The following is a 68,696-nucleotide window of genomic DNA, read 5'->3' on the forward strand; positions in this document are numbered from 1 at the left end:
CAGTCCCCGAAACCTAATCGGTGAACTCACCGTGGAGGATGTGCAGTTGTCAGACGTGGTGGACATCGCAGGGAGGAAATGGAAGGCCACGGTCGACACAGGGGCCACTAGCAGCTTTGTCAGCTGTGAGCTGGCGGAACATCTGCGAGGAGAGGGGCGCGAGGAGAAAACCGACAAGCAGGTGCGGTTGGCCGATGGACGCCGTCGCACCATCGAGACAAAAATCGAAGTGGAACTGGCGTTCGGAGACAAAGTGGTCTCAATGGCGCTTCTGGTGCTGCCAGGAGTCATCGATGCGCTGGTACTAGGCTGGGACTTCATTGCCGCAGTCGGAGCAGAGGTGACCTGTGCGGGGCACAGGGTCGTGATCCCTGCGAGAGGCCGACGGAAAGGGCGGGTGGAAGAAAGGCTGTCGGTGGCAGTAGTGGAGGCCAATGAGGAGTCCCCAGAAGGAATGGCGGATGAGGAGTCCGAAGCCGAGTATCCCACGGGAAGCAGGCGCCGCGACAGTGCAGAGGAAGGCCCGTTCGAAGAATTTCTGGCCAAGGAATTGGAGGAATTCAAGAGGATGAAAGGGGTATCGAACGTGGCGGTGCATACGATCACAATGAGCGATGCGATACCGGTTAAGCAGCGATACTACCCGAAGAACCCAAAGATGCAGGCGGAGATCAACCAAAAGGTAGACAAGCTGCTGGAAATGGGGTGTATCGAGCCATCAAAGAGCCCTTATAGTTCCCCCATCGTAATGGTTAAAAAGAAAACTGGTCAGTGGAGGTTGTGCGTGGACTTCCGACAAATCAATGCAAAGTCTATCAAGGACGCATACCCAATGCCGCGGATTGACTACATCTTAGATCAGCTGAGGGAAGCCCGGTTCATCAGTAGCTTGGATTTGAAGGACGGGTATTGGCAAATACCACTGGAAAAGGATAGCCGGAAGTTCACAGCCTTCACGGTGCCAGGCAAGGGATTGTTCCAATGGAAAGTGATGCCGTTCGGGCTACATTCGGCCTCGGCCACGTTTCAGAGGGGCGTTGGACCAGGTTATTGGTCCGGAAATGATGCCGCATGCTTTCGCATACCAAGACGATATCATCGTTATAGGCCGAACGAAAGAGGAGCACCAACGTAATCTGGAGGAGGTGTTCCGACGCTTAAAAAGGGCCAACTTAAGGTTGAATGTGGAAAAATGCCAGTTCGGCCGAAGGGAGCTGCGGTACCTGGGGCATTTGGTGACGGGGGAAGGCATCTGCACTGATCCGGAAAAGGTGGCCGCCATCGCAGAGCTGAAGCCACCGGCGAACGTGAAAGAGCTTCGCCAGTACCTGGGCGTCGCCTCATGGTACCGACGATTCGTGCCAGGATTTGCCACCATGGTACAGCCGCTTAGCACATTGCTGAAGAAAAAGGTGAAGTGGGAATGGGCATCAGAGCAACAACAGGCATTTGAGTCCGTGAAGGGTCGGCTGGTAGCCGATCCGGTGCTAACTTGCCCGGATTTCTCGAAGAAGTTTGTGCTACAGACGGACGCCAGCGACTATGGATTGGGAGCGATTCTCACCCAAGAAACGGAGAAGGGCGAAAGGGTGATCTCATACGCCAGCCGAACGCTGAACAGTGCGGAGAAGAATTACTCGGCTACAGAGAAGGAATGCCTGGCAATTGTGTGGGCCATCAGGAAGCTCAAACCCTATTTGGAAGGGTATCACTTCAAGGTGGTCACCGACCACATGGCATTGAAGTGGCTCAACAGCATAGAGAGCCCGACGGGGAGAATCGCAAGATGGGCGCTAGAGTTACAGCAATACGACTTCGAAATAGCGTATAGGAAGGGGAAGCAGAACGTGGTGGCTGACGCGCTATCCCGACAGCCCATGGAAGAGCGATGTATGCGAGCGGAGGAGGTTGGACAGGAGCCCGAAGAGCAATGCTCATGGATAAAGAAGGTCAAGGAGAAGATGAGAAGGGAGCCGGCCAAGTTCCCAGATTATGTGGAGGAGGCAGGCGGGGTGTACCGGCATATCCCGCACCGGGCCGGCGACGAAGAAGTAGTAGCTTGGAAGCTTTGCGTGCCGAAGGATCGGCGGGAGCGGGTCATGAGGGAGAACCACGATATCCCGGAGGCGGGTCACGCCGGCGGCAGGAAAATGATGGCAAGGATAGCTACCGGATAGGTAGCAAGGATAGGTACTACTGGCCGGGGATGCACCGAGACGTGAGGACGTATGTCAGGAAATGTGACACCTGCATGCGTTTCAAACCAAGTCAGGCACAGGCGGCCGGGAAGATGCTGACACAAGTACCAGAGGAACCATGGGCGACGGTGTGAGCGGATTTTGTGGGACCATTGCCCAGATCAAAACACGGCAACGCCATGCTGTTGGTGCTGGTGGACCGGTTTTCAAAATGGACCGAGCTGGTGCCAATGAGAAAGGCCACGGCAGAAGCCCTGATAAAGGCTTTCAGAGAAAGAATATTGGCCCGGTTCGGCGTACCCAAGGTGATGATCACCGACAATGGGGTACAATTCACCAGTCGGGCGTTTAAAAAGTTTCTGGATCAGATGGGAGTTCGACACCAGTTTACGGCACCGTACACGCCGCAAGAAAACCCGACGGAACGCACCAACAGAACGGTGAAAACCATGATCGCGCAGTTCACCGAAGGGGACCAGAGATGCTGGGACGAGAAGTGGCCCGAGTTAATGCTGGCCGTGAACTCTGGGGTCACTGAGTCCACTGGATTCGCACCAGCATTCATAGTGCAAGGGAGAGAGCCCAGGCTGCCGAAGGCGTTGTACGATGAGGAAACACTCGGCACGGGTCAGGAGACAAACACTCCGGATGAACATGCGGGTAAAGCTGAAAGAACTTTTTCAGCTGGTGAGGCGGAATTTGGAAAGAGCAGCCCAGGATCAGGCAAGATATTACAACTTGCGAAAGAGAGCTTGGAAGCCCAAGGTCGGTGAAAAGGTGTGGGTTAAACAGCACCACCTGTCTAACGCAGCCGAGGGGTTCGCAGCAAAATTGGCCCCAAAGTATGCCGGTCCCTACCAGATCACTGATTTCGTATCACCGGTGATATGCAAGCTGCGTAAAGACGGCGATAGGCATACACGGACGGCACATATTGGGGATTTGAAGCCACAGGCAAACGACGAAGGAAAATAAGGAGTCAGAAACGGGTGGAGCGATCCAGAAGCCAAAGGCGTTCGGCTGACCGAGACCCGGCGGAGAGATACCCTCGGGGGTCCAGTGAAGTGGGAGTGATACTCCGGGTCCTGGGGTCCAGTGTGCCTGGGTCATCTACAGCCGTCGGGCTTGGCTGGGCAGAAGACACTACCCATGCGTTGCTGACGGGCGAGGAGGGATGATCCTCGGCAGCGCCGAAGCAGCTGCACATGGGCCGAAGGGGGTGTCGATCAGTCGGGGGGGAGGGGGAAGCCGGGCGGCAAGGTGAAAAAAAAAGGAAAAAAAAAGGAAGAATATAATAAATGGGAAAAGGAAAATATATATATTTAAAGCTCTTCAAACAAAAGGGGGTGGGATCAGGTATGATCGGGTGCGAGGCAGACCCCCACCGGCCGCGGAAGGGTTAACGCGGCGAAGAGCCCAATGCTGAGAGGCAGGAACCGTCGAGAGAGCGGGAGAAGGAATGCCCAACTACCGTACGACGGAACGACGGGAAAAACAGCAAGGGCTCGACGGCGGCAGAGGCTGGAGCTGTCGATCAGTCACGAGCCAGAGGTAGACGCAAACGCAAGCGCGGACTTTAAAAGAAAAAAAAAAAGGGAAGAAAATCGCCATGTTGGAATTTTACTTGGAGGAACAAGCCAGAAGTGTGGGGAGCCGCAATCCCGAGATCCAGCGCAAGCGACGGGCGGAGCCCTCGCGAGGTGAGCGATGCGATCGGCGGAGCGAGACTCCAGAGTTGGAGCTCATGGCGTTCCCATTCACAAGCCCCATGGCATCCCCAAGGAGCGAGTGGTCCTCGTGGGCGTCTCCTCGAAGCAGACGGGAGCCGGAAGTGTCGCCAGGAGCAACGGAGGAGGAGGACAGCGACGGCAGCGACGTGGTGGTGGTCTCCGTCGAGCCGGCTCCGAGGAGAGCCGAGCTCCGGAGATGGCAGCTCAACGACGAGGAGGAGCGGGCACGGGAGCAGGAGCTGCGACGCGACGCAGCGTTCCTCGGCATCGCCATCCGATCGGCGGAGCGCTATTTGCGTGAGCGGAAGCGCGAAACTGCAGGGCAACGGGAGCCGAAGCAGCCGTTGAAAACCAGGCCGCCAGCGACGCCATCGCAGCCGACGTCAAGGCCAGCAGCAGCGCAGCAGGAGGACGGCAGAGGATGGAGCGCAGAGCGCAGGCCCCAGCACACCCAACAGCGCAGCCGCCAGCGACGTCAGCAGCGCAGCCGCCAGCGACGCCAGCAGCGCAGCCGCCAGCGACGCCAGCAGCACAGCCGGCAGCGACCCCAGCAGCGCGGCCAACAGCCGAGACCGTGCGGAGGAGCCAGATGGAGCAGCAGCGCAATCGGCGAGCAGCAGCAGGAGGGCGCGACGCGAGGAGGAGGGGCGGCGACGCGAAGAGGGGCGACGACGCGAGGACGAGCGGCGACGCGAGGAGGAGCGACGACGCGAAGAGGAGCGGCGACATGAGGAGGAGGCCCGAAGCAAGGCAGCGGAGAAGGCGCAAAGGGAGGCGGCGCTGAACAAGGCCATGATGCGGGAAGCATATGCCGCCCTGCAACGGCAGATGGAGGCCGCGCGGCGGGAAGCCGAAGCTCACGAGAGGATCGAGGAGGAGGCTCCGCCTCCTCCGAGGTTCCTCAAGGGGAGGACAGGTCTGTTTAGCGGACCGACGGGGCAGCAGCAACCCAAACAGGGTGAGGAGGCACCCTTATGGGAACGCCGGCACCCCGAGCCACCGCCGCAGCCACAGAGCACACAACAACCGACGCCCCCGCAGTCACCGCCACCAAAATCACCACCGCCGAACGCACCGACACAACAGTCGTCGTCACGACAGGAGGAGGCACCGAAGGAGCCGCCACAGGAAGAGGCTCAGCGGCCCCAGTTGGGTGGTCCGGAGACCGCGGTGTGCGGGCCATTTGTGTCACAAAACGTGCACACGGCGGTAAGGAATGGCATGATATGGCACCACCAAGTTATCCACATAACGTGGGCGTCGGGACCCGCACCATCGGAAGCGCAGGAAGAACGGAAAGTATGGGAGGAGGAACCGGCCCCGCGAAGCAACGCGCGTGATCCACGACAGCACCGGAGGCAGGCAGAGGCCATGAGGGCAGAGGAGACGGCGTCGGAGGAGCGGGAGCCAGCGGCAGCGAAGGCACCGGCTGCGACGGCGACAGAGGCACCGACAGCGGCAGCAACGGAGGGGGCGGCAGCGACGGAAGAGGCGGCAGCGCCAGCGACGGCGACGGCAACGGAAATACCGACGGCGGCGATGGAGGTACCGGCAGCGACGGTGACGGAGGTACCGGCAGCGACGGTGACGGAGGAACCGGCAGTGCCAGCAATGACGACGGCGACGGAGGTACCGTCAGCGAACACGGAAAGCGAGAGGTGGGAGCGCGGTCCGTGGGTGTGGCCCTCACCTGCGAAAGACAAGCCTAGGCCTGTCCTAGTGCGGCAATCGTCGTGCCCGGATCCCAGGGCTGAGGTCGCCCGGCCGAAGCTGCAGAGACAGCAGTCGGTGGAGGAGCCGACGGGGAAGAACGTCCGCTGGCGACATGTGGATGTTGAAGAATGGCCGGAGGCAGTGGCTCGGGCGGTGGAAGGCACACGCCGGATCGGTCGACGCGTGAAGCGTCTCGTGAGGGTGCGCGGGGTGCGGTACCGGGTATCAGCATCGGCAAACCAGGTCGAGGTGTCCGTCGAGGCATGAAAGGGGGGAGGGAAAATTTGTGAATGAGATTAAAATGAATAAAGAATGAAGTACAACTAACCCCGGGGCATGGCAGCTTGATGTCGGGATAGGCGGGGGTTTAACACGCGAGGTATACAGAGCCCACGAGGGCAGCAACATAAAACTTACGCGAAAACGCGGCCGGCCAGCGTATACAATAGTTACCGCAAGCGGAAGCAACACGTGAAAAGGGGAGCGGTCCGGCAACACGTGAAGAGGGTCTGGCAGCACGATCAGAGGCGCACATATCGTGCACCTATCGTGCACGCAAAGCGCGCACCTACCGGGAGAATCATGCACGGGGCTGGTTCCGGAACTGCATCGGCAGACCCGATCCGATAGGTGGCGAACCGATCGGGCAGTGGAGGAACCAGTCCGGAACCAGCGTGAGTACGCGCCCGCGCGCACGCTTTAATTCAAATGGGAAGGTGGCCGAGAGGAAAACGAAGGGAGTTTTCCTCTGGTAAAGAAAGGGGGAAGTGTGAGGAATGGAGTTTCCTCACAGGGGAACCAAGTAAGGGTTAAGGCGAGAATTCACGGCGAATTCACAAGAGAGTGAGAGCCGGGGTCCGTTAGAGTGGCAGGGCTCCAGTGCATGACCAGATATGGGCATGAGAGTATGCCTCCGGTACGAGCCCGTGGAGGGAGTCGGGAATGGAGGAGCCCGCAAGGAGCGGCGCTCACGTCAGGCTAGGAACGGCGGGAGCGGGCCGGCAGCGGTCCAGCGCATGTCCATGTATGGACATGAGATCGCGCCACCAGCCCGGTCCCGTTAAGAACGTGAGGGAATCAGGCGAAGAGGCCGATGGCAGCGGTCCAGCGCATGTCCATGTATGGACATGAGATCACGCCACCAGCCCGGTCCCGTTAAGAACGTGAGGGAATCAAGCGAAGAGGCCGATGGAAAATTACCAGCGGCGCACGGATTTACCGCTGTTGCTAGGCAGAGGCGCGGACGCTAGCGTCGAAGCGAGGGTATAAGAGGAGCCCGGCAACAGTGAAGGAGGACAGTCAGTGGAGTGCGAGCAACGAGGAAAAAGCGTGAACACAAGCGAGTGCGTGAGGACAACTGACAAGGAAAGTCGACGTGAGAGGCAAAGGAAGAACCAAAGTGACCCATCCAAGAGGCAGGCAGAGGGAACAAGGTCTGCGAGGTGCCAGAGGAAGGACGACAGGTACCGCTTCCGGAAAGGCGATCAAAAGCGACTCAGTGGGTTTTTTTTTTTTTTGTATTCATTTAATGGCTTCAATAGTGCTTATACCTAAGAACAATACAATGTGATACGAACAGTTGGGGGACAGATGGGGTAGGGGTCGTGCGACTAGCGGTACTGCCGCAAGGCATTGCTTCGCCCGCGCGGAGACACCTACTCCGTTTGCTCCTTCCGCCTTCTCTCCATGGCCCTGAGCGTTTTCATAACGCTCGCGGCGAACACCGCGGCAGCTTCCCAGATCCTCTGGTCTGCCAGCATCAGCGGCACCAGGTTGTTGACGCATATTGCAGACCCTGCAATGGCTTCAAGCTCCTGTCGCTCGTATGCGAACCGGTGGCACTCGAAGAGGACGTGCTGAGCGTCCTCCACTATGCCAGAGCCGCACTCCGGGCACCAGTCCTCCGTATCGTGCCCAAAGCGCTTGAGGTAGCTACGGAAGCAGCCATGCCCGCTCAGCGCCTGGGTTAGGTAGTGGTCTACCTGCCCGTGCTTCCTTCCGACCCAGGACGAGATGTGTGGGATGAGGGAGTGCGTCCAGCGCCCTTTTTGGGAGCTGTCCCACCTCCTCTGCCATTTCTCCATGCTGCTCCTTCTAGCGGCAGCCTTCAGCTCTGCCTTGCTGATTCCTGCTTCGTCGTCCTGCAGGGCGTCGTAAATTTCCCTGCGCTCCCGGATCAGCTCCCCTAGGGGAATATGCCCGGCGATGACCAGCGCTGCCTCGTCCGAGATGGTCCGGAACGCGCATGCGATCCTGATGGCGCATAGCCGATGCGTGGCCTCCAGCCCCCGCATATAGCTTTTCACCGTTGCGGCCTTCGCCCACACCGGCGCGGCGTAGAGCATTTGCGCCGTTACAACGCTCGTCAGCAGCTTCCTCGTTGCCTGTTTTGGGCCTCTGGTGTTGAGCAGCAACCTCGAGAGCGATCCTACGGTTCCGCTGGCCTTCTTGTTGATGTACTCCAGGTGCTCCTTGAAGGATAGCCTCGTGTCTATGTGGACACCCAGGTATTTAATCGACCTTTGGGAGGTGATCGTGGTCCCTCCGACTTGCACGATGGCAGTCTCCACCGCTTTCCGGCTCGATATGAGCACAGCCTCCGTCTTGTGGGCCGCCAGCTCGAGGCCTGCTACCGCTAGCCACGATTCCACGGCTTGGATAGCCTCGTTGGCGAGGTTTTCCACGGCAGCAAGGTCCTTTGCGACCACCACTATCGCGACATCGTCCGCGAAGCCTACCAAGCTTGTGCTGGCTGGCATCGGCAACCTCAAAACTCCATCGTACAGAGCGTTCCAGAGCAGGGGTCCCAAAACGGAGCCCTGCGGGACTCCGGCTGAGACTTCGTATGCTCTGGAACCCAGACTCGTGTCCATCGTGAGTACCCTGGCGCTGAAATAGCTGTAAGCTATATTCAGCAGGTACCCCGGGATGTTGAAGCTTCTGAGGGCCTCCAGCGTTCGGCCCCAATCGGCAGAGTTGAAGGCGTTCCTTACATCCAGCGTCACCACCAGACAGTAGGACTTGCTTCCACCTCTCCACCTGGTTCCCGCGCATGCCTCCTTTGCCGTTTCTACCACTCTTGAGATGGCGTCCAGCGTTGACTTCCCCTTCCTGAAGCCGTATTGGCCCGGGGAGAGACCGCCAGCCGCTTCGATGGCTGCACTCAGCCTCGTTGCAACCACCTTCTCGAAGACCTTCCCGATGGTGTCCAGCAGACAGATGGGCCTGTAGGAGGAGGCCTCTCCTGGCGGCTTGCCCGGCTTGGCCAGAAGTAGCAGCCGCTGCCTCTTCCACCTCTCGGGGAACGTGCCCTCCTGTAGGCACTGGTTAAACAGGCCAGCAACCTCCGTCGGGAGCAGCGCTAGCGCCAGCTTTAGCGCCCTGTTGGGGATCGCATCTGGGCCCGGTGCCTTCTTGGGCTTTAGGCGTCTGCCCGCACGCCGTACCTCGTCTTCCGTGACCTCGGATATCTCGCCTCGTCTTAACTCCGACCGTGGAGAGCTCACGACCCGTTGCCCTCGTGGGAACAGGGCGCTAACTATCCCCTCCAGCTCCTCGGGATCAGTTGGGGCTTTGCCTCCCGCGTTGATCCTCTTCACCACCATCTGGTACGCACGTCCCCAGGGATCTTCTTCAACTGCATCGCACAGCTTGAGGAAGCATTCCCTCTTGCTGCTCCTGATGGCTGTCTTCAGCTCCTTTCTTGCCGCCTTGTAGCGCTCGCTGCAGCTGTCCAGGCGCGAAGTGCCCCTAGCCCGTTGCAGAAGCCTTCTGGCGCGGAGGCATGTTCTGCGGAGTTCAGCGATCTCCTCGCTCCACCAGAACACCGGCACTTGGTGCGACCGGAATGTCCGCCTCGGGAGCATGCTTTGGTCGCATGCGCCCTCCAATGCGGAGGCCAGTTTGTTGGCCCTCTCATTGGCTCCATCCGCTTCTGTCGCCGAGAAGCTCCCCAGTGCATCTGCGAAGATCTGCGGCCTCAGCGTGTCCGGCCGGTACGCCTTCCTTTGGGGGGAGGTTCTGCCCCTCGCCCAGGCACGCCCACCGAGCACTGGATTGCCTCGTGGTCGCTGGCGGTGTAGACCTCGCTGACCTTCCAACGAGCGTGGCGTGCCAGCGCGCTGCTGGCATATGTGATGTCAATGACTGACCCCGTGCCTGCCCTGCTGAAGGTTTGCCGGGACCCTTCGTTTCGCAGGACGATGTCCAGCGTGGCGAAAGCCTCTAGCACCGTGCGACCTCTGGCATTGGTACGGGAGGACCCCCATTCCTGGGCCCAGGCATTGAAGTCGCCCCCGACCACGACGTTGCTCCGTCCTCTCAGGTCGCTGCACAGATCGTCCAGGATCCTGCTGAAGCTCTCCAGCGAGAGACTGGGCGCCAGGTAGCAGCTGTACAGCCACGTACCTCCAACGTTCGCCCGGACGAATCCTTCTGCTGACTTGGCGTCGCGCATCTGTGGAGCATTCACTCCGCAGAGCCACAGGGAAGCTTTGCCCGTGCTGTCCGTGGCCCACACGCTGCTGCTCCCCACCTTGTAGGGTTCGCTGAGGATTGCCACCTCCGAGCCCAGCTCACGCACCGTCTGCGCCAGGAGATCCTGCGCCGCTCTGCAGTGATTCAAATTTAGTTGAATCAACTGCATGAGGACCTGGCGTTCTTGACCCCGCTGCTTGCGGCTGGGCAGCTCCTACTGCCAGCCTGATGCCTTGTCTCCTTCATCCCAGCTGCTGAGCAGATAAAGCACGATGGCTCCTTGCTGCACTCGGCTGCCTTGTGCCCCTGTCCACCGCATTTGATGCAGCAGCCGCTCCTGTCCACCGAGCTCTTGCAATTACTCAATATGCCCGGGTTCCAGGCACCTGTAGCATCTTGGGAGACCCCCTCTTTCTCGGATCCTGCAGACGGTCCAGCCGATCCGCACCTCTCCGCGCTCCAAAACGGCTTTGCCCACGGAAAAGGGCAAGCTGACCACCGCCAACTGTGACTCCGAGTAGCCTCGTCGCAAGCTCCGCACTCGTATTTGGCCCTCCTCGATTTTGTGCTGGCTCGCGATGGCGCCGCAGATCTCCCGCTCCGTTGCGAGGGAGTCGAGGTCGCGTATCTCCAGCACGACCACCTTGGAGTCCTCCGTCATGGCACGCACCGTCGCTGCGTCGCCGAGGACCCGCGCGATGCTGTCCTTCATGGCCTCCGCACTCTCTGCGCTGCCTTTGGCCACCTCCAGCAGTAGGTTGCCGTTGAGGGTTCGGCGTACCTTGCTGACGCAGCTTCCCAGGTCAGCCAGCTGCTTGTCCTCCCTTCTGGTCACCATGGCCAGCACCTCGCTGTACGACCTCCCGCCCGCTTGTACTATGACAGCGTCTGGGCGTGCGCGACGTGCTGTCCTCGGCTTTTTAGCCACTAAAGTCCACCCGCTTTCACGGTTTCCGAGGCTCTCTTGTTGGCTGGGGGCATTGTGCGCCGCCTTCTCCTCGTGTGGCTTTATCTGGGCCTTCTTCTGTTTCTTCATGGGTGCGCCTTTGTGACCTGCTGGGCGCATAAGCGTTGGAGCCTGCCCCCCAGCGGGGCCATCCGACACAACAGGCTGGCTAAGCCTTCGCCACGGCTCGGTTTGCGATGCGGCATCCGTCTTCCAGATGGTCGTTGTCTGCTGCTCCTTGTCCGCGCTCTGAACGCTCTGTGAGCATTTCGAGCACCGGACTACGCCCGCTGCGCCCTCCTGAATGTCGCTGCTGACCGCTGGGGCTGCCTGGTTTGCATCCTGTATGGCCAAATGCAGCGCCTTTATGCGCACGAACAAGGTTCTGGTCGCCTCATTTATATGGCGCGTGCTCTTGTCCAGCATCCGGGACGTGATCTCCTCCAGAAGTCTACCCAGCTCCGCAAAATTCTGCTGATCGGTAGCTTCCTGCGATGCCTTGCACTTTTTTGGAGGCGTCGATCTCTGCGAGCTCCCCGGGCTTGCGGGGTCCCTCGTCCTCTTAGGGGTCTCCCTAGGGTCCGGGTCCGTTCTCAGTCCCGCTGCTGGAGTTGACGTGGATGCTGGAGAACGGATGAGCGAGCTGCCCGCAAACGGGTTCGCTGTTTCCATCTCTTCTACTTCTTGGTCTGCACAAGGTGGCTCCCGCGCTGGCCACAGATTTCCCCTTGGCTTCACGATGGGGGATATACCGCCCCTCCCCGGTCCCCGACGTCCCGCTGACCGGGACACCGCCTGGGCGGGGGATCGGAGGATGGTCGGATCCGTGACCTTTTCCCACGTGCCGCCTGTGCAGCCTCGAAGTATGCACTTCTATTTTTGCCTCGCACTCACCCTGGGGGTATGCAAGGCTTTGCAAATTATGCAAATTGTTGCACCCTGACAGCTTCTGCTTGCTACGGTGGAGTGGTAGCCGATATGTGCCAGCTGGGGGTTTTTTCCGCTTTCTAGCACTGTCCGAAGCAGTCAGCTGTTTGGTAAGCCGGCGAGGAAAGAAACTGCAGAAATTGCGCGTGGAATTATTTGTTGCTGTGCCCCGTAAAGGAGAAACTCAGGAGAGAGCGAGGACAGTGAAACAAAGTCCCCTCCGCCCCTCCTCCTGGGATGGAGCTCCGCCTTGCCGCCTGGTAAAAGCGCTCGGAGATCTTCCCCTGGCGCGTAGGCTTGGCTCGGTACGTACCCCTGCCCTTCGCGTTCCTCTCTCTCACTCTTTCCCTGTTTTTTAGGGTGATCTTCGCCTGCAACTTGGCACACTCACTGGATGGTTTTAAAACGCGACCGTACACTTCAATGACAACCATGTGTGTCTAGCGAGGCGACTCTAGCGACTCAGTGGGCGACTGAGTCAGTGGGTGCGGAGTTGTGTGTGTAGATCAGGCGTGAGCCAGGTCGGACGCATAGCCACAGCACCAGCGAGGAGCCTGAGACGAGAGCGAGAGAGCGTGTAAAACTGAAGAACGATCCATTTGTTGTATAGAACGTAAGATCCCATAAGTATAAGATACCAATAAAACATCCAAAACCAGTAATTAAACCCACCCGTGCATTCTTTCGTGTCTGTGAGGCAACATACAAATTTGTTGCAACGAACCGTCGGCCGCTGAGCCAGCCTCGCTGAGTTAGACGGACAGAAACAGTTCGTTACAAGGGATCGATTTCTGGACGAAGTTTAACTTGCTGCCGGCCTTTCTTTCTAACAAAACCCTTGGTGCGACCATCTCAGGCGTGATGCTGGAGGATCCGAACCAATTGCCTCTGTCAGTACAGCAGAAGGTCCAGTTAGTCGAGACGATAAAGTTGTTTCCTTCATTTGCGGAGAGAGGGTTAGGGAAAACGACCTTGTTACAGCATGATATCGATGTGGGAGATGCTAAACCCATCAAGCAGAGACACTATGCCGTCTCGCCAGCGGTCGAGCAACTCATGTATACCGAACTTGATAGAATGTTGTCTCTGGGGGTAATAGAAGAGTCGAATAGTCCTTGGTCCTCGCCAGTCGTTATGGTACGAAAATCTGGCAAGGTTCGGCTATGTATCGATAGTAGAAAGCTTAATGAAGTGACGATTAAAAACGCCTACCCAATGCCTCTTATTGACGGGATTCTTAGTCGGCTTCCACGAGCCGAATTCATATCAAGCATTGATTTGAAGGACGCGTATTGGCAGATCCCTTTAGAAGAAAGGTCACGGGATAAAACTGCATTTACTGTGCCGGGACGACCTCTTTATCACTTCACCGTCATGCCGTTTGGCCTATCTAATGCACCACAAACAATGTGCAAGCTTATGGATAAGGTTATTCCTTCTGCGCTGCGGAATGAGGTATTTGTGTACCTTGACGACCTGTTAGTCGTTTCCGATTCGTTTGAAAAACACGTGAAGGTTCTCACCGAAGTAGCGGGCCGTCTGCAGCAAGCGGGTTTGACAATAAATGTCCAGAAATCACATTTCTGCCTAAAAGAAGTCAAATACCTCGGGCATGTCATTGGGCAGGGCACAATTCGGACGGACCCTGAAAAAGTGGATTCAATAAAAGAGTTTCCTATCCCTCGGTCTCTAAAGCAGGTGCGGCGTTTCTTAGGTCTCACAGGGTGGCATCATAAGTTCATCAAGGACTATGCAGGATTGGCCTCGCCAATAACCGATACGCTCAAGCAAAAGCTAAAGTTCAAGTGGACCGAAGAGGCCCAGAAGGCCTTTGAGTTGCTGAAAACAAAAATGTGCGAAGCTCCAGTTTTGCACAGTCCCGACTTTAAAGTGCCGTTTGCGATCCACTGCGATGCCAGTCATACTGGAACGGGAGGGGTGCTCATGCAAACGGATACTGCTGGCAACGAAGTTCCCATTGCATTCATGTCACGGAAGCTGAACCAATGTCAGCGTAACTATTCCGTAACGGAAAAAGAATGTCTGGCAGCCGTGATGTGTGTGAAGAAGTTTAGGCCATACATAGAAGGACAGGAGTTTTCCATAATCACAGACCATGCGTCCTTGAAGTGGCTTATGTCCCAAGCGGACCTAAGCTCCAGGTTAGCCAGATGGGCACTGAAGCTTCAGGGTTTCTCCTTTAAAATCTTCCATCGAAAGGGATCGCAGAACATTGTTCCGGATGCCCTGTCTCGGGTCTTCACTGAAGATCTGTCAACTATTCAATTTGATAGCGTTATTGATTTATGATCCCCTCAATTCCAATCAGCTGACTATCAAGACATGATGTCTAAAATTCGGGCTAACCAAATGCGATTGCCTGACGTGAAGATAGTCGACAACCTAATTTATCGGCGAGCTGAGCATGCCACGGGAGAACAAATTGCCGACGATCTATGTTGGAAAGGATTAGTACAGGAGGTGCTAAAGCAGGCTCATGAACACCCATTAGCAGCTCATAGTGGGATAAACAAGACTCTTGAGCGAATTCGTCGTTATTATTATTGGCCAAATCTCGTGACGGATGTGAAAGAGTTTATAGGCAGCTGTGACATTTGCAAAGGTAGCAAGCATCCAAACCACACTTTGAGACCGCCAATGGGGAAGTCAGGTGAATCACACAGGTTCTTCCAGAAGCTCTATGTGGACTTTTTAGGGCCGTACCCTCGCAGTAAGTCCGGAAACATAGGCATATTCGTAGTTTTAGATCATTTTTCGAAGTTTCCGTTTTTGAAAACGGTCAAGAAATTTACGGCGGAGGCCATTACTCCATTCATAGAGGAAGAGCTATTCCATTGTTTTGGCGTTCCGGAGGTTATAGTGTCGGATAATGGAGTGCAATTTAAGTCGCACCGGTTTAATGAGCTATTGCAGAAATACAGCATTAAACATTCATACACCGCTGTATACGCCCCACAAGCTAATGCTTCGGAAAGGGTCAATAGATCGGTTATTGCCGCAATAAAGGCGTACATTAAACCCGACCAAAGCAACTGGGATGAGCAGATGAGTGCGATAGCTTGTGCATTGCGGTCAAGTGTGCATGCCGCCATAAATAGCAGTCCGTATCGGGTGGCCTTTGGTCAGAATATGATCACGAGTGGTACTGCCTATCCGTTGCTACGCAACCTAGGAGTATTGGAGGATCGGTCCTTTGCATTTAATAGGGAAGACTCGTTCGACCTGATTCGCAAAATGGCCCAACAAACCATGCAGAAACAACATCGGCGGAATGAAAACTCCTATAATCTGCGAAGTCGCGAGGTATCATTTTAAACAGGGCAGGAGGTTTTTCGGCGAAACCATCAACAAAGCAACTTTGTAAAAGCAAGAATACGGAAAAGGCTAGGACAAAGTTACTATAAGCTGGAGGATCTCCAGGGAAATTTAGTGGGAAAATACCATGCCAAGGACATTAAACAGTGACGAACATAGCTACCTCTCCGAACGAGGATCACCCTTTGGAGTCTTGAACCCCTAAGTGTGATTTTGGCGGGGGGGTGTGTAATAGGTCGTTTGGTCGAGTAGCTATATACTAATACAGTATATATATAGTACACCCTAAAAGTAGAAACCGATCAAACAGCACTTAGAACAAAAGTAGACCCGTACGGTTTTGAAGGGGAAGGGCAAGCTTTAAGCTTATATATACGTATATACATATGTAATATATTAAAGCTTGGTGTTGACTGCCTGGGAACAGTTCTACTGTGAAAGGGAACGCCAAGCTTTGAAAAGGCAGTTAGGTATATACATATATTTTAAAATATTATCGGCTGCATCTCTATCAAACTAGGGTGAGAAGGCAAAGACCTGATAGGGCCCAAACGGCAGAGATAGCAGGCAAAGTTAAGGGTACTCGAAGCCGTTAAAACGCCCCCAAGCGGCGATCAAGGAACACTGAGGGCCGAGAGACCAGCTGTTAGGAGCAAATATCAAGGGACAAGGATGCAAAAAGGAGAGAAGAATGACACTGAGCCTCCCAGTAGTTTCCGGTTCTGGGTTCTTTCTTTCTTCTAACGACCCGCAACTGGAGAAGACGCGTGGCTCATACCCTCCGACCCGGGAAAAAAAGAAGCCAATACCAGTGGAGTTCAGACACAAAAATTTACCGCAGATATTATCGCAGGTGCCAAACCGAATCAGGGTAAATATTGTCCGGGCCTGTTGGTTCCAGCTAATACCGAAAGTTCCCACATATGCGGCATTCGGCTTAGCATTTTCTTACTTTCATTTTCATTTGTATTTCTGCAGAATGGCACCTATTTGGTAATTACCTATTTTGCAATTACCTATTTGGTAATTACCTATTTTGCAATTACCTATTTGGTAATTACCTATTTTGCAATTACCTATTTGGCAATTACCTAGTTGGGAATCACTTATTTAGAAGCTTGGAACTTCTCGAGAAAAGCTTCCTGAGATTTGGCGCTGTTAACCGCTGCAGCGGGAGCTATTGTGTCGTCCGCACACAACCTCACATATGCCATATATGTGCATAACCTCCCACGAAAGCCCCGGCAAGGCATAACCGCTTAACAAGCAGCACCTAGTTTCACACGGATGGCTCGCGGAGAGGTTACAACTTTCGCCAAAGCGGTGTGTGTATACCGGAAAATCGCGGATCCCAACAGTTGGGTTTAATTCCCCCATCAAAGTCTTATCTTAGCCGATCGTGTCAAGTGTGCGGGCCTAAGACCCACCAATATTGTTTTTTTTGTGCTTGTGAGTGGAAGTGATCCGAAATGGAGAGGCGAGGAAGGGCAAAAGTAAATCATATTGTGAAAAAGTGAAATGTTGTAAAGGGTTCGAAAGGGCACGGCATAATATGTGCTAGCAAATTTTAATAAAACAGTTTATAAAATAAAGAAAGAAGATTAAACCAAAAAAATCCCTTACGCAACCTCAAAGTGCAGTGGCCCCAACGGCAGCCGAAGGTTAGGCCCGAAAGCTCCTAAGCGCTCTCTCTCTCTCTCGTTTTTTTTTGGTGCTTTCTGTTCTTTTCTTTTCTTTTTCGCAGCACAGATGGAACCTTAGTCCCCCAGCGAAAGATCTTTCGGCGATGGATTACGGTACCAACATAACTGCATGTGAGTTTTAATCACCGCTGAAGCTTGGTCTTGCCAAAGAAAGTGGCTTGTACGAGCGAGAGAGCGTGTAATGGGCAGAGCCCGATAGCACTGAGGAAAGCTCTTGTGCCATAGAGCCGAGCATAGCTATGCTTTAAAGCGGGTACAACGGAACCGCAAGAACCGCAATTTCTTTGCATTTTTCTGCCGATACAATGGGCATCATTCTACTTTTGCTGCTCATAATTTTGCATTCCCTTTCCAACTTTATCCGTTAATATTTTTTTATTGTTTATTCTCTTAATTTACGAATTACATATATACCCTATATTTCATATACCCATATCTACACATATCCATATATATACTTACACATAGAATTTATCTGCCTCCATTTATACCTAAACCCTCACTATGCACGTTACTAGACGTTAAGATTATTAGTAGACCCCTATTAACATAAGCAAATATCAACTGGTTAGATAATGAAGTACAAACAATTTCTCTTTTATTTTTATGAATAAATAGCAGTTAAGCAAAATGCACTAATATTATTTTTTTTGTTGGACCCATGCCGACCTTGAAGCCACAGTCTAACGCCGGAACGGCGTTGGGAGGGATCTCTATGTAACCTTGGCACCTAAGAGATCATGGTAGGGAGGGCGTCCGTGCGATTTCGCACATGCAGCCCAATGCCCAGCATCGCCTAAAACCAGTACCAGTCTGTCCGTAAATCTTTTCGTCCCCTTCTTTTCAGTTCTTTGCTGTACCGTGGTCTTCCTCCCCCATTCCCTATCCTAAAGTACGCGATTTTTTTTTGTCCTATTTATTTGAACGCGAGATCCTTAACTGTCGGCCATTCCCCGTAACCCACCCCCAGCCGACCAGAGAAAAGCCGGAAGCAAACGCGTACCCCGCTCAGTTAAATGAACATCTCCTCGCAGGTTATATGTTACAGTCCTGCCATCCAAATTGATTGCAAAAGATCCTGCACATTCTCCAGAAGGCATTGACACACTCAGGACGTTGTACAGATGGCTAGGAGGCGTGGCATGTCCTGATCCGATAAGAAACTGCAGAGTTAGAGTGAAACAGGGATATTTACTGGCAGATTACGTAATAGTGGCAATATCCTTTATGTCCTGCCATCCAAATTGATTGCAAAAGATCCTGCACATTCTCCAGAAGGCATTGACACATAAAGACAGACAGACGGACAGACAGACAGACGGACAGACAGACATGGCTATATCGACTCGGCTATTGATGCTGATCAAGAATATATATATTTTATGGGGTCGGAAAATTTTCCTTCTCTGCGTTACACACTTCCACTTTTACCACAAATCTAATATACCCCTTAACTCTTTTTTGAGTACGGGTATAAAAACGAGAAATTTAAAAAACCAGCGACCTTTTGTTGATTTCTGTTCGCTTGGTATCTCAGATTTGAATTTAACGGTTTTCTGACACTTGAGCGGTGGAAAGTGGGGGCAGAAAATGAGAGAAATTAGATCGAAAAAAGAGAGCAACGAAATCCAAAGAGAAACAAGAAAAAACGAGAAATTAAAAAAACCAGCGACCTTTTGCTGATTTCTGTTCGCCTGGTATCTAAAATTTGAATTTAACAGCTTTCTGCCATTTGAGCGGTGGAAAGTGGAGGCAGAAAATGAGAGAAATTATATCGAAAAATGAGAGCATCGAAATCCGAAAAGAAACAAGAAAAAACGAGAAGGAACGTGTGAGTCGCTTCTGGGGACGCGACTCTACTTATACCCGTACTCAGTCAGTATATACATTTTTGAGCATGATTTTTTAGAATTTTAGAATTAAAAAAAAAATCTTACATTTTACATTTTTTTGCTACATTTGTTATCTACATCTCATCTACAATGTCTATTCTACATCTAACATGTAGATTGTATATGTACCATTTAGATTCTACATCTCCTCCGCTAGGGGTTGCTCGCGCACTGAACGCGGCAGAGTGTGCGAGCGAGAAGGAAAATGAGTTGCGTTGTCGTTGGCGGGATGGGGAGGGGAAGCAACTGAAAATTAATTTCTTCATTCTGGCTATAATTATGATCCGATCTGATTCAGATTCGGCAGTCTGTATATGGGCATTCTCTACGATAATGCGTTTTTAGTTTTATCGTATCTTTAAAAATGTGCTTGCCACAGATTTTCGTCCTTTGTGTGGGCGGAAGGGGGCGGGGCGAAAGTTTGAAATACACTTGTAGCAGTGTGATATCACATGAGTGTGGAAACCAAATTTGGTTGCCCTAGCTCTTATAGTGTCTGAGATCTAGGCGCTCAACAAGACGGACAGACAGACAGACGGACAGACAGACATGGCTATATCGACTCGGCTATTGATGCTGATCAAGAATATATATACTTTATGGGGTCGGAAACGTTTCCTTCTCTGCGTTACACACATCCACTTTTACCAAAAATCTAATATACCCCTTAACTCTTTTTTGAGTACGGGTATAAAAACGAGAAATTAAAAACACCAGCGACCTTTTGTTGATTTCTGTTCGCCTGGTATCTCAGATTTGAATATAGCGGTTTTCTGCCACTTGAGCGGTGGAAAGTGGAGGCAGAAAATTAGATAAATTAGATCGAAAAAAAAGAGCAACGAAATACAAAGAGAAACAAGAAAAAACGAGAAATTTAAAAAACCTGCGACCTTCTGCTGATTTCTGTCCGCCTGGTATCTGAAATTTGAATTAAACAGTTTCTGCCATTTGAGCGGTGGAAAGTGGGGGCAGAAAATGAGAGAAATTAGATCAAAAAAAGAGAGCTACGAAATCCGAAGAGAAACAAGAAAAAACGAGAAATTAAAAAAAACCAGCGACCTTCTGCTGATTTCTGTTCGCCTGGTATCTCAAATTTGAATTTAACAGTTTTCTGCCATTTGAGCGGTGGAAAGTGGAGGCAGAAAATGAGAGAAATTAGATCGAAAAAAGAGAGCAACGAAATACAAAGAGAAACAAGAAAAAACGAGAAATTAAAAAAACCAGCGACCTTCTGCGTATTTCTGTTCGCCTGGTATCTGAAATTTGAATTTAACAGTTTCTGCCACTTGAGCGGTGGAAAGTGGAGGCAGAAAATTAGATAAATTAGATCGAAAAAAGAGAGCAACGAAATCCAAAGAGAAAAAAGAAAAATCGAGAAATTAAAAAAATCAGCGACCTTCTGCTGATTTCTGTTCGCCTGGTATCTCAAATTTGAATTTAACAGTTTTCTGCCATTTGAGCGGTGGAAAGTGGAGGCAGAAAATTAGATAAATTAGATCGAAAAAAAAGAGCAACGAAATACAAAGAGAAACAAGAAAAAACGAGAAATTTAAAAAACCTGCGACCTTCTGCTGATTTCTGTCCGCCTGGTATCTGAAATTTGAATTTAACAGTTTCTGCCATTTGAGCGGTGGAAAGTGGGGGCAGAAAATGAGAGAAATTAGATCGAAAAAAGAGAGCTACGAAATCCGAAAGAGAAACAAGAAAAAACGAGAAATTAAAAAAACCAGCCACCTTCTGTTGATTTCTGTTCGCCTGGTATCTCAAATTTTAATTTAACAGTTTTCTGCCATTTGAGCGGTGGAAAGTGGAGACAGAAAATGAGAGAAATTAGATCGAAAAAATACAGCAACGAAATACAAAGAGAAACAAGAAAAAACGAGAAATTAAAAAAACTATCGACCTTCTGCTGATTTCTGTCCGCCTGGTATCTGAAATTTGAATTTAACAGTTTCTGCCACTTGAGCGGTGGAAAGTGGAGGCAGAAAATTAGATAAATTTGATCGAAAAAAGAGAGTAACGAAATCCAAAGAGAAACAAGAAAAATCGAGAAATTAAAAAAATCAGCGAACTTCTGCTGATTTCTGTTCGCCTGGTATCTCAAATTTGAATTTAACAGTTTTCTGCCATTTGAGCGGTGGAAAGTGGAGGCAGAAAATGAGAGAAATTACATCGAAAAAAGAGAGCAACGAAATCCAAAGAGAAACAGGAAAAAACGAGAAATTAAAAAAACAAGCGACGTTTTGCTGATTTCTGTCCGCCTGGTATCTCAAATTTGAATTTAACAGTTTCTGGCATTTGAGCGGTGGAAAGTGGGGGCAGAAAATGAGAGAAATTAGATCGAAAAAGAGAGCAACCAAATACAAAGAAAAACAAGAAAAAACGAGAAATTAAAAAAACCAGCGACCTTCTGCTGATTTCTGTTCGCCTGGTATCTAAAATTTGAATTTAACAGTTTTCTGCCATTTGAGCGGTGGAAAGTGGAGGCAGAAAATGAGAGAAATTAGATCGAAAAAAGAGAGCTACGAAATCCGAAGAGAAACAAGAAAAAACGAGAAATTAAAAAAACCTGCGACCTTCTGCTGATTTCTGTCCGCCTGGTATCTGAAATTTGAATTAAACAGTTTCTGCCATTTGAGCGGTGGAAAGTGGGGGCAGAAAATGAGAGAAATTAGATCAAAAAAAGAGAGCTACGAAATCCGAAGAGAAACAAGAAAAAACGAGAAATTAAAAAAAACCAGCGACCTTCTGCTGATTTCTGTTCGCCTGGTATCTCAAATTTGAATTTAACAGTTTTCTGCCATTTGAGCGGTGGAAAGTGGAGGCAGAAAATGAGAGAAATTAGATCGAAAAAAAGAGCAACGAAATACAAAGAGAAATTAAAAAAACTATCGACCTTCTGCTGATTTCTGTCCGCCTGGTATCTGAAATTTGAATTTAACAGTTTCTGCCACTTGAGCGGTGGAAAGTGGAGGCAGAAAATTAGATAAATTAGATCGAAAAAAGAGAGCAACGAAATCCAAAGAGAAAAAAGAAAAATCGAGAAATTAAAAAAATCAGCGACCTTCTGCTGATTTCTGTTCGCCTGGTATCTCAAATTTGAATTTAACAGTTTTCTGCCATTTGAGCGGTGGAAAGTGGAGGCAGAAAATTAGATAAATTAGATCGAAAAAAAAGAGCAACGAAATACAAAGAGAAACAAGAAAAAACGAGAAATTTAAAAAACCTGCGACCTTCTGCTGATTTCTGTCCGCCTGGTATCTGAAATTTGAATTTAACAGTTTCTGCCATTTGAGCGGTGGAAAGTGGGGGCAGAAAATGAGAGAAATTAGATCGAAAAAAGAGAGCTACGAAATCCGAAGAGAAACAAGAAAAAACGAGAAATTAAAAAAACCAGCCACCTTCTGTTGATTTCTGTTCGCCTGGTATCTCAAATTTTAATTTAACAGTTTTCTGCCATTTGAGCGGTGGAAAGTGGAGACAGAAAATGAGAGAAATTAGATCGAAAAAATACAGCAACGAAATACAAAGAGAAACAAGAAAAAACGAGAAATTAAAAAAACTATCGACCTTCTGCTGATTTCTGTCCGCCTGGTATCTGAAATTTGAATTTAACAGTTTCTGCCACTTGAGCGGTGGAAAGTGGAGGCAGAAAATTAGATAAATTTGATCGAAAAAAGAGAGTAACGAAATCCAAAGAGAAACAAGAAAAATCGAGAAATTAAAAAAATCAGCGAACTTCTGCTGATTTCTGTTCGCCTGGTATCTCAAATTTGAATTTAACAGTTTTCTGCCATTTGAGCGGTGGAAAGTGGAGGCAGAAAATGAGAGAAATTACATCGAAAAAAGAGAGCAACGAAATCCAAAGAGAAACAGGAAAAAACGAGAAATTAAAAAAACAAGCGACGTTTTGCTGATTTCTGTTCGCCTGGTATCTCAAATTTGAATTTAACAGTTTCTGGCATTTGAGCGGTGGAAAGTGGGGGCAGAAAATGAGAGAAATTAGATCGAAAAAGAGAGCAACCAAATACAAAGAAAAACAAGAAAAAACGAGAAATTAAAAAAACCAGCGACCTTCTGCTGATTTCTGTTCGCCTGGTATCTCAGATTTGAATTTAACGGTTTTCTGCCACTTGAGCGGTGGAAAGTGGAGGCAGAAAATTAGATAAATTAGATCGAAAAAAGAGAGCAACGAAATCCAAAGAGAAACAAGAAAAAACGAGAAATTAAAAAAACCAGCGACCTTTTGCTGATTTCTGTTCGCCTGGTATCTAAAATTTGAATTTAACAATTTTCTGCCATTTGAGCGGTGGAAAGTGGAGGCAGAAAATGAGAGAAATTATATCGAACGAGAAGGAACGTGTGAGTCGCTTCTGGGGACGCGACTCTACTTATACTTATACTTTTTGAGCATGATTTTTTAGAATTTTAGAATTTAAAAAAAAATCTTACATTTTACATTTTTTTGCTACATTTGTTATCTACATCTCATCTAGAATGTCTATTCTACATCTAACATGTAGTTTGTACAAGTACCATTTAGATTCTACATCTCCTCCGCTAGGGGTTGCTCGCGCACTGAACGCGGCAGAGTGTGCGAGCGAGAAGGAAAATGAGATTGCATGGTGTGCAGGAGGGGTCAGGGTAAGCAACTGAAAATTAATTTCTTCATTCTGGCTATAATTATGATCCGATCTGATTCAGATTCGGCAATCTGGTAGATATGGGCACACTTGTAGCAGTGTGATATCACATGAGTCTGGAAACCAAATTTGGTTGCCCTAGCTCTTATAGTCTCTGAGATCCAGGCGTCAAACAAGACGGACAGACGGACAGACAGACATGGCTCTATCGACTCGGCTATTGATGCTGATCAAGAATATATATACTTTATGGGGTCGGAAACGTTTCCTTCTCTGCGTTACACACATCCACTTTTACCACAAATCTAATATACCCCTTAACTCTCTTTTGAGTACGGGTATAAAAACGAGAAATTAAAAAAACCAGCGACCTTCTGCTGATTTCTGTTCGCCTGGTATCTCAGATTTGAATTTAACGGTTTTCTGCCACTTGAGCGGTGGAAAGTGGAGGCAGAAAATGAGAGAAATTAGATCGAAAAAAGAGAGCTACGAAATCCGAAGAGAAACAAGAAAAAACGAGAAATTAAAAAAACCAGCGACCTTCTGTTGATTTCTGTTCGCCTGGTATCTCAAATTTTAATTTAACAGTTTTCTGCCATTTGAGCGGTGGAAAGTGGAGACAGAAAATGAGAGAAATTAGATCGAAAAAATACAGCAACGAAATACAAAGAAAAACAAGAAAAAACGAGAAATTAAAAAAACCAGCGACCTTCTGCTGATTTCTGTTCGCCTGGTATCTCAGATTTGAATTTAACGGTTTTCTGCCACTTGAGCGGTGGAATGTGGAGGCAGAAAATTAGATAAATTAGATCGAAAAAAGAGAGCAACGAAATCCAAAGAGAAACAAGAAAAAACGAGAAATTAAAAAAACCAGCGACCTTTTGCTGATTTCTGTTCGCCTGGTATCTAAAATTTGAATTTAACAGTTTTCTGCCATTTGAGCGGTGGAAAGTGGAGGCAGAAAATGAGAGAAATTATATCGAACGAGAAGGAACGTGTGAGTCGCTTCTGGGGACGCGACTCTACTTATACCCGTACTCAGTCAGTAGATACATTTTTGAGCTTATGATTTTTAAGAATTTTAGAAAAAAAAAAAATTTACATTTTACATTTTTTTGCTACATATGATATCTACATCTTACATATACAATGTATATTCTACATCTAACATGTAGATTTTACATGTTCCAATAAGATTCTACATCTCCTCCGCTAGGGGTTGCTCGCGCACTGAACGCGGCAGAATGTGCGAGCGAGAAGGAAAATGAGATGCGTTGTCGTCGGCGTGAGGGGGAGGGGAAGCAACTGAAAATTGATTTCTTCATTCTGGCTATAATTATGATCCGATCTGATTCAGATTCGGCAATCTGGTAGATATGGGCACACTTGTAGCAGTGTGATATCACATGAGTCTGGAAACCAAATTTGGTTGCCCTAGCTCTTATAGTCTCTGAGATCCAGGCGTCAAACAAGACGGACAGACGGACAGACAGACATGGCTCTATCGACTCGGCTATTGATGCTGATCAAGAATATATATACTTTATGGGGTCGGAAACGTTTCCTTCTCTGCGTTACACACATCCACTTTTACCACAAATCGAATATACCCCTTAACTCTCTTTTGAGTACGGGTATAAAAACGAGAAATTAAAAAAACCAGCGACCTTCTGCTGTTTCTGTTCGCCTGGTCTAGTTTGAATTTAACGGTTCGCCACTTGGCGGTGGAAAGTGGAGGCAGAAAATGAGAGAAATTAGATCGAAACGAGAAGGAACGTGTGAGTCGCTTCTGGGGACGCGACTCTACCTAGTACTATATACTTTTTGAGCATGATTTTTTAGAATTTTAGAATTTAAAAAAAAATCTTACATTTTACATTTTTTTGCTACATTTGTTATCTACATCTCATCTACAATGTCTATTCTACATCTAACATGTAGTTTGTACAAGTACCATTTAGATTCTACATCTCCTCCGCTAGGGGTTGCTCGCGCACTGAACGCGGCAGAGTGTGCGAGCGAGAAGGAAAATGAGATTGCATGGTGTGCGGGAGGGGTCAGGGGAAGCAACTGAAAATTAATTTCTTCATTCTTGCTACAATTATGATCCGATCTGATTCAGATTCGGCAGTCTGGTAGATATGGGCACTCTACGATATGCGTTTTATCGTACTAAAGTGCCTGCCCGATTTTCGTTTTGTGGGGGCGGAAGGGGGCGGGGCGAAATTTTGAATACACCTGTAGCAGTGTGATATCACATGAGTCTGGAAACCCAATTTGGTTTCTCTAGCTCTTATAGTCTCTAGATACAGGCGCTCATCAAGACGGACAGACGGACAGACGGACGGACAGACGGACATGGCTATATAGACTCGGCTTGATGGATCAAGAATAAAACTTTATGGGGTCGGAAACGTTTCCTTCTCTGCGTTGCACACATCCACTTTTACCACAAATCTAATATACCCCTTAACTCTTTTTTGAGTACGGGTATAAAAAGACAGCAACCAAATACAAAGAGAAACAAGAAAAAACGGGAAATTAAAAAAACCAGCGACCTTCTGCTGATTTCTGTTCGCCTGGTATCTCAGATTTGAGTTTAGCGGTTTTCTGCCACTTGAGCGGTGGAAAGTGGAGGCAGAAAATTAGATTAATTAGATCGAAAAAAGAGAGCAACGAAATGCAAAGAGAAACAAGAAAAAACGAGAAATTAAAAAAACCAGCGACCTTTTGCTGATTTCTGTTCGCCTGGTATCTCAGATTTGAATTTAACGGTTTTCTGCCACTTGAGCGGTGGAAAATTGAGGCAGAAAATGAGAGAAATTATATCGAAAAAAGAGAGCAACCAAATACAAAGAGAAACAAGAAAAAACGAGAAATTAAAATAACCAGCGACCTTCTGCTGATTTCTGTTCGCCTGGTATCTCAAATTTGAATTTAACAGTTTTTTGCCATTTGAGCGATGGAAAATTGAGGCAGAAAATGAGTGAAATTATATCGAAAAATGAGAGCAACGAAATCCGAAAAGAAACAAGAAAAAACGAGAAGGAACGTGTGAGTCGCTTCTGGGGACGCGACTCTACTTATACCCGTACTCAGTCAGTATATACATTTTTGAGCATGATTTTTTAGAATTTTAGAATTAAAAAAAAATCTTACATTTTACATTTTTTTGCTACATTTGTTATCTACATCTCATCTACAATGTCTATTCTACATCTAACATGTAGATTGTATATGTACCATTTAGATTCTACATCTCCTCCGCTAGGGGTTGCTCGCGCACTGAACGCGGCAGAGTGTGCGAGCGAGAAGGAAAATGAGTTGCGTTGTCGTTGGCGTGATGGGGAGGGGAAGCAACTGAAAATTAATTTCTTCATTCTGGCTATAATTATGATCCGATCTGATTCAGATTCGGCAGTCTGGTAGATATGGGCATTCTCTACGATAATGCGTTTTTAGTTTTATCGTATCTTTAAAAATGTGCCTGCCACAGATTTTCGTTCTTTGTGGGGGCGGAAGGGGGCGGGGCGAAATTTTGAAATACACCTGTAGGAGTGTGATATCACATGAGTCTGGAAACCCAATTTGGTTTCTCTAGCTCTTATAGTCTCTGAGATACAGGCGCTCATCAAGACGGACAGACGGACAGACGGACGGACAGACGGACATGGCTATATAGACTCGGCTATTGATGCTGATCAAGAATATATATACTTTATGGGGTCGGAAACGTTTCCTTCTCTGCGTTGCACACATCCACTTTTACCACAAATCTAATATACCCCTTAACTCTTTTTTGAGTACGGGTATAAAAAGACAGCAACCAAATACAAAGAGAAACAAGAAAAAACGGGAAATTAAAAAAACCAGCGACCTTCTGCTGATTTCTGTTCGCCTGGTATCTCAGATTTGAATTTAACGGTTTTCTGCCACTTGAGCGGTGGAAAGTGGAGGCAGAAAATTAGATTAATTAGATCGAAAAAAGAGAGCAACGAAATGCAAAGAGAAACAAGAAAAAACGAGAAATTAAAAAAACCAGCGACCTTTTGCTGATTTCTGTTCGCCTGGTATCTCAGATTTGAATTTAACGGTTTTCTGCCACTTGAGCGGTGGAAAATTGAGGCAGAAAATGAGAGAAATTATATCGAAAAAAGAGAGCAACCAAATACAAAGAGAAACAAGAAAAAACGAGAAATTAAAATAACCAGCGACCTTCTGCTGATTTCTGTTCGCCTGGTATCTCAAATTTGAATTTAACAGTTTTTTGCCATTTGAGCGATGGAAAATTGAGGCAGAAAATGAGTGAAATTATATCGAAAAATGAGAGCAACGAAATCCGAAAAGAAACAAGAAAAAACGAGAAGGTGTGAGTCGCTTCTGGGGACGCGACTCCACTTATACCCGTATCAGTCAGTATATACATTTTTGAGCATGATTTTTTAGAATTTTAGAATTAAAAAAAAATCTTACATTTTACATTTTTTGCTACATTTGTTATCACATCATCGAGAATGTCTATTATACACAACCAGCGACCTTGTTGCTGTACCATTTAGCCTGGTATCTCAGATTTGCGTCTAAGGGGTTGTTCGCGCACTGAACGGGGGAAGAGTGGGCGAGCGAGAAGGAAAATGAGTTGCGCCGTTGGCGTGATGGGGGAGGGGAAGCAACTGAAAATTTCTTCATTCTGGCTATAATTATGATCTGATCTGATTCAGATTCGGCAGTCTGGGCATTCTCTACGATAATGCGTTTTAGTTTTATCGTATCTTTAAAAATGTGCCTGCCACAGAATTTGCGTTCTTTGTGGGGGGGGAAGGGGGCGGCGACAAATTAAAAATACCGCGACCTGTTGCTGATATCACATGAGTCTGGAAACCCAATTTGGTTTCTCTAGCTCTTATAGTCTCTGAGATACAGGCGCTCATCAAGACGGACAGACGGACAGACAGACGGACAGACGGACATGGCAATAGACAGGCTATTGATGCTGATCAAGAATATATTTACCTTATGGGGCGGAAACGTTTCCTTCTCTGCGTTGCACACATCCATTTTTGCCACAAATGGAATATACCCCTTAACTCTTTTTTGAGTATCGGGTATAAAAAGACAGCAACCAAATACAAAGAGAAACAAGAAAAAACGAGAAATTAAAAAAACCAGCGACCTTCTGCTGATTTCTGTTCGCCTGGTATCTCAGATTTGAGTTTAGCGGTTTTCTGCCACTTGAGCGGTGGAAAGTGGAGGCAGAAAATTAGATTAATTAGATCGAAAAAAGAGAGCAACGAAATGCAAAGAGAAACAAGAAAAAACGAGAAATTAAAAAAACCAGCGACCTTTTGCTGATTTCTGTTCGCCTGGTATCTCAGATTTGAATTTAACGGTTTTCTGCCACTTGAGCGGTGGAAAATTGAGGCAGAAAATGAGAGAAATTATATCGAAAAAAGAGAGCAACCAAATACAAAGAGAAACAAGAAAAAACGAGAAATTAAAAAAACCAGCGACCTTCTGCTGATTTCTGTTCGCCTGGTATCTCAAATTTGAATTTAACAGTTTTTTGCCATTTGAGCGATGGAAAATTGAGGCAGAAAATGAGAGAAATTATATCGAAAAAAGAGAGCAACCAAATACAAAGAGAAACAAGAAAAAACGAGAAATTAAAAAAACCAGCGACCTTTTGCTGATTTCTGTTCGCCTGGTATCTCAGATTTGAATTTAACGGTTTTCTGCCACTTGAGCGGTGGAAAGTGGAGGCAGAAAATTAGATAAATTAGATCGAAAAAAGAGAGCAACGAAATCCAAAGAGAAACAAGAAAAAACGAGAAATTAAAAAACCAGCGACCTTTTGCTGATTTCTGTTCGCCTGGTATCTTAAATTTGAATTTAACAGTTTTCTGCCATTTGAGCGGTGGAAAATTGAGGCAGAAAATGAGAGAAATTATATCGAAAAAAGAGAGCAACCAAATACAAAGAGAAACAAGAAAAAACGAGAAATTAAAAAAACCAGCGACCTTTTGCTGATTTCTGTTCGCCTGGTATCTCAGATTTGAATTTAACGGTTTTCTGCCACTTGAGCGGTGGAAAGTGGAGGCAGAAAATTAGATAAATTAGATCGAAAAAAGAGAGCAACGAAATCCAAAGAGAAACAAGAAAAAACGATAAATTAAAAAAACCAGCGACCTTCTGCTGATTTCTGTTCGCCTGGTATCTTAAATTTGAATTTAACAGTTTTCTACCATTTGAGCGGTGGAAAGTGGAGGCAGAAAATGAGAGAAATTATATCGAAAAAAGAGAGCAACCAAATACAAAGAGAAACAAGAAAAAACGAGAAATTAAAAAAACCAGCGACCTTTTGCTGATTTCTGTTCGCCTGGAATCTCAAATTTGAATTTAACAGTTTTCTGCCATTTGAGCGGTGGAAAGTGGAGGCAGAAAATGAGAGAAATTAGATCGAAAAAAGAGAGCATTGAAATCCAAAGAGAAACAAGAAAAAACGAGAAATTAAAAAAACTAGCGTCCTTTTGCTTATTTCTGTTCGCCTGGTATCTCAAATTTGAATTTAACGGTTTTCTGCCACTTGAGCGGTGGAAGGTGGAGGCAGAAAATGAGAGAAATTAGATCGAAAGAAGACAGCAACCAAATACAAAGAGAAACAAGAAAAAACGAGAAATTAAAAAAACCAGCGACCTTTTGCTGATTTCTGTTCGCCTGGTATCTCAAATTTGAATTTAACAGTTTTCTGCCATTTGAGCGTTGGAAAGTTGAGGCAGAAAATGAGAGAAATTAGATCGAAAAAAGAGAGCAACCAAATACAAAGAGAAACAAGAAAAAACGAGAAATTAAAAAAACCAGCGACCTTCTGCTGATGTCTGTTCGCCTGGTATCTCAGATTTGAATTTAACGGTTTTCTGCCACTTGAGCGGTGGAAAGTGGAGGCAGAAAATTAGATCGAAAAAAGAGAGCAACCAAATACAAAGAGAAACAAGAAATAACGAGAAATTAAAAAAAACGGGAACCGTGTGAGTCGTTCCTGGGACCGGTGATCACTTATACCCGTACTCAGTCAGTATATACATTATTGAGCTTATGATTTTTTAGAATTTTAGAAAAAAAAAAAAATTACAATTTTACATTGCTACATAGCTATACAACGACATATTACAATATCTATGCTACCTAACATGTAGATTGTATGTTTTCCATTCATATTCTACATTTCGTCTAAAGGTTGCTCGCGCACTGAACGGGGGAGAGTGTGGAGGCAGAAAGAGGAAAATGAGTTGCGTTGTCGTGCGCGGGAGGGGGAGGGGAAGCAACTGAAAATTAATTTCTTCATTCTTGCTACAATTATGATCCGATCTGATTCAGATTCGGCAGTCTGGTAGATATGGTCATTCTCTACGATACTGCGTTTTTAGTTTTATCGTATCTTTAAAAATGTGCCTGCTACAGATTTTCGTCCTTTGTGTGGGCGGGGAAGGGGGCGGGTCGAAATTTTGAAAACAGAACTAGAACAGTGGGAAATATCACAAAAGTCTGGAAACCAAATTTGGTTGCCCTAGCTCTTATTAGTCTAAGTCTCATACGGTAATGGAAGACGGACAGACAGACAGACGGACAGAAGGACAGACGAGAGCAAAACCAGCGACCTCGGCTATTGATGCTTATCAAGAATATAGTTTACTTTATGGGGTTGGAAACGTTTCCTTCTCTAGATTACAGAAATTAGATCACAAAAACAACGAAATACTAAGAAACTAGTAAATACTTGGGAAATAAAAAAACCAGCGACCTTCTGCTGATTTCTGTTCGCCTGGTATCTCAAATTTGAATCTAACGGTTTTCTGCCACTTGAGCGGTGGAAAGTGGAGGCAGAAAATTAGATCGAAAAAAGAGAGCAACCAAATACAAAGAGAAACAAGAAAAAACGAGAAATTAAAAAAACCAGCGACCTTCTGCTGATTTCTGTTCGCCTGGTATCTCAGATTTGAATTTAACGGTTTTCTGCCACTTGAGCGGTGGAAAGTGGAGGCAGAAAATTAGATCGAAAAAAGAGAGCAACCAAATACAAAGAGAAACAAGAAAAAACGAGAAATTAAAAAAACTAGCGACCTTATGCGGATTTTAGTCCGCCTGGTATCTGAAATTTGAATTTAACAGTTTCTGCCATTTGAGCGGTGGAAAGTGGAGGCAGAAAATGAGAGAAATTAGATCGAAAAAAGAGAGCAACGAAATCCAAAGAGAAACAAGAAAAAACGAGAAATTAAAAAAACTAGCGTCCTTTTGCTGATTTCTGTTCGCCTGGTATCTCAAATTTGAATTTAACGGTTTTCTGCCACTTGAGCGGTGGAAGGTGGAGGCAGAAAATGAGAGAAATTAGATCGAAAAAAGAGAGCAACGAAATCCAAAGAGAAACAAGAAAAAACGAGAAATTAAAAAAACCAGCGACCTTCTGCTGATTTCTGTTCGCTTGGTATCTCAGATTTGAATTTAACGGTTTTCTGCCATTTGAGCGGTGGAAAGTGGAGGTAGAAAATGAGAGAAATTAGATCGATAAAAGAGAGCAACGAAATCCGAAAAGAAACAAGAAAAAACGAGAAATTAAAAAAAAAACCAGCGACCTATTGCTGATTTCTGTTCGCCTGGTATCTCAAATTTGAATTTAACGGTTTTCTGCCATTTGAGCGGTGGAAAGTGGAGGTAGAAAATGGGAGAAATTAGATCGATAAAAGGAGCAACGAAATGAAAAGAGAAACAAGAAAAAACGAGAAATTAAAAAAAAAACCAGCGACCTATCTGCTGATTTCTGTTCGCCTGGTATCTCAGATTTGAATTTAACGGTTTTCTGCCATTTGAGCGGTGGAAAGTGGAGGCAGAAAATGAGAGAAATTAGATCGAAAAAAGAGAGCAACGAAATACAAAGAGAAACAAGAAACAACGAGAAATTAAAAAAACCAGCGACCTTCTGCTGATTTCTGTTCGCCTTGGTATCTCAGATTTGAATTTAACGGTTTTCTGCCATTTGAGCGGTGGAAAGTGGAGGCAGAAAATGAGAGAAATTAGATCGAAAAAAGAGAGCAACGAAATACAAAGAGAAACAAGAAAAAACGAGAAATTAAAAAAAAAACCAGCGACCTTCTGCTGATTTCTGTTCGCCTGGTATCTCAAATTTGAATTTAACGGTTTTCTGCCATTTGAGCGGTGGAAAGTGGAGGCAGAAAATGAGAGAAATTAGATCGAAAAAAGAGAGCAACGAAATACAAAGAGAAACAAGAAACAACGAGAAATTAAAAAAACCAGCGACCTTCTGCTGATTTCTGTTCGCTTGGTATCTCAGATTTGAATTTAACGGTTTTCTGCCATTTGAGCGGTGGAAAGTGGAGGCAGAAAATGAGAGAAATTAGATCGAAAAAAGAGAGCAACGAAATACAAAGAGAAACAAGAAACAACGAGAGAAATAAAAAAACCAGCGACCTTTTGCTGATTTCTGTTCGCCTGGAATCTCAGATTTGAATTTAACGGTTTTCTGCCATTTGAGCGGTGGAAAGTGGAGGCAGAAAATGAGAGAAATTAGATCGAAAAAAGAGAGGCAACGAAATCCAAAGAGAAACAAGAAAAAACGAGAAATTAAAAAAAACTAGCGACCTTTTGCTGATTTCTGTTCGCCTGGTATCTCAAATTTGAATTTAACGGTTTTCTGCCATTTGAGCGGTGGAAAGTGGAGGCAGAAAATGAGAGAAATTAGATCGAAAAAAGAGAGCAACGAAATACAAAGAGAAACAAGAAACAACGAGAAATTAAAAAAACCAGCGACCTTCTGCTGATTTCTGTTCGCTTGGTATCTCAGATTTGAATTTAACGGTTTTCTGCCATTTGAGCGGTGGAAAGTGGAGGTAGAAAATGAGAGAAATTAGATCGAAAAAAGAGAGCAACGAAATCCGAAAAGAAACAAGAAAAAACGAGAAATTAAAAAAAAAACCAGCGACCTATTGCTGATTTCTGTTCGCCTGGTATCTCAAATTTGAATTTAACAGTTTTCTGCCATTTGAGCGGTGGAAAGTGGAGGCAGAAAATGAGAGAACGAAATAGGAAAAGAGAAGCAAGAAAAAAAAGAAAAAAAAAAAAACCAGCGACCTTCTGCTGATTTCTGTTCGCCTGGTATCTCAGATTTGAATTTAACGGTTTTCTGCCATTTGAGCGGTGGAAGGTGGAGTGGAGGCAGAAAATGAGAGAAAGAAGAGCGAAAAGAGAGAGCAACGAAATACAAAGAGAAACAAGAAAAAACGAGAAATTAAAAAAACCAGCGACCTTCTGCTGATTTCTGTGTCCCTGGTATCTCAGATTTGAATTTAACGGTTTTCTGCCATTTGAGCGGTGGAAAGTGGAGGAGCAGAAAATGAGAGAAATTAGATCGATAAAGAAAGAACAACGAAATACAAAGAGAAACAAGAAAAAACGAGAAAAAAAAAAAAAACCAGCGACCTTCTGCTGATTTCTGTTCGCCTGGTATCTCAGATTTGAATTTAACAGTTTTCTGCCATTTGAGCGGTGGAAAGTGGAGGCAGAAAATGAGAGAAATTAAGATCGAAAAAAGAGAGCAACGAAATACAAAGAGAAGCAAGGAAAAAACGAGAATTTAAAAAAACCAGCGACCTTCTGCTGATTTCTGTTCGCCTGGTATCTCAAATTTGAATTTAACCGTTTTCTGCCATTTGAGCGGTGGAAAGTGGAGGCAGAAAATGAGAAAAATTAGATCGAAAAAAGAGAGCAACGAAATACAAAGAGAAACAAGAAAAAACGAGAAATTAAAAAAACCAGCGACCTTCTGCTGATTTCTGTTCGCCTGGTATCTCAGATTTGAATTTAACGGTTTTCTGCCATTTGAGCAGTGGAAAGTGGAGGCAGAAAATGAGAGAAATTAGATCGAAAAGAGAGAGCAACGAAATACAAAGAGAAACAAGAAAAAAACGAGAAATTAAAAAAAAACCAGCGACCTTCTGCTGATTTCTGTTCGCCTGGTATCTCAAATTTGAATTTAACGGTTTTCTGCCATTTGAGCGGTGGAAAGTGGAGGCAGAAAATGAGAGAAAGTAGATCGAAAAAAGAGAAGCAACGAAATACAAAGAGAAACAAGAAAAAACGAGAATTAAAAAAAACCAGCGACCTTCTGCTGATTTCTGTTCGCCTGGTATCTCAGATTTGAATTTAACGGTTTTCTGCCATTTGAGCGGTGGAAAGTGGAGGCAGAAAATGAGAAAAATAAGAGCGAAAAGAGAGAGCAACGAAATACAAAGAGAAACAAGAAAAAACGAGAAATTAAAAAAACCAGCGACCTTCTGCTGATTTCTGTTCGCCTGGTATCTCAGATTTTAATTTAACCGTTTTCTGCCATTTGAGCGGTGGAAAGTGGAGGCAGAAAATGAGAGAAAGAAGATCGAAAAGAAAGAACAACGAAATACAAAGAGAAACAAGAAAAAACGAGAAATTAAAAAAAGCAGCGACCTTCTGCTGATTTCTGTGCGCCTGGTATCTCAGATTTGAATTTATACGTTTTCTGCCATTTGAGCAGTGGAAAGTGGAAGCAGAAAATGAGAGAAAGAAGAGCGAAAAGAGAGAGCAACGAAATACAAAGAGAAACAAGAAAAAACGAGAATTTAAAAAAAGCAGCGACCTTCTGCTGATTTCTGTGCGCCTGGTATCTCAAATTTGAATTTAACCGTTTTCTGCCATTTGAGCGGTGGAAAGTGGAGGCAAAAAATGAGAGAAAGAAGAGCGAAAAGAGAAAGCAACGAAATACAAAGAGAAACAAGAAAAATCGAGAATTTAAAAAAAGCAGCGACCTTCTGCTGATTTCTGTGCGCCTGGTATCTCAGATTTGAATTTAACCGTTTTCTGCCATTTGAGCGGTGGAAAGTGGAAGCAGAAAATGAGAAAAAAAAGAGCGAAAAGAGAGAGCAACGAAATACAAAGAGAAACAAGAAAAAAACGAGAATTTAAAAAAAGCAGCGACCTTCTGCTGATTTCTGTGCGCCTGGTATCTCAGATTTGAATTTAACCGTTTTCTGCCATTTGAGCGGTGGAAAGTGGAAGCAGAAAATGAGAAAAAAAAGAGCGAAAAAGAGAGAGCAACGAAATACAAAGAGAAACAAGAAAAACCGAGAAATTAAAAAAAGCAGCGACCTTCTGCTGATTTCTGTGCGCCTGGTATCTCAGATTTGAATTTAACCGTTTTCTGCCATTTGAGCGGTGGAAAGTGGAAGCAAAAAATGAGAAAAAGAAGAGCGAAAAGAGAGAGCAACGAAATACAAAGAGAAACCAGAAAAATCGAGAATTTAAAAAAAGCAGCGACCTTCTGCTGATTTCTGTGCGCCTGGTATCTCGAATTTGAATTTAACCGTTTTCTGCCATTTGAGCGGTGGAAAGTGGAAGCAGAAAATGAGAAAAAGAAGAGCGAAAAGAGAGAAGAACGAAATACAAAGAGAAACAAGAAAAAACGAGAATTTAAAAAAAGCAGCGACCTTCTGCTGATTTCTGTGCGCCTGGTATCTCAGATTTGAATTTAACCGTTTTCTGCCATTTGAGCGGTGGAAAGTGGAAGCAGAAAATGAGAAAAAGAAGAGCGAAAAGAGAGAGCAACGAAATACAAAGAGAAACAAGAAAAAACGAGAATTTAAAAAAAGCAGCGACCTTCTGCTGATTTCTGTGCGCCTGGTATCTCAAATTTGAATTTAACCGTTTTCTGCCATTTGAGCGTTGGAAAGTGGAAGCAAAAAATGAGAAAAAGAAGAGCGAAAAGAGAGAGAAACGAAATACAAAGAGAAACAAGAAAAATCGAGAATTTAAAAAAAGCAGCGACCTTCTGCTGATTTCTGTGCGCCTGGTATCTCGAATTTGAATTTAACCGTTTTCTGCCATTTGAGCGGTGGAAAGTGGAAGCAGAAAATGAGAAAAAGAAGAGCGAAAAGAGAGAAGAACGAAATTCAAAGAGAAACAAGAAAAAACGAGAATTTAAAAAAAGCAGCGACCTTCTGCTGATTTCTGTGCGCCTGGTATCTCAGATTTGAATTTAACCGTTTTCTGCCATTTGAGCGGTGGAAAGTGGAAGCAGAAAATGTGAAAAAGAAGAGCGAAAAGAGAGAACAACGAAATACAAAGAGAAACAAGAAAAAACGAGAATTTAAACAAAGCAGCGACCTTCTGCTGCTTTCTGTGCGCCTGGTATCTCAGATTTGAATTTAACCGTTTTCTGCCATTTGAGCGTTGGAAAGTGGAAGCAGAAAATGAGAAAAACAAGAGCGAAAAGAGAGAGCAACGAAATACAAAGAGAAACCAGAAAAAACGAGAATTTAAAAAAAGCAGCGACCTTCTGCTGATTTCTGTGCGCCTGGTATCTCAGATTTGAATTTAACCGTTTTCTGCCATTTGAGCGGTGGAAAGTGGAAGCAGAAAATGAGAAAAAGAAGAGCGAAAAGAGACAGCAACGAAATACAAAGAGAAACAAGAAAAATCGAGAATTAAAAAAAAGCAGCGACCTTCTGCTGATTTCTGTGCGCCTGGTATCTCAGATTTGAATTTAACCGTTTTCTGCCATTTGAGCGGTGGAAAGTGGAAGCAGAACATGAGAAAAAGAAGAGCGAAAAGAGAGAGCAACGAAATACAAAGAGAAACAAGAAAAAACGAAAATTTAATTAAAGAAGCGACCTTCTGCTGATTTCTGTGCGCCTGGTATCTCAGATTTTAATTTAACCGTTTTCTGCCATTTGAGCGGTGGAAAGTGGAAGCAGAAAATGAGAAAAAGAAGAGCGAAAAGAAAGAACAACGAAATACAAAGAGAAACAAGAAAAAACGAGAATTAAAAAAAAGCAGCGACCTTCTGCTGATTTCTGTGCGCCTGGTATCTCAGATTTGAATTTATCCGTTTTCTGCCATTTGAGCAGTGGAAAGTGGAAGCAGAAAATGAGAAAAAGAAGAGCGAAAAGAGAGAGCAACGAAATACAAAGAGAAACAAGAAAAAACGAGAATTTAAAAAAAGCAGCGACCTTCTGCTGATTTCTGTGCGCCTGGTATCTCAGATTTGAATTTAACCGTTTTCTGCCATTTGAGCGGTGGAAAGTGGAAGCAGAAAATGAGAAAAAGAAGAGCGAAAAGAGAGAGCAACGAAATACAAAGAGAAACAAGAAAAAACGAGAATTTAAAAAAAGCAGCGACCTTCTGCTGATTTCTGTGCGCCTGGTATCTCAGATTTGAATTTAACCGTTTTGTGCCATTTGAGCGTTGGAAAGTGGAAGCAGAAAATGAGAAAAAGAAGAGCGAAAAGAGAGAGCAACGAAATACAAAGAGAAACAAGAAAAAACGAGAATTTAAAAAAAGCAGCGACCTTCTGCTGATTTCTGTGCGCCTGGTATCTCGAATTTGAATTTAACCGTTTTCTGCCATTTGAGCGGTGGAAAGTGGAAGCAGAAAATGAGAAAAAGAAGAGCGAAAAGAGAGAAGAACGAAATACAAAGAGAAACAAGAAAAAACGAGAATTTAAAAAAAGCAGCGACCTTCTGCTGATTTCTGTGCGCCTGGTATCTCAGATTTGAATTTAACCGTTTTCTGCCATTTGAGCGGTGGAAAGTGGAAGCAGAAAATGAGAAAAAGAAGAGCGAAAAGAAAGAACAACGAAATACAAAGAGAAACAAGAAAAAACGAGAATTTCAAAAAAGCAGCGACCTTCTGCTGATTTCTATGCGCCTGGTATCTCAGATTTGAATTTAGCCGTTTTCTGCCATTTGAGCGGTGGAAAGTGGAAGCTGAAAATGAGAAAAAGAAGAGCGAAAAGAGAGAACAATGAAATACAAAGAGAAACAAGAAAAAACGAGAATTTAAAAAAAGCAGCGACCTTCTGCTGATTTCTGTGCGCCTGGTATCTCAGATTTGAAATTAACCGTTTTCTGCCATTTGAGCGGTGGAAAGTGGAAGCAGAAAATGAGAAAAAGAAGAGCGAAAAGAGAGAACCACGAAATACAAAGAGAAACCAGAAAAAACGAGAATTTAAACAAAGCAGCGACCTTCTGCTGATTTCTGTGCGCCTGGTATCTCAGATTTGAATTTAACCGTTTTCTGCCATTTGAACGGTGGAAAGTGGAAGCAGAAAATGAGAAAAAGAAGAGCGAAAAGAGAGAGCAACGAAATACAAAGAGAAACAAGAAAAAACGATAATTTAAAAAAAGCAGCGACCTTCTGCTGATTTCTGCGCGCCTGATATCTCAGATTTGAATTTAACGGTTTTCTGCCATTTGAGCGGTGGAAAGTGGAGGCAGAATATGAGAAAAAGAAGAGCGAAAAGAGAGAGCAACGAAATACAAAGAGAGACAAGAAAAAACGATAATTTAAAAAAACCAGCGACCTTCTGCTGATTTCTGTGCGCCTGGTATCTCAGATTTGAATTTAACGGTTTTCTAACATTTGAGCGGTGGAAAGTGGAGGCAGAAAATGAGAAAAAGAAGAGCGAAAAGAGAGAGCAACGAAATACAAAGAGAAACAAGAAAAAACGATAATTAAAAAAAAGCAGCGACCTTCTGCTGATTTCTGTGCGCCTGGTATCTCAGATTTTAATTTAACCGTTTTCTGCCATTTGAGCGGTGGAAAGTGGAAGCAGAAAATGAGAAAAAGAAGAGCGAAAAGAGAGAGCAACGAAATACAAAGAGAAACAAGAAAAAACGAGAATTTAAAAAAACCAGCGACCTTCTGCTGATTTCTGTGCGCCTGGTATCTCAGATTAGAATTTAACGGTTTTCTGCCATTTGAGCGGTGGAAAGTGGAAGCAGAAAATAAGAAAAAGAAGAGCGAAAAGAGATTGAAACGAAATACAAAGAGAAACAAGAAAAAACGAGAATTTAAAAAAAGCAGCGACCTTCTGCTGATTTCTGTGCGCCTGGTATCTCAGATTTGAATTTAACCGTTTTCTACCATTTGGGCGGTGGAATGGTTAATGGTTAGGTAAACATTGAGTGTAGAAACTTCCCTTTTTAAGTTAAAATATATCGTGGTAAATATCTTTGTAAGTAAAGTAAAGAATGATTATACAAGGAGAATTTAAAAACAGTAATATTTTGATTGTTTAAGTAGAACGGGGTTTGGTGGGTTAAGTTCGTTTTTAAAATGACAAGTTATATTTTGGTATATTTCTGAGGTTCCAGTCACACCGAACAGCACCGACAAAACAAATCAAGTCAAATATTTATTTTTTAATACATTAAGATACTTTTCAAAATGACCGCCAAACTCCATTTAGCGCACAAAAAATACTGACATTTTTCGCTCTCAATTCGTGATGATTTTTCAAAATGGGTAAAAAACATGTTAATCTAGAATAAAATCATAAATAATGTTTCAATGGAGCTTGGAACAAAACATTTAACATTAATTAAAAGAAGTAAGGTATACAAAAGTCCATACGCTTAGAAGAAACTTTGTTGACCAGCAACACTGACGTCACATTTAGTCAACATTTACGATTTATGCTTTGGCCATTTTTGTTTGAACCTTTTTATGGAAACAATGCAATAAAAAGGACTTCTGGAAACTTGCCAATCTTGTAGAAAATTTATGTATCTATCGGATAAAACTATTTTTTTTGGGCTGAGTGTCCCAGCTAGCTAGTAATATTAAACGGAATATCAAAATCGAGGAATATCAACTATCAAAACTATCGCAAAAACCATCTATAGTAGAGTAAAAGTAGTAGAGTAGCTGTAAAATATCGCTACTATCGATAGTGCCCTCTAACATTTTCAGTATCAAAAATTTTATATTTTATTTTCCCTTTGAATTCGCTGTCGAAAGTGTGATTTAACATAATTTAAAAGAAAATGTATAGTCAGAGTTTGCTTTTTGTGTAAAAGAAAACGCCAAGTAATGTTGCAACGTTTCCAAACGCAAGCAAAAGTGGAGAATCCTCGCTATGGGCAGCTGATAATAGGTCCGCCGGGCTCCGGCAAGACAACCTACTGTAACGAGGCCTACAAGTTCTACCGCGAGCTGGGCCGCCAGGTTGGCGTCGTCAATTTGGATCCCGCGAATGACAACATGTCGTACGAGCCGGTCATCAATGTCATGGAGCTGATAACCGTAGAGGATTGTATGGAGCACCTGCAGCTGGGGCCCAACGGAGCCCTGATGCACTGCGCCGAGTACCTGCAGCAGCACATTGAGGATTGGCTGCTGCCGGCACTGCGCAAGCTCAGCGCCACCCACAATTACTTCCTGTTCGACTGCCCCGGACAGATTGAGTTGTACACGCATCACAATGCCATGGCGCTGGTGTTCGAGCGCCTGGAGCGGGAGCGTTACAGTCTGGTCACAGTGAATCTCATCGACTCGCACTACTGTTCGGAGCCGGCCAAGTTCATTGCCACCTTGCTGATGGCGCTGAACACCATGATGAGAATGAGCCTGCCGCATGTGAATGTCCTGTCCAAGGCGGATCTGTTGCGGAAGCACGAGTCCAAGCTGCACTTCAATGTGGACTACTACACGGACGTGCTGGATCTGAAGTATCTGCTGGAGAAACTGGACGACGACCCCACTATGCGCAAGTACCAGAAGCTCAACGAGGCCATCTGCTCCATGGTGGAGGACTATGCCCTGGTCTCCTTCCAGCTGCTGGACGCCTTCAGCACGGACAGCATGCTGCGACTACGCAATCACATCGATAAGGCGAACGGATATGTGTATAAGGCAGGAGAGGAGCAGACTGTCAACTCTCTGCTGGCCTGCGCCGTGGGAGCCGAGTCTGAGGCTATGCGACAGCAACACGACGTTCAACCATATGTGGAATAGCATTCGCACCTTGGAATATTCCATTTTTTCCCACTAAACCTAGACAACAATAGAATACATAATCCATCACCTCCAACGGTCTGTGATAATCCTTGTCTGAAAAGCAAGACAATGAATGCTTCTCCGTAATGAGTGCGAGGACAGTGCAACACTATGAGCATGATCACGAGGAGCACCTCAAAATTTAAATAAACGATCATCTTTAATTATTATACTATTGGCTCGCTGGGTTGGAGTACGTACATGTCGCTCGTTATTTGATTGCCGACGCAACAGCATTTTGATGGCCTCTGGGCTCCAAATAATCCTAATCTTTGTTTATTGCCAAATTTTCAAGAATGATCAGCAAATATAAATTATATATTCGTTGTTTATGGAAATTGTGACCGCACCACCTAGCGTCGCTTGGTTGTAAGTGCCTAAATTTGCCGCGCCTCTGGTGACTTTTTGTTGCAACAGAATGGAGCCGCGCCATCTAGCGTCTTTTAGCTTCAAATCGTTATTTTGCTGTTATTAATAATCGATAATTATTTATTTTAAAAATTGTAAAATCGAATTTAAATGAAATATACAAATAAGTACTGTTCATTTAAATGTAAAACTTTATAGAAAATTCATAAGCTGTTGCACCACCAGACACATATATATACACCGTATATACGCTGACTGGCCATACGGACGCATTCGGAGCATTACAATTACAGGTTACAGGATGCGGTGTGTGACAGTGAACAGACAAAGCTTGCCCGATACCGAGCTCCAGTCCACGCTGCTACCATTAGTCCAGTGGCTTACTCTGATATCCGTAATGGCAGCCATAGCCAGCCAAACTTTCTGAAGGTACATATTCTATATATTCCTTGATTCGGCGACGGGCTGCTTCTAAGCTTTGTTATTTGTTATTCGCTGGGGGCCTGTTCAGATATCAAATATACTTACAATAAAAATGCTGGCAAGGGCGGGTTGTAGTTTAATCTCTTCTCGCAAAACTGTTCAAGTTCAATGGTAGTTTTTGCGTAATAGTACGTACTCCATTCATATGTTTCGCATGCCTGATAAATGGAATGGCGACGTAACAACCGATTGCGGCTCCCTCGACTTGGCAAAGCTTTCAGTCTGTGGTGGTGGTATACTTATGACATAGGCAACGGGAAGTGGCATTATCAACCAGGCATTGGTCTCAGCCTCTGCCTCAACTTGGCATATTTTGGATAGCCCCGAGTCACCGAGTCGATAAGCTGAAGAAAAGTGAATTTGTTTTTGCGCATTCCAGAATCCGTATAAAGTGGTGGCACCGACCCTACAAATCCCAAGCTCTTTGATAAGCCTTCCCCTCCATCAGAATGGAGATTGGCGTGGCCATCGGGCCTATAAAAGGCGCTCCCCAACCAATGGCATCATCAGTCGCGATCGCGCAGTTGCCTGAAAGTCTTCAAGTTACGTGGAAATCTACAAAAGTGTCGAGTGAATCAGTGTGTACAAGTGAGAAATAGTCCCAAGGACTTGAAGGACATACGCTTGAACAGTCGCAGTGTCCTGGAAATAATGGATTACCAGTGTTGATACTCGAAAGGATAACGGATACCCAGTGTCGATTTCAGTTCTACGAAAGCTGAAACTGCGTACTGAATAATCCTGCCAGAATGGCAAGGAAAGTGATTTATTTGTCCGTGTGGCTGCTCCTAATCGGCCATGTGTGGGCCGAGGAAGGGGATCTAGTGATGAACGATGAGGATGACGAGGATATAAAGTGAGTGAACTATCAGTTTATTGGAGGAGCTGGAGCAGATATACAAGAACTGCGAACGAAAGGGAAAAATTATGCAAAACTTTTGAGCTCTGAATCCTTTGGATTTGTCCTTCTTGGACAGCCACACATGTCCTTGAGTGCCTGACTCTTAAATCCGTTTCAAGAACGTTCGCTTATCTTGTTTTATGTCAATGCCAGATATTTTTAAGTCGCACTGAAATTGCGCTTAGTTTTAATGTTTATCTGGAATATTCGCAAATTTAGCCCCCTCGTCCAGGCCGTACCGGATGCCGTCGATAACGAAGTCGGCCGCGATGAGCGCCACATAAGCTTCTCGTTTCGGAATGCACCCCCAGTGAGGTATGGATAAGTCGGAAGGAAGCTAGATAAGGAGCTAATTATATAACAATTATAGCGCCCGGTACAGTTACGCCGGATCTGCTGGAGGAGTAGGACCAGGATACGGTGGTGGTGGCATCAAGACATCGGCCAGTGGCGCAGGGTACGGGTAAGTGGAAACACCTCTGGGCTCTTTGAATATCCTTTAATGTGCACTCCTGCCTCAGAGGGCTATTTGCGAACAAACTGCTTGGAGTTTTTGGCAAGGGGTAAGTAGGTGGATCACCACCCACATCGTCGATGATCCTGATCCGTAATCATGAAAACTTTTGCACAGAAACCAAGGAAACTTTTACGGTCACGTCGGACAGTCTCTGGCTGCCCACGGAAAGTGTGCCGCTCTGGAGCTGCCGCCGAACGTGCAATCCGAGTGCCACAATGGTCGCTGTAAGGTCTCTTGTCCAGCTGGATATAGCTTCGGCCAGGACATCCTAGTCCTGGAGATGTTCTGCAGCAACGATGGCTGGATCATTGGCAACTCCATATTCTCCGTAGTGCCACCCTGCCACGCCCGGTGCCAGCCGGCCTGTCAGAACAATGGCATCTGTCTCTCAACGGGCGTCTGTCAGTGTCCGGAAAACTATTACGGACCCGCCTGCCAGACGAAGAAGTCCGTGTGCGCCTCGTTTCCCAAGGCCCCAAAGAACTCTAAGGTCTCCTGCATGAACAAGTGAGTTCTGATGGGATTGTCGCAAAAAGGTGTGCTCGATGTGTTCTCATCTTCTTTTCAGTGTTTGCCATGCGGAATGTATGCGGGGATTCAAGTTCCCCGACGGCAGTGGAATAACCAACATTGAATGCCGCGATGGCCAGTGGGTACACACAAAGACTGGGCTGTCCAAGCCCCCCGACTGTGGCCGTAAGTAAATCCCATTATCCTTATCATTCTCTGTCTTATTCCGCTCCCTTCAGCCACTTGTGCGCCTGGCTGCGAGAATGGCGGTCAGTGCATCAGCTTCAATGTTTGCCAGTGCTCCAAGATGTTCCGCGGTGCCCACTGTCAATATAGTAAGTCTCCAAGCAGTCCCTTTCCCATCAGTTCTGCCAATCACTGAGTGCTTTGCTTCCTTGCAGACATCGCCAGCTGCAATGTGACCAACACAAACTTCAATGGCAACTACAAGTGCGCCTATGAGATGGAGGAGGCACGGTGCACCTTCACCTGTCCCCAGGTGCCCGGTCTAAAAGTCCAAGGACGCTTGGACATTGAATACAAGTGCAACTATCAGCAGGGCCAGTACCTTCCCTCACCGCTTCCCAAGTGCATATTTCGTGAGTATCAAGTGAATGACAATTGAAAATGTACCTTCCATGCTGTTTTCGCTGCTATTTAGTGGTGGTAGTTGTAATGTGCACAAATAATCGAATATTCCGATTAGGACGCAGCTTTTTGCCACCACTAGGCCCCCTATGCTTATCCTATTGGTGTTGATGTTTGATGTTTTCCAACACTCACAGCTGATTAGAATCCACGTGGAAAGTGCAAAAGTTTTTAAGTTTTCAAATGAGTTTTAAATATCCACAGCTCCTGGCTACACCATCCGCACCAAAACATCCTCAAGGGAGGAGCAGCAGGCTGGACGCGTCTATCATGGCGGTTATAGCGGTGAGACGGCCTATGAAATACGATCCGAGCGGGAGCAGCTACTAGCCATATTTGCCAAGTACATGGATATGGAGCGAAAAAGCGTATGTTAAATGTCTATAGGCTCTGCATGGATATTCGTTGATATTCTGATATATGTATGTATGTATGTGCAGGAATGGTGGTCATCGGAGGAGACTGTTGTTACCCCGGGCAGGTATTCCTTGTACCAGAGCAGCGAGTTGGATGTGGTTATAGACAAGACCCCGCGACCCGCTCTCTGCACCACTTGGGGTGGCATTAATATGAAAACCTTTGATGGCCTGGTGTTCAAGTGAGTTCATTTTGGATGAGACGAGACGGTGACTCATCCGGATAACAAATACATATGTTGTATGTTGCTTCCCCGCAGGGCTCCTCTGTCTTGCTCGCACACGCTGATCACGGACAAAGTGTCGGCAACCTTTGACATAATTCTGAAGGCGTGTCCCTATGGTTCCGGCTATGGTTGCGCCCACACACTGAAGGTTCTGTGGCAGTCCGTGCTCTACACCTTTGAGAATTTGAGTAAGGATACTGTCGTTGATGGATGAAATATTCTTCACATAGATATCTTCTTTTAGATGGAACCATTCAGCTGTCCACGCCCATCAAGAAGCTGCCCATGTCCGTCCAAGTGATGGGCATGAAGGTGATGCCCGTTGCACAGCATGTGCAGATCGATCTGGAGTCGGTTGGCCTCAAGCTCGACTGGGACCACCATCAGTATGTCTCCGTGCAGGCCGGACCCCAGATGTGGGGCAAAGTGGGTGGTCTGTGCGGCTCCCTCGATGGCGATCCGCACACCGACTTTGTCTCCCGCACGGGCAAGAAACTGGAGACTGTCAAGGCGTTCGCCGATGCCTGGCGCGTCCAGGATCACAGTGAGATGTGCCTCGTGGAGAACAGCGCCGAGCTGGACTTTGGCATGGAGTCCTGCGAACAGAGCAAGCTGCAGAAGGCAGTGTCAGTCTGTGAGCGCCTCCTGGCCAACGAAAAGCTGGGCGACTGCATCAAACCCTTCAACCACGAGGCTCTTATACGCACCTGCATGGCCGACTATTGCAACTGCGCCAATCGCGAGCATCCGGAGAGCTGCAATTGCGACGCCATTGCCATGCTGGCCAAGGAGTGCGGCTTCAAGGGCATCAAGCTGGAGCATGGCTGGCGCAATCTGGAGATTTGTCGTAAGTGTGGAGCATAGATGCGATTTCGAACAGTTCCTTACTGGAGATGTCTCCGCGTATAATTTCAGCCATCAGCTGCGGCTTTGGACGGGTCTATCAAGCCTGCGGTCCCAATGTGGAGCCCACCTGCGACTCGGACGTCGCACTGTCACCCAGCAGAGAGACCTGCAACGAGGGCTGCTACTGTCCCGAGGGCACGGTGCAGTACAAGGATGCGTGCATCACGCGCGAGCTGTGTCCCTGCACGCTGCGCGGCAAGGAGTTCAAGCCGGAGTCGACGGTAAAGAAGAACTGCAACACCTGCACCTGCAAGAACGGCCAGTGGCGATGCACGGACGACAAATGTGGATCGCGGTGCGGGGCCATCGGTGATCCGCATTACCAGACCTTCGATGGGAGGCGATACGACTTCATGGGCAAGTGCTCGTACCATTTGCTGAAGACGCCGAACATGTCGGTGGAGGCGGAGAATGTGGCCTGCTCGGGCGCCGTCTCGGAGGCCATGAACTATGCCGCGCCCGATGATCCGTCCTGCACCAAGTCGGTGACCATTCGCTTCGTCCTTCGGGATGGCACGCCCTCGGTTGTCAAACTGGACCAGGGGCTGACCACCCTCATCAATGACAAGCCCATTGCCAAGCTGCCCAAGATGCTGGGACGGGGCGAGGTGCTGATCCGCAGGGCCAGCTCCACTTTCCTGACCGTCGAATTCGCCGACGGCATTCGCGTCTGGTGGGACGGCGTGTCGCGTGTATATATCGACGCCCCGCCGAGCTGGCGGGGCCAGACACAGGGCCTGTGCGGCACCTTCAACTCCAATACGCAGGACGATTTCCTGACGCCCGAGGGCGATGTGGAGACCGCCATTGAGCCGTTTGCAGACAAGTGGCGCACCAAGGACACGTGCCAGTTCAAGGCGGAGACACACCAGGGTCCGCATCCGTGCACGCTTAATCCGGAGCGGAAGGAACAGGCGGAGAAGCACTGCGACTGGTTGCTGCAGGACATCTTCCAGGACTGCCACTTCATGGTGGAGCCGGAGAAGTTCTACGAGGACTGCCTGTACGACACGTGCGCCTGCAAGGACGAGCTGGCCAAGTGCTTCTGCCCCATCCTGTCCGCCTATGGCACAGAGTGCATGCGGGAGGGTGTCAAGACGGGCTGGCGAATGACGGTTAAGGAGTGTGGTAAGTGCGGAGTAATCAACCAAAAGCTACTCCAGCCTTTAACCCATCCCCATCCTGCCCCGCAGCTGTGAAGTGTCCGATGGGTCAGATCTTCGACGAGTGCGGCGATGGATGTGCCCTCACATGCGATGATCTGCCCAGCAAGGGGAGCTGCAATCGGGAGTGCGTCGAGGGCTGCCGCTGTCCGCACGGGGAGTACATCAACGACCAGGGCGAGTGTGTGCCCAAGCACAAGTGCCAGTGCAGCTTCGATGGCATGACCTTCCGGTCGGGCTACAAAGAGGTGCGCCCCGGGGAGAAGTTCCTCGATCTGTGCACCTGCCAGGACGGTGTCTGGGATTGTCAGGATGCCGAGCCGGGCGACAAGGACAAGTATCCGCCCTCGTCTGAGCTGCGCTCCAAGTGCTCCAAGCAGCCGTTCGCCGAGTTCACAAAGTGCGCCCCCAAAGAGCCGAAGACCTGCAAAAATATGGACAAGTATGTGGCGGATTCCACAGAGTGCCTGCCCGGCTGTGTCTGCATGGAGGGGTATGTGTATGACACCTCCCGCCTGTCCTGTGTGCTGCCCACCAACTGCTCGTGCCACCATGCCGGCAAGAGCTACGACGACGGGGAGAAGATCAAGGAGGATTGTAACCTGTGCGTGTGTCAGGCGGGCAACTGGAAGTGCTCAGATAACGGCTGCGAGTCCACCTGCAGTGTGTGGGGCGATTCGCACTTCACCACCTTCGATGGCCATGACTTTGACTTCCAGGGAGCCTGCGACTACGTCCTCGCCAAGGGCGTCTTCGATAATGGTGATGGCTTCAGCATAACCATACAGAATGTCCTTTGCGGCACTATGGGTGTGACCTGCTCCAAGTCTCTGGAGATTTCCCTTACTGGCCATGCCCAGGAGTCGTTGGTCCTCAGCGCAGATTCCGCCTACAGCACTGATCCGAACAAGTCGCCCATCAAGAGTGAGTCAAGGATCAATGCCCCTTTGCAACTCTAATAATCCTATCGTATCCTTCCATCCAGAGCTCCGAGACAGCGTCAACTCCAAGGGACACAATGCGTTCCACATCTACAAGGCGGGAGTATTCGTGGTCGTGGAGGTGATTCCCCTCAAGCTGCAGGTCAAATGGGACGAGGGAACACGAGTCTATGTGAAACTGGGAAACGAGTGGCGCCACAAGGTCAGCGGACTGTGTGGCAACTACAATGGCAACGGACTGGACGACATGCAGACACCGTCGTTGGGCCTGGAGACCAGTCCCATGCTCTTCGGACATGCCTGGAAGCTGCAGCCGCATTGCTCCGCCCCGGTGGCCCCCATCGATGCCTGCAAGGCGCATCCGGAGCGCGAAACCTGGGCCCAGCTCAAGTGCGGTGCTCTTAAGTCGGAGCTGTTCGCGCAGTGCCACGCGGAGGTGCCACTGGAGCTGTATTGGAAACGCTGCATCTTCGATACGTGCGCCTGCGATCAGGGCGGCGACTGCGAGTGTTTGTGCACGGCGATGGCTGCCTATGCGGATGCCTGTGCCCAGAAGGGCATCAATATACGCTGGCGTTCGCAGCATTTCTGTCGTGAGTACTGCAGGATTCCTCTCACCCATTTTAGATAAATCTATATTCGTTTCTCGACGTTTCAGCCATGCAATGCGATCCCCACTGCTCGGACTACAAGTCCTGCACGCCGGCCTGCGCTGTGGAGACATGTGACAACTTCCTGGATCAGGGCATCGCGGAGCGCATGTGCAACAGGGAGAACTGCCTCGAGGGGTGCCACATCAAACCGTGCGACGATGGCTTCATCTACTTGAACGACACCTACCGCGAGTGCGTGCCCAAGGCCGAGTGCAAGCCCGTGTGCATGGTGCGGGACGGAAAGACCTACTACGAGGGCGACATCACCTACACGGATTCCTGTGCCACCTGTCGCTGCTCCAAGCGCAAGGAGATCTGCAGCGGCGTCAAGTGCAACCTGCCCACGCCCAGCACGCCCGCTCCAGTCGTGGAGGGAACCACCGAGACAATGCCAATGGCCACGCAGAATCAGACCAAGTGCGTCAAGGGCTGGACGAGATGGTGCGACAAGGACAAGGACGCCTCGGACAAGAGTGTGCGGCTGAACGACGAGGAGAAGGTGCCGCGCTACGATCGCCTGGAGAACGTCTACGGCACCTGCTTGAAGCAGTTCATGACGAAGGTCGAGTGTCGGGTGAAGGACAGCCACGAGGCGCCCGAGCAGATGGATGAGAACGTGGTCTGCAACCTAGAGGAGGGTCTGCGGTGCACTGGCAAGTGCCACGACTACGAGCTGCGCGCCTTCTGCCAGTGCGACCAGGAGCCACTGCCGCCCGCCCCCAAGCCCACTGAGCGGCCCCAAATAGGGCTGGCCTGCGATGCTGGTGTGGTGGAGTACAAAGACTTCCCTGGCGACTGCCACAAGTTTCTGCACTGCCAGCCCAAGGGAGTGGAGGGAGGCTGGATCTACGTGGAGCAGACCTGCGGCGAGTACATGATGTTCAATCCCACGATGTTCATCTGCGACCACATCGCCACTGTCCAGGAGCTGAAGCCCAGCTGTGGCAAGAAGCCCAAGCCGGAGCCGGAATTGGAGCCCCTCCAACATTGTCCCGAGGGCAAGGTTTGGACGGACTGTGCCAATCAGTGCGAGCACACGTGCCACTACTACGGCAGCATCCTGCGCAAGCGCGGCCTCTGCCAGCCCGGTGAGCACTGCAAGTCTGGCTGCGTGGACAAACTGCGGCCGGACTGCCACACGCTGGGCAAGTACTGGCGGGATGAGGACACCTGTGTGCATGCCGACGAGTGCCCCTGCATGGACAAGGCCGAGCACTATGTCCAGCCCCACAAGCCCGTCCTTGGGGAGTTTGAAGTCTGCCAGTGCATCGACAATGCCTTCACCTGTGTGCCCAATAAGCCGGATCCCATCACTCCAATAGGTGAGTAATTCTGTGCATTCATTTCACTATTTATTTAATTTGATTATTTGATCTTTTACTTTCAGAGGGAGTGCCTGAGCTGGAACCTCTGGTGCCCATTTTACCCGTAACCCTTACCCCACCACTGCACTGCGCTTCGGATCGGTAGGCGCTAGACAGCTACTCAATCTTTATTTGTTCTCAACGTTCCTTCGCTTTTAGGCTCGTGCCGAAGATCGAGAATGGCCCTCGCTCCCTGCCCGACAGCATCTTCAATGCCAGCTCCCAGCTGGCACCAGAACACGGCCCGGCCAAGGCTCGTCTCACCAAAAATCAGCCACAGGGCAGCTGGTCACCCAACATCAACGACCAAATGCAGTATCTCGAGCTGAATTTCGGCCGGCCAGAGCCCTTCTATGGAGTGGTCATGGCGGGCAGTCCCGACTTTGACAACTATGTGACGCTCTTTAAGGTGAGTTCCCCCCACCCCAAACCGCACCAACACTCTCCACTCTTCATTCTCAACTGTTTCTCTGACCCATTGTACTCTACTCACAGATCCTGCACAGCCATGACGGCATAGCCTATCACTATCTGGTGGACGAGACGGAAAAGCCGCAGATGTTCAATGGCCCCCTGGACTCTCGGGCTCCGGTTCAGACCTACTTTAAGGTGCCCATTGAAGCGAGCTCGTTGCGCATTTATCCCCTGAAATGGCACGGCTCGATTGCCATGCGTGTGGAGCTGCTGATTTGCGGTGACAAGGAGGAACCCAAGCCCACCACTTCCATCACGCCAACCAGCACGGAGCATCCAGCGCATTTCCAGGAAACGGAATGCATCGATGAGATGGGCGTGGATGACGGAAAAATGTACGCAGATCAGGTGCAATCGAGCAGCGTTTGGCAGCTGCCTAAGCCGGCCAAGAAGCCGGCACTGTTGGATCTACTAAAGCTATCGACGCCCCTGTCCTGGCGCCCTCTGTCCAATACCCCGAATGAATACGTGGAGTTTGATTTCCTGGAGCCTCGAAATATCTCTGGTTTTGTGACCAAGGGCGGCCCCGATGGCTGGGTGACCGGCTACAAGGTGCTCTTCTCCAAGAAGAAGCCCATCTGGAACACGGTGCTCTCGCCAAGCGGACAGCCGCGCATCTTTGAGGCCAATGTGGATGGGGAAACCGAGCGCAGACATCACTTTAAGCCGCTCATACTCGCGCAGTTCCTCAAGGTGGTGCCGGCCAAGTGGGAGAGGAACATTAACATGCGCATCGAGCCCCTGGGATGCTTCAAGCCCTATCGTAAGCCGCCACTCAAAGTCTGCCTCTATGTGTATCGTGTTCTAATGAACTTTCTCAATTCCTAGCTGAGATCGAGCGTCAAGTGACGGTGGACAATAGCGCACCCAGCAAGTGCAACATTTGCGCTGGCATTGCAGGACCCCAGTTCAGAGCCAGCAACTGCCCATGCCACAGCCAGCCGGCTCTCTACTGGGATGGCAACAATTGCGTGCAGCACAATCTGTGCCCCTGTGTGGAGAACTACGTCAGCTATCCGATTGGCAACAAGTTCGAGAACTCCGCCTGCGAGGACTGTGTCTGTGTGCTCGGCGGGCACAAGAACTGCAAGCCCAAGAAGTGTGCGCCCTGTCCGGATGCCAAACTGCGACCGGTGATCACCAGCGATTGCTTCTGCAAGTGCGAGCCCTGCCCCAAGCAGCAGAGATTGTGTCCTTCCAGTGGAGACTGCATCCCAGAGGTGCTCTGGTGCAATGGTGTACATGATTGTGCGGACGATGAGGACGCCAGTTGCACAGATTCGTTCACTGTTCCGCGCGAACCCATTCGGGTGAAGAATGAGAGTGTGTATCTAACCTAAAAACAGACAGAATATCTCTGTATTCACGCATTATCCTTTCAGCCGAGATCATCACCTGTCCAGCGCCCGCTTGTCCTCCGCAAATGAAGATCAAAATCATCGAGAAGAAGGCGCGCAAGATGTCAAAGATGTTTACCTTCTCCAAGCAGGTGTCGATTGTGGACGACGGCGAGACCATCACCAAGACGAAGTTCATATCCTCCTCGGAACAAATGCTGTCGATGCCCACCCAAGAGCTGGACTTCCAGCTGGAGGAGCAGTGCAACGAGTTCACCTGTGTGCCCATAGCCACCAAGGTGGTGGACAAGAACGAAACTGTCACCTGCTCGGAGCCCAAGTGCCCGGAGAAGTACGATGTGGAGCTGGACATGAGCACGGCGAAGGCGGGCGACTGCCTGAAGTACACCTGCGTCCTCAGGCCCAACAAAGACGATGTGTGCGAGATTAGCGGCAAGAGCTTCACCACCTTCGATGGTACCCTGTTCAAGTACGGGCCATGCAGCCACATTCTGGCCAGGGACATACACAACGGCAGCTGGTCCATATCGGGTAGGATTTGATCAGTCACTGATTTGGGAATACTTTAAACATGAATCCACGCTTGTACAGTTCATCAGCAGTGCACCGACGAGTCGCGCAAGATCTGCCACAAGGTGATCACCATCCAGGACATACAAGCGGGCAATGAGCTGGTCCTGCTGCCCCACTTGAAGCTCAAGTTCAATGGCTTCGAGTTCACGGTGCAGCAGCTCATCAACTCGCCCATCTGCAAGGCCTCCTTTGTGGTCAGCCAGCCGGGCAAGACCCTTCTGGCTGTTTCGACCAAATACGGCTTCTGGATACAACTCGATGACATTGGCATCGTCAAGGTGGGCATCTCCTCCAAGTTCATACGCACTGTGGACGGCCTCTGCGGCTATTACAATGGAAATCCCAGGGATGACAAGCGTTCGCCAGAGGGAAAAATCATTGCTAACACGGAGAGCTTCGGCGACAGCTGGTACGACAAGCGAGTGCCCAAGGAACAGTGCGGGGATCTGAAGTGCTCCAGGGAGATGCAGGCCAAGGCGCTGCAGCAGTGCAACATCATTCAGTGAGTGCTGTGGTTGATCCTGCTCCTGCTCCATCGTTACTGTATCGATGCTCCTCCATCCACAGCCATCCCACCCTTGCCCGCTGCCACAAGGCCGTGAACTACAAGCAGTTCCTGAACAACTACTGCCTCGAGGCCGCCTGCGACTGCATGATGGCCAACAACGGGGATCCGGCCGCCTGCAAGTGCAAAATTCTGGAGAGTTTCGTCAAGAAGTGCCTCAGTGTGAATCCGCTGGTGCAGCTGCCCACTTGGAGGGCGGTGTCTCAGTGCGAGATCAGCTGCCCGGCGCCTCTGGTGCACACGGACTGCTACAAGCGACGCTGCGAGCCGTCGTGCGACAACATCCATGGCGATGACTGCCCTGTGCTGCCCGACACCTGCTTCCCGGGCTGCTACTGTCCGGAGGGCACCGTGCGGAAGGGCCCCAACTGCGTGCCCATCTCCGAGTGCAAGGACTGTGTGTGCAATGCCATCGGAGCCTCCAACTACATGACCTACGATCGCAAGAGCTTCAGCTTCAACGGCAACTGCACCTATCTGCTGTCGCGCGACGTCGTCCTGCCCGGAGTCCACACATTCCAGGTGTACGTCAGCATGGACGATTGCAAGAAGCTGGGACAGAGCAGTCCCGTGGACGGTGGCAGCTGCGCCAAGTCGCTGCACATTCTCAACGGGGATCATGTGATCCACGTACAGCGAGTGCCGCTGCAGCCGAAATCCCTTCAGGTGTTGGTCGATGGGTTCGAGGTGAAGCGGATGCCCTACAAGGACAGCTGGATCTCGCTGCGCCAGGTGGTGGGCAAGGAGCTCGTGCTATCCCTGCCCGAGTCGCATGTGGAACTAACCGCCTCGTTCGAGGATTTGATCTTCTCGTTGGGCGTGCCCAGCATCAAGTACGGCAGCAAGATGGAGGGCCTCTGCGGGGACTGTAACGGGAGCCCGGCCAATGACTTGCAGCCCAATCCGGCCAAGAAGAAGCCGGGCGTGGATGCCATCCAGAGCTGGCAGGCGGACGAGCCCAAGCTAGGACTCACCGACGCCCAAGAGTGTCTCAGCGAGGATGTGCCCAAGGAGCAGTGCATCCCGCTGCCGCCGGAGAAGGATCCCTGCCTGCAGTTCTACAATGCCGAGCTGTTCGGCAAGTGTCCGCTGGTCGTCGATCCCATTGCGTACGTCTCCGCGTGCCAGCAGGATATCTGCAAGCCGGGCAACACCCAGCAGGGAGTCTGTGTGGCTCTGGCTGCTTATGCCAAGGAGTGCAACCAGCACGGCATCTGCACCACGTGGCGAAGGCCGCATCTGTGTCCCTATGAGTGTCCCAGCGACATGGTGTACGAGCCCTGTGGCTGTGCCAAGACCTGCGACACCGTTAAGGCCATGTCAGAGTACGATGCAGTAAGTCTGAAGAGCCAGACGGTCATCCGGACGGTGAAGAGCGATGAGATGTGCATCAGCTCGGAGCGCTTCGAGGGCTGCTTCTGTCCCCCCGGCCAGGTGATGGACGCCGGCAAGTGTGTGCCGGAGATAGCCTGCTCAAAGTGCGACGATGGCTTGCATTTGCCGGGCGAGAAGTGGCCAAAGGACAAGTGCACCGACTGCCAGTGCGATGAGAACGGCAAAACGTCGTGTGTGCAGAAGAAGTGCCAGGTGGAGGAGAACATCTGCGCCGAGGACTACAAGCCGCAGATAATTGTCACCAAGGAGGAGTGCTGCCCCAGATACCGATGTGTGCCAGAGCCCAAGGATCCTGCCAAACTGTGTCTGGCGCCTATGATGCCTGTCTGCGGTCCGGGACAGTTTAAGAAGCAGAAGAACGACGTCAATGGCTGTCCTCAATACATTTGCGGTGAGTTGGGATCTCGCTTGTGCTTGCCCCGAGGTTCCCTAACCCATATTTATCTTTATCTGCTGTAGAATGCAAACCAAAGGAAGAGTGTGAGGTGCTGAAGCCGCCGCGGGAGCTGATGCCCGGCGAGAAGCTAGTCAAGATTGAGGAGGGTTGCTGCCCCACTCAGAAGATCATCTGCCAGACAGAGCTGTGTCCCAAGGCGCCCATCAGTTGTCCAGAGCGATTCTACGAAGTGAAGACCACAAAGGAAATCGATGAGTGCTGTTCCACCCACTCCTGTGGTAAGTACAGAAACGAAATGGGAAAGGTTTAAAATTAAATAACAAATTTATTCTCACTTTTAGTGCCGCCGAAGAATCTGTGCATTGTCCAGTACGAGCTGGAGGACTCATCAAAGTTCACCAAGCAGGTGGGCGAGAAGTGGACTCATGCCAAGGATGTGTGCAAGCGCGAGACCTGTTCGTATGGCCCCGATGGCAATGCACAGGTGCTCAGCACTCTGGAGATGTGCTCGACGGACTGTGCTCCTGGCTTCAGCTATCAGAGCCTGGATAAGAGCAAGTGCTGTGGAAAATGCATCCAAACCGCCTGTGTGTTCGAGCAGAAGTTGTACGCAGTCAATGATCTGTGGAAATCGGCGGATAACTGCACGCACTACAGCTGCCTGAAGAAGGATGGCCAGCTGATGGTCACATCCTCGCAGGAGATCTGTCCGGTTGTGACCGACTGTCTGTCCCATCTCCTGTACCAGAATGGCTGCTGTAAGCGCTGCAAACTGGAGCCGAAGCCGGAAGACAAATGTGAGTAGACATGCATACATTCGGTACCCAGATTATTACCTATTCCTCGTGACTTTTAGCCACTTGTTTGCCCGTGTCCTTGGCCGAGTCACAGACCAAGGAAATCCTCAAGTTCCCCAAGCCCGGTCATGGGGTCTGTGTCAATGCCGAACCTATTAAGGGCTTTACCGACTGCCAGGGCGCCTGCTCGTCCGGATCCAAGTACAACAGCCTCACCGACATGCACGAGAAGTTCTGCACTTGCTGCAGCATCAAGTCCTACCAAGCGATCTCAGTGAAAATGGTCTGCCAAGACGGTCACACGTACAGCCAAAGGGTGGGTCCATCTCTATACATTGATTCGACTGCCTGGAAATCACTTTCACATTCCCTCTCCCTTGCAGCACGAGGTGCCCGCCAACTGTGGCTGCTCGCCCTGCTCCGAGCTCTCGGACCCACCGATCGATATGCGAATGCTGCCGGACGTGCAGTCTCCACTGCTGGCGCTGCTCGGAAATCATCAGCACATCTAAATGAGCTAGTTGCATATGTTTAAGTTAGTAAAGTGAATTGAGCATTCAAAATATAAAAAAAAACTGCATAAAAAAAATGGTTTTATTTATGCAAGGGCAGAAAAATCGATTCCACTCCTGGACTTGTGCATCTTCACTCGACAATCTACATGGAGATCTACATTTATATCCATATGAAAATCAATACAGATCAATCAATCCTCAATGGGCAGGGTCCAGCGGGTGTCAGTCGCTTACTATGTAGGAACCGAATAATCCTAGTAATATTATTCAAACCCAACACAATTTTGTATATTTAGTTTACGTTAATTTTCTGGCCTGGTGCTGCAGCACCATGCAACATTTCCCCATAGCACGCAACTCTAGAAGAGGGGCCTGCAAATTGCAGAGTGCCTAGCCATTAACAATGTTGTGGCACCTTTCGACAATGCACTTTGCTCCGCCCAGCCCCGGCTTATTGGTTATTGTTGATCCCTTGCATTTTGTTTGCTTTATTATTATGTACAGGGATACATGGTGGAGTTGGTGTGGTGTATAATAGGTGGAACATCAGCCGAGTCCATCTGCTTGTCGGATGGAGCCCTTGGATTGGGGCGAATATTGGAGCTAGTGCAACCCAATTGGGTTTTTCACTTTAATCCATCGGATAGGAGGGTATTCGATAGTTCGAGTACGAGTATTTTCAAAGTGCAGTACCAGGGTCCGTACAGGATGCCGCTACAAAAATGCGTGCCATGAAACTGCATATGAGGGATATAATAATAATAATAATAAAAAATAATGACAAAGACGAAGACGATGACGTTGTGCAGCTGAAATTAATTTATTTACTGCGCTCGGAGAATGGCGAGCAACAACAAAAAGAGAGGTGGGATCTGCAGCAAGGTCCTACACTTTTCTTTCAGTTAAGTTTTGCACATTCATTGCATTTTATTTATTGGATGATTCAACAATTTACGTAAGTTAGGCGACGCGAATATTGAATTATCCTTTCGTGCGGCCAAAAGAGCAGTATGCGGAAAAATGGTAACTGGAGGACTTGTTCCCATTGCGGAGATCGGGTCTGCTAAGAGAAGGTCCTGGTGCAAAGGCAACTCGTAATGCCATGCTAACGTACCTGGCTAAGTTATTTTTCCGGCCTCTTGCCAAGTTGTGCATATTTAATTTGTCTTTGTCCCCGCTCTCAGATCTGACAGGAAATATGATATATTCATCCTCCCAGCAGGCACATGTTGCAGTCTCTGCATCTTGAACCATTTTTATAAAAATTCTCCCCCTTTGAGGGGAAAGTAGTTTCAGCAGCCAAGCAAAGCAAGGAAACTATTTCTGCATCTGCAAGAGCCGAGGAAATAGTTAATTAAATAGTTGCCGTTGAATTCCATGAGGTTAAGAGTCCATATTACACTCCCAGTGGTATCGTAAAGGCGTGACTAATTGTATCCGAACTTAGTCCCCCCCCAGACTGCAATGGGCATCCCATATTCAGTCTAAGAGCTAACAATGAGCAACGTAATCTTAGGCAGGAAATGAAAATCAAGCTGGCAGACCCGGTGAGAGAGTACACAATCGATATGCAATCTTCTTAAATACCATATAGGTAGCGGGGCTGCCACCGGATGCCGCTTAAAAATCTAAAATGCAAAAATCGTTTATTTGCTCGAGAGCCGTTAAAATGTACAACAAATGAACGACTAACCATGAGAGTATGGAACAGAACGGAAAGGTAACTGGACCCGGCCATGCTGCAAAAAGTCAAACATGGCCATTTGTTGCAGGTTTCAATTTCAGTTGATTGCATACCCAGAAAGAGACTGAAACAGGGGGAAGAGGGCAAGTAGGGGCCTTCAATGCCTTGCCATTTGACGAAGAAACTGTTGTAGATATTTGGACGTGCAGTCGAGTGCAAAAAAGAACACAGACGGACGGAATCTTTCCGTCCCTTTGGTGCTCAGACATATGTAGAGCTCACATACAAAAATTATAAGGATATGCACTACGTGAAGTCAATAAATAAAACAGTTGTGTACTCCCGTCCCAGAATGAAAAGGAGGAAGCAGGAGCAGTAGCAGCAGGAGTCTTCACACTGAGAGGAAAACCCAGCTCTAAAATAACTGCAAATGAGTATTTAGTTCTGACAGATCACGAGTCAATACACTATTTCCTTTTAAGACCTAGGATTAGGATTTTTTATCTATTTTTGCAGTGTAACATTCTTGGAAAAGGCAAAGACGACGGCTGGGAACAAACACGTTCGATTTAATACAAATGCGCTTAGGTGCGGGTGGAAGGATGGCTCGCTCCTGCTCCTGGGCGGGATTTATGCCAAGCGACGCTTTTAGTCTTCGTCGCCAGCAACAGCTGCTGCTGAAGCAACACCACCACCCCGGATAAGGCGCCTGCCACTGCAACAGCTGCGCTTACAAATGCTCTTGCATAAAGTCGTTTCTGCATCTGGTCTGCTTGCCCAGCATTTTTGCAATAATTCTCTGCCGAACCATCATGGTTACTTAATTTGCTTGGGCCAAAATAAACATTCGCATAGAGTGGACGGAATGCAGTGGAAGTGTCTTTTCATTGTACCTCTAAGCAGAGGGTCCATACAACTTTTATTTATATGCATTTCATTCGGAACGAGACCAGCTCTGACCGATTCTCGAGTAAACCCTGTGCATACTCTTTGCGTACCACAGAACAAGAAACAAATAGAGATAGAAAACATTCGTTGCAGAGCGAGAGAGATGGCAAGAATTAGAGGGCGAGACACTATTTGGCCTTGCAATGAATTCAAAATTATGTGGGATATGCTTATGGGAAATGCAACAGCTACATACAGAGTGATAAATAGAACACATACCGCACAGACACACACATCCATAAATATATATTTATGTACATATATGTATCAAATTAAAGAATATTTTGTTAAGTAGACAAACTACGATGTAAACATTATTAAGGCTTCCCACAAGAGATTTTCACTTCCAGTCAATTTAGCTAGCGTTTGTTTTTCGAATTCTTCAATATTCCTTTAATTTCAGTGCGACGAACTTTGGGTTGCTCACGAGATTTCATCAGATTGCAGCAACTTCCGACCAATTCCTTGAACCACACAAAAAACGTGCAGGAAGTACGGGACAGGAAGTTATACAGCCCGTCCGGATGGGTGGCTGGGAGACCATCGCCCAGTTGAACAGACTGAGTCCCACGGTGATCGCCTCCAAAAGAAATAAGCGAGTGGCATCTGTCTCAGTGATGAGACGAAGAATCATGTCAAGAGTACTTTCCAGTTTGGTCCAGAAAAACGCCATAGTAATCTCACTAATGAGAAAGACAAAGACTGTCTCTATAATTATCTTGAGCAACCTACTCTTACGGTACGATTTCTTGGGTAGTAGATTGTTGCCGTGCAGCACATCCATCATTGACAGAAAGAAGATAAGGCTGCCCCAGTAAGATTGTACTTCATAAGCCTCCCCATCAAAGATTAAGAGCGAGAAACTCGAAAACAGGTGCATGTAGCAGGCAAACAGAATTGGTAATAGTTTGGTCATGGCTATAAATGGGCCTGTGGCTTATCACTTATTAGCAAAATTATAGAATTGCATTTAAAATCAAGTAATTACTTACTTTTGACTTCTGTTTCTGCGGACGGACTATTCCGTTCTTATAGTTGAATAAGCTGGAGGCTACGACGTGTATAGACCTACAAGTTACCATTTTAATAATCAAATTATATAATTAATGCGAGTTTCAATACTTACTCTTGAATTTATTGGAGAAACATATGAAAACAACTGAAAGTATCTGAATGTGAAAAAGTCAATGAGATATTGTTAAAAATTTTGTTGAATTTAAAATGATAGACTATATTGATTTAAGTTACTATATTGCTAGATATCTAATAGCAGATATTATTCCTCAATCTAAGAGAATGAGTCCATAAGCAGACCCAAATTAACAATAATGCATTCATGACGTTAAATTATAACCCGCTGTAGATATTTATGTTTAATCCCTTCCATTTATATAGCGACAAGAATAGAATAATGTGTTCCTAAGATTCGAGTTTCTAAGATTAGTTTCTCCATGCGAATATCCACCATAAGTACCTTGATACAAATCAAAATAATAAATAAATAATATGGGGAATGCCTTGAGGTGTACAGCCCGCACACGTCTATGAAATGTAATGCCATATACAACCGTCGCAGATAATATTGACAAATGACTGGCCTAATTAATTACCAGGTGGCAGGTGCAGAGGTTGATGCCGAACCATCCCCTCAATTAATCGGCTCCTTCCAGTATGCCAGCACCCCTGAAAATCGTTGGAGAAACTTTTGACTTAAGCGGAAGGGAAACGGCAAAGTGGAAACTAAAGTCAGGTTGGCACAGACTGCCACACATTGGTTTTGGGGCTCGTCAGTGGGGTCCTCTCGCCTAACTAAGCTGCTGTAAATAAATGCGGTAAATAATTCATTATTTTTCGCTTATGATTTTAATCCGCTTTTGGCGACGACCACGACGCAGGACCTAGGAACCAAGACGAGGGCGACTTTTAAAAGGAGACCGAAGCCTTTTGTTATTTGCACAGGAGCACTTTGGTTAAACATAGCGGCAAATGGAAAGGTCCCCGACAATTGGACACCCCTCTATCCATCCCCACACCTAGCGAAAGTCTCCTCTATCTTTGGCTGTACTATTCCCAGGGGGCAGCGCTCACTGCAGAACAGAGTGCCAACATTTACAATTTCAAATTTCGACTGTTGTTGACTTAAGCCAACTGTAAATATGGGTGTGTCCCTTTTTTTTCGTGTGGGTGTGACTGTTTTTATTTTTTAACTTTTTGTTTCAATTCTGGCAGCTTAAGCAGCACTCTGACGAGAGTTATAGGATATGATGGGGTACCAAGAGTGGGCAATCACAGACAGACCAGACACCCACAGAACACCCTTCTGTAGCATGGCTATGCTTTTTGGCTGTGGGCGGCTTTTAAGGTGAAAAGTTTTGGATCAACTTTTAAGCCCAAGCGGCTAAGCCTATTTGTCTAGCTAAACCGATACACACATGCTGGCAGGATGTAGATGGAGCAAAAAGAAGGTCCACACACACACAGATACAGGTAGAGGGTACAGCTTCCACAGCTGCAGCTACATATACTTATATAGATACGTTAATTGCTGTTGCATTCATTTGGTTGGTTCATCTTTTATAGTTATTTCTTTATTAGTTTTATCGTAATTTTTTATTATACGATTTCTTATAGTTTGCACATGTGCTTTTCGCTCGTGTGCTAAGTTCTTTCCGAGTTACGTAACATTTTCCCGATGCTCCCATATCGCAAATTACAGCCGAAAGCACTACCACTACCCATTCGCGTTCCTAGCATCACTAAGAGCATTACCTGGCTAATTGGCCAAAGATAAGAGCAATACTTCGAAAGGCTGCTGTGCTCTCTGTTCTACTTGGACTTGTGCTTATTCAAACCGAAATCGGCTTGCCAAGGTATTACAATCAATTATGCAAATCGTCACATATGCAAAGGATATCTACGACAAACCAATCGGAGAGCCCACACAAACACACACCAGGTTTAAGCGAAGGCATTGATGCTTGAACGCATGCATCTGGCTGAATGGATCCCTCTGCCCTCCAGCTGCGGCTCATTGGTGAGGGTCTTTCAGGTGAATTGATTTCCAAATGCTATTAGTTGTAATTAATTCTTGAAATACGTTATTTCATTACTTTTTGTTTGCCAACTCTACCCAAAACTGCAACTGGAGCTGCAATTCTACTTGCAAGTTTAGAAAATGCATTTAAGCAAAGGTCTTTTAATTTCGCTACGTCTTGAATTAATGAAAATAAATTGTATATTTCAGTACTGAAATTAATAATAATAATAATAATTTTCAATGCTCTGGTCTTGTTTCTAGTGTTCACTTGCTCCTTAACATGACAAAGCTGGAACGTAGGCCACATTTGACTTGCGCCTACATCTGATACACCCATACCTGACCTCCCCAGGTGATATTAAAAATTCTCTTCTGTCTAAAAAACATCGGGTGGAAGAGGAGAGGGAGAAGGAAAAGAAGAAGCTGAAGCTGTCAAAGTTGTGGCCTCATTGTTAATTCCACGAAATCGAAGCAGCATAAAATCATGATGCACGACTTTGGTGGCACCATCACAATTGGCGGGAACAGGAGCAACGCTGCATCAGTATCAGCAACATCAGACTCCGGCCAGGATGACAAGTACGTTGGCGCATGGATGGAGCTATTTGTGGATGCATTTTATTTATGCGGTTTCTGTGCTCATAAATATTTTGGCTGATGTTCGTTTTACAGGACTCTGCATTCTACTCTAGTCTGCATTCCCTCAACACTTTTATACGAGTAAAATTTATTGATAGCGGATTTTGCCATATCTACAAAAGACAGGAAATCTACTAAAAGTTTGGATAATTTCTAATGAATTGCCAATTAATATTCAAAGCTATTGATATTCTAACTTCCACTTTAAGTACCTCAGCTTTTTATACTGAGGTAAATGTGTTTCACAGCTCGTATTATTAATTAATTTCTTAATCTTTCCCTAAACAGAAATGAGAGTCATATTTTACCAATATTTACTTTGTAATATAGTCATCACGGTTAATGTTCAAAAAAATGGTGGATGTGTGCTAAGCTGTTTCACAAATGCAGACAGGAGGAAGGAGTCGTGGTCGTAGCTGCAATTGGAGTCAGAGTCAGAGCCGGGGTCTGGACAGGAGATTGACTCATATGCCGTGGCGTCTGTCCCAGCCAGAGCTCTGACTAAACGTGGCGCTCTGGGCAATATTTAGGCAGTTTTAATCCACAAACTATAAATAATTGAAAACTGCAGAGACGTGCAAAAAGTGTCCAGACCAAAGGGCATTAAAGAAGTATTCAGCAGCCAGCAAGCGCGAGTTGTAGTGAAACATGCAAAAGCCCCATTAGGGCTAATAGGCCCGAAAGGACCGAAAGGCAAGTGGCAGCTTCGAGACAGAATCAGGGACTGAGAAGTTGAGAAGTTTATACTTTTCTGGCATTTAGCCTGATAATTTAGTTACCTGCCCAGCTTAACATGGCTCCGCGGTCTGCCTCTGACTCTGCCTCTTCGTGTCTTTTTTAAGATTTTATTTATATATCTTCTTTCTTTCACCAGAAGGACAAGGTACACAGGCACTGGAAAGTGATAGCCAGATGTCCTTCACAGTATTTTTAATGGGCACCATCTTGACATGGACACTACCTGCCACTGATATAGATACACTCGCGTCGTTGTATTGTAAAAAAAAGCAAACACAATGTACTATGTACTTCCCATACCAATGTTGCATGTTAAGCACATTTTTGTGATAATCATTTTATGGATTTTTCATTCTAGTCATGTCCCTGATGCGGTTTGTTTTAGTGATGTTCTTGCTGTTGATTTTTATGACAGCCTTAACCAAACCCAACCCAGCTTTTCTATCACGTGTTGCCCAATGAGGCGGATCACCAAATTAATTCGTTTTTCTGTTGCTGTCTGCTCTATGTCAGCACTAATAACAACGGAAAATATCTAGTTGCTTAGACTTCTTTTTGTCAGCGTATATGAACTAATTTTCGCCATATGAAAATAAAGATAAAAGTTCAATACACACATGCAAACATAAATGTGTGTTGTGAATAACACACCGGAATTTGCTCGCAAAACTTTCGCTTTTGTTTTGATGTTGGGTACATTTTTGCATTGGGCGAGAGAGTAAATGACCACGAGGAGATTGGTGAAGGCAGGGCAGTGGCGTCACGTTAGCTTTTCTCCGGCATTTGTCTGCACCATCTGCTTATACTCATACTGCTTTTCGTTTAGCTTCGTTGTTTATATTTTAATGCCTGACACTCGGTGTACTTTCCTGTGTGCATGTGTAACGTTGTTCACTATCAAGCACAACAAACCACGTGAGTGTGCGTGTCGACTCTTGTTTTTGCACGTGAATGTCTTACTTTACCATGCGCTCTATGCCTCTGCCTGGCTCTTTTTATTTCTCCCTAGCCTGTACTACTTATTCGCCTATGTTTGTAATTATGCTTGTAATTTCCTTTTTTTTTCGCTTACTTAATATACCCCAATCTACCTTTCCCTTACGATTTGCTCCACATCTCGGAACTATCCAATTTCTGCTATTTTTTTGATGGCTTAATTATTGCTAGACTTAAAGCGCGTCGCGTGGGCCAGTAAATCAGTTGTTCAGAGAAAGTTGATAGAGAGAGAGAAACGAACAATAAATTTATCGTTTTAAGAAATATTTAGCTTGTTCCTAGACATTTACCTACTTTCCTTCCTTCTAACTTTCGTCTCTCTTGTGGAGAACACCGAGGGTGTCGATTATGAGAGTTGAAGTTGGCTTTTAATTGTACTTACAACTGAAATTGTTATTGCTAGCAGAGGTAAGAAGGTAGCGCAATTAATCAAGCATGTGACGTGTTCTACTGACATTGGCAGCTTGAACTTGTAATTCAATTAAATGCATGACACGGCATAAGCATGTTCGTGGCCAAAAAATAGCAGAAAATACCAGGTTCCTTTTACCAACAGAGCGGTGGCATAATTTTACTTGTATTATTTGAAAAAAAAAATGTAAAAATGTAAAAAAGTTATAGGTAAATAAGATAGAAAACCACATTAAATCCAAGGATATAATTTTTATAATTCAATAAAGAACTATGAGTAAAACTGGACAATGCTAAAAAATTCTGTTATTAAATTTAAGTCTATTTTTTCTTTTTTCCGAATGTCTTTATCCGGCTTATATCTTAATCGGTTACCCATTTCCATTTCCCCCCCACTTCGAAGATTTCTACTTCAGCCACACACACACATGCACACACATTTAGCCGGCCCACAGATACAGGAACAGTCTTAAAGACAGAGCGAAAAGTGAAACAATATTAAGTTAAGAAGGAGCACGGACACGAGCCCTCCTCCATACCCTCATTTACCACCCACGACTCCTTGGTGTCTCGTGTTTTTGGCAGTGGTTCAAATAGCTTTTGTTGGCTGCATTTTTGCTTAATGTTGATTCGCTTAGGCCTATTCTTTGGCCAGAGGCTACGATTCCTAGAAGCAGCTTTTAAATCGTACCGTGGAGCGGCGCAGGCGCCGGATAAGCCGTACTAGAAGTACGAAAACGACTAGAAATTGCAGCTGAATATGGTCTTAGCTGCTAGCTCGATTCTTCCTGAAGCCCAACCGATTAGCTTTGAAGTTGATTCGATTCAGCTCCGAAAAGTTGGCATGGAGTCCTATTTTTCTCTCAGTCCTCATGTTTTTGCGGTAGGTTAGTGGATGGCTGCTTCTGGCCTTTCCCTTTGCCCAATCCCGGACCCAGTTCCACACCCAGTCAAGCCCCATCTCGTTTCAACTCTCTGTATGGCTATCTCGCTCTCGAACAGATGTTTTGGTGCAACTTCGGCTGTGGACCCGAAGGCGTGTTTTGGCCTGTTCCGAATCCCATTATGTTCCACAGCCGCCTGGTTGAACCTGCTGCCACGGCATCCTGCCGCCTCAGTTGTGCCGGAGTAGCCGCTTTGTACACATCCTGCGCGACGTTTTCTACGTATTCTGGTCTACAATCTTGGTGTATTCCAGTTAACGTTGTCGTCTTCGTCGCCGTTACGTTACCGTTGCATTCAACCTGTGACCAATGTTTTCTTTACCGAAGGAGAGAACCAAGTGTCGATACAACATTGAGAAGAATTATCAAAATCGTCCCAAAAAAAATTCATGTAAATAAAATGTAATAATAATGATAATATTTTATTGGATATCCAGATTTGTTATTTGTTTTTTGTCGTTTCCATTATTGTGTTCTGTCCACTTCTGTCCACAAATATTTATGGCATATGAATCAACTTTTAGGGACTCCAATCATCAAAGAGCGTCTAACGAGTTTTCATTGTCCGTCTTTTATGTGACTCTAACTTACTTTAATTGAAAAAGTGTCTTTGATCTAAAAAGGAGTATATTAAAATAAACCTGCAGCTCAGTTTGTGTGTCTGATATCAGATTTCGTTCACTTTCAGATGGAAATTAATGAACCAAGAATTGAATGAATAGTACAGCATCGGCACTCCATTTTTTGCACCGTCAACTTCTGATCAGAATTTATTTTTAGGCTTGGGTTTTCAAACTGGAAGTCCTATTACTCCTGCAACTTCATCTGCGAGCCAGCAATCACTCTTAAATACTCTCCACCAAACTTAAAATCTTCGTTACAATGATATTAAACCCGTACACAAATGGATTAAAAATGTATTTTTAAATGCGCGCCAATTGCAGAGTGGAAGAAGGTGTTTGCGGTGGCGGTAGCTGTGCGTATGTACAAGTATGTGTTTTTATTTAACAAAAGATTTCTCTTATCGCGGCATTGCTGGAATCCTTTGTCCATATAAAAACATTCTCCTGATGATGAGGCAGCGAGTGTGGCTGTGGCTGCAGTTGCTGCAGCTGTTACCTGAATAAAAATCGATTATAAGGCGCGAGTTGGAAGTCAGCATACAAAAACCGAACATAATTATCTGTTTGGGGTTTGCCTGTTCTTTGTTTTTAATTTTAATTAATCAATTTCGAAAGCGCACATAATATCAGAGAGAAATAAGTCTGAAACTCAAGGTAAAGTATATTTTTCCCAGCTGTTGCCGTAGCTGACTCTCCTGTATGCATCGGATTTTAATTAAAATTTCATTCAAACAATCTCGATAGCCCCGAAAACTTTTTGTTTTTTTGTACTCTTTTATCTTGTTGCAGGTCAGGTAACAAGCTATCATTACAGCCATGTTCAACATGCTCCCAAACACACACACTCTCAACTTTCTCCCTCAAAAGAGGGAGGAGGTGGTGGTGGAGTGGTGCTGCTACCAAAAAACTTGCCCTTAACCTTAGTCATACGAGCGAGTGTACGAGGCAGCAGGGCACCAGCTATGGAGCAACCAACTGCTTATACATATGTACATCTTTTAAGCCCTTTTGCCAAACCAGTAAACCAGCACTTAACCACAATTACCCCCTTTTCGGCAAACAAGGGCGAACAGTAACGTTTTTTTATGCCCACCTCCTTTTTGCACCTGCCCCCTCCCTGTCGACACAAAATCATGTGCACTGCAATCAGTCTTCATTTACACTTTGCACCTGCGGCACTGGCACTTGGCCTGCTGTTAGTCTCTCCCCACCAGGCTCCCAGTTCTCAGTCACACGAATGGAGCATTAGGCTGGGATGCTATGTGGCAGAGGGTGGAAAGCTCTCAACTCTGGGGTCCAACAACTTTGAACTTGCATGCAACCAGAGCCGAGGACCAGAGAGAAAGTGTGAGAGGGAGAATAAGTTTGTGTGTAGGTTGGACAGAGAAAGCGACACATAATCAAGCAAAAACTCAGATCCTTTTTTTCGGCGCTTATAGACAAAGAACATCTCAAACGTAGGCAGTAGAGGTGACACAATGTGTGGTAGGCCTACGCAAGCCCACGCAACAATTCTCCTGAGATTCAGCTATCCCTTCCTGCCTTTCAGCTACTCTCTCGGGAAAGCTCGCCGTCTGACTTTCTCAGCTTAACACGCGTTGCCTGAGAGCAGAGAGTTTAGTAATTCCATCCAGAAAAATAAACTGCCGTATGATCCAAGTGCTTTTTAATTATAATACCCCCGTTAATGGATTCGTTGAATGTTCGTTCCAATGTACAATGTATTGCAATTGTTTCTAGTTCACTTTTGTTGTTTCTTTTCCTGATGGTTTCGTTTTTCAACGAGTAACCAAAACAAATTTTCTGTACAAGAGAGAGAAACAGAGATTCATATATAAGAGGAGGGTGTGAGAGAGTCCTTCCTGATAATAGGGGAAGTCGTATTTTTTTGTTATTCCACCTCACAATCCGTCCCCTACCACTGGCCACTAATCCCCGTGGCCAGAATCTGAATGAGTTTCATGTTTGGGTTCCTTTTTTGCCGTTTTTGTTGTTGTTTTCTTCGCAGCATTTGTATAAACTTGACTTTTATTTCAACATAAGCATTGAAACATTGAAAGTGAAAT

At 46.9% G+C, this 68,696-nt stretch overlaps 3 protein-coding genes and 1 long non-coding RNA gene across 6 annotated transcripts; 3 read left to right on the top strand and 1 right to left on the bottom strand.

The window, feature by feature from the left end:
• Nucleotides 1-3,807: 3,807 nt before the first annotated feature.
• LOC121404825 (trichohyalin-like) lies at nt 3,808-5,908 on the top strand. Its single transcript, XM_041595193.1, has 2 exons — nt 3,808-4,402; nt 4,464-5,908. The coding sequence occupies exons 1-2, from the start codon at nt 3,808-3,810 to the stop codon at nt 5,906-5,908; spliced, it is 2,040 nt and encodes a 679-aa protein (XP_041451127.1).
• A 34,454-nt stretch (nt 5,909-40,362) lies between these two features.
• On the top strand, nt 40,363-41,766 carry LOC111072379 (GPN-loop GTPase 2). Its single transcript, XM_022364216.2, has one exon. It carries the CDS (start codon nt 40,473-40,475, stop codon nt 41,394-41,396), a length of 924 nt encoding a protein of 307 aa, XP_022219908.1. The 5' UTR covers nt 40,363-40,472; the 3' UTR covers nt 41,397-41,766.
• Nucleotides 41,767-42,855: 1,089 nt separating this feature from the next.
• On the top strand, nt 42,856-56,662 carry LOC111072369 (hemocytin). Its single transcript, XM_022364202.2, has 27 exons — nt 42,856-43,146; nt 43,411-43,506; nt 43,562-43,654; nt 43,713-43,754; nt 43,823-44,215; nt 44,277-44,404; nt 44,458-44,553; nt 44,620-44,817; nt 45,071-45,234; nt 45,307-45,464; nt 45,543-45,697; nt 45,754-46,356; nt 46,425-47,543; nt 47,609-48,502; nt 48,564-49,112; nt 49,178-50,494; nt 50,560-50,638; nt 50,696-50,945; nt 51,032-51,773; nt 51,839-52,333; nt 52,393-52,899; nt 52,960-53,443; nt 53,509-55,292; nt 55,361-55,576; nt 55,640-56,095; nt 56,155-56,411; nt 56,479-56,662. The coding sequence occupies exons 1-27, from the start codon at nt 43,040-43,042 to the stop codon at nt 56,605-56,607; spliced, it is 11,511 nt and encodes a 3,836-aa protein (XP_022219894.2). The 5' UTR covers nt 42,856-43,039; the 3' UTR covers nt 56,608-56,662.
• Nucleotides 56,663-59,467: 2,805 nt separating this feature from the next.
• On the bottom strand, nt 59,468-60,479 carry LOC111072384. Of its 3 annotated transcripts, XR_002607583.2 has the most exons (4): nt 60,369-60,475; nt 60,235-60,310; nt 59,981-60,172; nt 59,468-59,925 (listed from the first exon to the last, which is right to left on the bottom strand). It is a non-coding gene; the product is annotated as an uncharacterized LOC111072384 (long non-coding RNA). The 3 variants fall into 3 exon arrangements; XR_005968231.1 differs by having other exon boundaries at nt 59,468-60,185; nt 60,369-60,479; XR_005968230.1 differs by having other exon boundaries at nt 59,468-60,172.
• Between the last annotated feature and the right edge of the window lie 8,217 nt (nt 60,480-68,696).

The sequence above is a fragment of the Drosophila obscura genome, unplaced genomic scaffold (assembly GCF_018151105.1).
Source record: "Drosophila obscura isolate BZ-5 IFL unplaced genomic scaffold, ASM1815110v1 contig_42, whole genome shotgun sequence".
Classification (NCBI taxonomy): domain Eukaryota; kingdom Metazoa; phylum Arthropoda; class Insecta; order Diptera; family Drosophilidae; genus Drosophila; species Drosophila obscura.

Coding starts and splice junctions, on each gene's coding strand:
- LOC121404825 (XM_041595193.1), top strand. CDS start 3,808: ATGTTGGAATTTTACTTGGAGGAACAAGCCAGAAGTGTGGGGAGCCGC. Junction 4,403..4,463: donor ACAGCGCAGCCGCCAGCGAC/GTCAGCAGCGCA, acceptor CCAGCAGCACAG/CCGGCAGCGACCCCAGCAGC.
- LOC111072379 (XM_022364216.2), top strand. CDS start 40,473: ATGTTGCAACGTTTCCAAACGCAAGCAAAAGTGGAGAATCCTCGCTAT.
- LOC111072369 (XM_022364202.2), top strand. CDS start 43,040: ATGGCAAGGAAAGTGATTTATTTGTCCGTGTGGCTGCTCCTAATCGGC. Junction 45,235..45,306: donor TGGATATGGAGCGAAAAAGC/GTATGTTAAATG, acceptor ATGTATGTGCAG/GAATGGTGGTCATCGGAGGA. Junction 52,900..52,959: donor CGGCAGCTGGTCCATATCGG/GTAGGATTTGAT, acceptor ACGCTTGTACAG/TTCATCAGCAGTGCACCGAC.